The 70008-nt window shown below is 54.1% G+C and overlaps 2 protein-coding genes across 2 annotated transcripts in view; one reads left to right on the plus strand and one right to left on the minus strand.

Annotated features, from left to right (window-relative positions):
• The first annotated feature begins 233 nt into the window (after positions 1–233).
• Positions 234–28261, plus strand: FRRS1 (ferric chelate reductase 1). Its single transcript, XM_080648086.1, has 16 exons — positions 234–295; positions 7762–7957; positions 9957–10093; positions 12054–12148; positions 14630–14777; positions 15847–16029; positions 17452–17550; positions 19494–19641; positions 20999–21112; positions 22235–22347; positions 23068–23154; positions 24174–24271; positions 24503–24561; positions 25391–25534; positions 27009–27070; positions 27490–28261. Exons 2-16 carry the CDS (start codon positions 7762–7764, stop codon positions 27580–27582), a joined length of 1776 nt encoding a protein of 591 aa, XP_080504212.1. The 5' UTR covers positions 234–295; the 3' UTR covers positions 27583–28261.
• Positions 28262–34105: 5844 nt separating this feature from the next.
• PALMD (palmdelphin) overlaps positions 34106–70008 on the minus strand; it is a 41312-nt gene continuing 5409 nt past the window's right edge. Inside the window, exons 2-8 of the mRNA XM_080648027.1 lie at positions 58377–58457; positions 52156–52283; positions 42419–42533; positions 42240–42273; positions 42004–42117; positions 39011–40060; positions 34106–34504 (exon numbers count right to left, since the gene is read on the minus strand). Of these exons, the coding sequence (XP_080504153.1) occupies positions 34461–34504; positions 39011–40060; positions 42004–42117; positions 42240–42273; positions 42419–42533; positions 52156–52283; positions 58377–58457 (1566 nt within the window). The 3' untranslated portion in view covers positions 34106–34460. The remainder of the gene's footprint in view (positions 34505–39010; positions 40061–42003; positions 42118–42239; positions 42274–42418; positions 42534–52155; positions 52284–58376; positions 58458–70008) is intronic.

Genomic DNA, 70008 nt, shown 5'->3' on the forward strand with positions numbered 1-70008 from the left:
CTGATGGATGTTTCTCTCTCATCGATGTCTCTAGCTCTCTCTCCCTCTCCCTTCCTCTCTGTAAAAAATCAGTAAAATATATTAAAAAAAAAAGTTCCTTGGTGTAAAACAGCACGTGGAGCTTCAGGCCCCGAGCCCCAGTAGGGCGCTGTCTTGCAGCTGGAGCTCGGCAGCAGCTGGGTGGGGTTTGGGAGAAGTTCCCATCCTAATGGGGATCCGCTGGCCCCACCCACCGGCTGCAACGCGATCCGAGCGGTGGCCGAGCCGGAAGCTGGCCGGCCGCCTCCTTCCCAAGGTAAGGGCGTCTGTTCCTCTCCCGCCCCAGCTCTCTGCAAAGGTGTAAAAGTTTGTGTAAAAGTTTGTGGAAGTGGAACTCAGCCAGGGGACCGCACCGGCGGGCGGGGCCACGGGGGACACGGGAGGGCGCTTCGTGAGCACACTGCCTCCGGGAGCCCCGTCTTGAGGTCCCAGCGACCCCCCGACCGGCGTGGAGCCGGTCCCGGGGGCTCTGCCCCACCAGCTGGCGTCCCCGGGAGAGGCTGAGGGGGAGCCTTCGTGGGACCCTGCCCAGCAGTGACTGCTCCCCCACGTGTTTCATGTTTTACCTTTCAAACTACGGGAACTCTCATGTTCACACCGAATGACATCGTTACGTGTGTGAGGGTGACCTAGCGCCTTACCTGTGTGTGTGTGTAAGTGTCCTTTAAGGCAGGAGTTTTAGCTCCCCCACCCCGACCCTGGTGCGGCTTTAGGTTCCCTGAGGCACGCTGTGACCTCTGCCCTTCTTTTATTTTTATTTTTTATTTTTTTTTTTGCGTCTGGCCACGCTGCCCCAGGGGCCATGGGGGTGTTTCTGTTTGTAAATGAGTTGTCAGGGGTATTTCTTGACTAAGCTAACGTGTTCAATTCAGAGCTTTTCTTCTCCTCTGAATTAAAAGGTGGAGGGTGGGAGCTGCCTTGTGAGCAGGGCGGGGACTAGACCCGGCCTGCTGGTTTGTTGACATCGCGAGCCAGCCTTTCAGGACGGTTTTGTGTGAAGGGATGAGGCGACCAGGTCCCACACCGGCACCGTTTCACGGGGTGGGGCGGGGGGGGGGCTGCTGGCTACGGACACAGGACAGGGCCGCCTCCAGGAATTTGCCCAAAGCCACGGATACAGGACAGGGCCGCCTCCAGGAATTTGCCCAAAGACACGGATACAGGACAGGGCCGCCTCCAGGAATTTGCCCAAAGCCACGTCTCCAGTGGTGGGAGAAAAACGGGAGAGGGTTTTCATTAGCGAAAAGGGAGTGGGTGGCGGCTCCGAGCAGGGAGTGGTCCCGCAGGTGGTGGAGTTGGGCGAGATTTCAGGTCCACCTTGTTGTTGCGAATCCTCCCCCCCCCGCCCCCCGAGGATGTCTCTCCATTGATTTTTTTAGGGAGCGTGGGAGGGAGAGGGAGAGACAGAGAGCAACACTGATGTGAGAGAGACGCATCGATTGGTTGCCTCCTGCACGCGTCCTGACCAGGGCCCAGGCCAGGGAGGTGCCTGCCACCCTGCCCTTGACCGGAATCGAACCCGGGGCCCTCTGGTCCGCAGGCCGACGCTCTACCCACTGAGCCACGCCCAAGGCTTCAGGCCCATCTTCAGTGGGAGACCTGCTTTGCGGCGGGCATTGCGTGGAGGCCTCACAGATGCTCTGCAATCTTCCCAGAAGCCCTGGGTGTGGCTCCCCCTGTCTCTCGGAACGAGAGATCGAAGGCCTGGTGAGCTCAGGTCACTGGCCCGAGGTCCCTCAGGTGACCACGGGGCTCAGCCCAGGTCTGTGACGTCCAGGGCCACACTGTTCACTCTCTTAGGGCCCAGTAGTCGATGGCGTTTTAAATGGTCGCCGTAAGAAATGTCCAAACCTGTGAAGAATTCGTACGCGTTTATTTGAGCCAAACTGACCATTGCCAGGAAGCAAAAATCTGAACGGATTGGGAGAGTGCTCCCGAGAATGGCCGGTCCCCACCATGTTGCATACATTACAATCAAAAGAGGGGGCCTAAGTGGGCTAGGTCCGTGGTCGGCAAACTGCGGCTCGCGAGCCACATGCGGCTCTTTGGCCCCTTGAGTGTGGCTCTTCCACAAAATACCACGGCCTGGGCGGGTCTATTTTGAAGAAGTGGCGTTAGAAGAAGTTAAAGTTTAAAAAATGTGGCTCTCCAAAGAAATTTCAATCGTTGTGCTGTTGATATTTGGCTCTGTTGACTAATGAGTTTGCCGACCACTGGGCTAGGTGAGCTCCATTGGGAATAGATTAGAGAGGCGCGAGAAAGCAAAGCGGGGAACCTCTGGGATTGGGTAAAAAGTGAAATGATCCGTCTGTTACACCCATGGCTACAGGGGAGTCAATAGCCAACAACTAACATGATAACGATAACTATGAGAGGATTTGCCGTCTCTGCGCCTGCCCACAGGCTGTGCCCCGAGGGGTGGGGGAAAAGGGAAGTTAGCCTGACTTTCCACAGGAATGCTGCCCTGGATGCCCCAGACCTCGGGCAGGCTCAGTCAAGGTAGAGGCTGACCTTTGCCTGGAAGATTCTAGCCCGGGACGTGCCCACCCACCACCAGCTGCTCGTAGGTAGCAAGTTCTCATGCAGAGCAGACTCTGGCGGCTTCTGGTCTCTGAGCTGGACAGGGAGCGGGTGGCCCCTGTGCGTCCTCGGTCTGCAGGGAACGGGATAACAATGGGGATAACAATGAGGGTCCCGTGGGCTGGTGCCTCTGGCGGGAGCGTGTGTCCTGAGGGGGGGAAGAAGGGGGTCAACCTGGCAGCTGGGTCTCTTACTGTAGCTCAGGGGTCCTCACACTTTTTAAACAGGGGGCCAGGTCACTGTCCCTCAGACCGTGGGAGGGCCGGACTATAGTTTAAAAAAAAACTATGAACAAATTCCTATGCGCACTGCGGGCCCGGGATGCGTCGGCTGCTAAGCAGGACGGGCAGCGGCACCCGGCGGGCCGGATCCATGTCCTCGGCGGGTTGCATGTGGCCCGTGGGCCGTAGTTTGAGGACCCCTGGGAGCTGCAGGAAGACAACGGACAGGCTCAGGGAAGCTCTTCCCCTGTGCTCCCCGCTGTGAGCACAGAGCCTGAGACCTCGGCGTCTGGGGAGGTGGAAGGACTGGGTCTATTTTTCAATTCCCCTGCAGTTTGAGGTTCAGCGCTCAAGGTCGATGAATCCCGGATGTGGCGGTTTTGTAGGACGTTGGAGTTAAATGGCCGGGGGAAGCGGGAAGCAAGGGTCTGGACCAGCCGTGGGCAACCTACCGCCCGCGGGCCGGATCCGGCCCGTTCGACTGTTCTATCCGGCCCGTGGAACTGAAAGAGCGGAGGGTTCTCTTGCTCTCCCCTCCGCTCCTTTACTTTGAATTTATATTAGTTCACACAAACACTCCATCCATGCTTTTGTTCCGGCCCTCCGGTCCAGTTTAAGAACCCATTGTGGCCCTTGAGTCAAAAAGTTTGCCCACCCCTGGTCTATGTGGGGAGGCTGAGCGCAGGAGATGAGGAAGAAAGGAGGTGAGCGTTGCAGCGGTCTCTCCGCCGTCGTGTCGGAAGAAGCGAGCACCTGCTGATGCGGGGAAGGCCGCGGTGGCGGTAAATACGGGGCAGCTACGATTCACGGACAGCCTCGTGTCTGTAGACGTTGAACTAAAACGCAGTTAGGAATTGGTTCCTGGGTGAGATCTCTGCCTGGCCTCCCAGACTCGGAGAGCGGCCTCGCCTTCTGAATTGGGCTCCTGCACACCCCGCCGTGGTCACAGTCACGCCCCCATTCACATTGCTCCTCGAGGGACTTGCCTGCCTCCCCACCCCTCCCTCTCCGGGGAGGGCGCAGCGATGTCGTGTGGAAATGTCATGGGACAACCGAGGCGTCCGGGCTGCCTGTCATGACTTGAGCCAGGTCAGCAGAGACACGGGGTTGGATCCTACAGGAGTGTTTATTCCAGGCCTGCCGGCAGCAGGGCGAGCAGCAGGCCATCCACACACATCTGCTTTGCAGCCCGCATCAGCCCGCTGCTCACATGGGGTAGAAGGACAAAGATGACGTGGAGAAGGAGGGATTCCAGGCGTGGGAAAGCGGACACGGGATAATTACAGGCTCAAGTCCTGCGGGCTGGGCGGGGGGGAGGGCACAGGAGGGCGGGCGCCTCGGGCACCCGGGACCAGGTGACAGGCAGTGGGGGCTGGGGTGGAAAAGAGCAGGTGCCTCCGAGACTAGATCATTCCGGCCGCGAGGTTGTCAATCTGTCCATGATGACCGGCCGTTCTCAGACGGAGGACGGACCGCACTCCCATGTGACCGCCCCTGTCCCAGGGCGCACGGCTCCCCGCAGGCGAGGATGTGCTTTCTCGAACCGAACAGAACCATCCGGTTAACGGGACTCAGAGTTCCGATCATCGGAGCTGGTCCCCAATATCCTCTTTCTGCCCCGAACAGAGAGAACAGGGAGGTGGAGTGAGAGCAGGTCTCGCCCTAAAAGCCTGCTTGCTGCAGCGCCCACACCCGGCCCGGCTCTCTCCTCTGCCGTGAAGGTGGGACCCGCTGGCTGGGAGGGCGACCTCTCGCTCGCCGCTCACTCTCCACAGTCCATGGTTTAGCGCACATGTGTCCACGAGTGACTCCTTACCCCTCTCCCACCGTGTGATCCCGGGGCACAGGTTGGCCAAGGCGGTGAGTGTGTTCGTTTGAAGGAAGAGTGTTCCTGAGAGCATCGCCGGAAGCATCACTGGCCACAGACATGAAAACAGCGGTCGGCCCCTGACCCCGGAGCAAGGGACTTGCTCTTGTTTTCTTCCCTCGCTGACTTTGTTTGTCATATTTTCTTTCTTTTTTTAAATAAATTTTTTTAAAAAAATTGATTTCAGAGAGGAAGGGAGAGGGAGAGAGAGAGAAACATCAATGATGAGAGAGAATCATGGATCGGCTGCCTCCTGCACGCCCCCTACTGGGGATGGAGCCCACAACCCGGGCCTGTGCCCTTGACCGGAATCGAACCCGGGCCCCTTCAGTCTGAAGGCCGACGCTCTATCCACTGAGCCACACCAGCTGGGACAGGTCCTATTTTCCTAGTGACCGGCAGGCGGGCGCCTCTGAGTCACTTCCCTTCCCGTCTTCTGCTTTTTCCCTCTCACGGGTCCCAGGCTGCGTGTCCACCGCGCCTTCCCGAGATCACCCTGGGAGGCGGGAGGTGGCCCTGCCTTTATTCTGGCTCGCGGGCTGGGTTCTGCTAATGAGGAAACCGAGCCAGGGGTCCCGTGCCTTGACAGATGGTGTCCAGCTCCTTCGCGCACAGCAGAGAGCGGAGGTCCAGCCCGCTGCCACCCACACGGAAGTCAGCGCCCAGTGACTGTCTGTGAGACGGGACCCCCGCCTCCCCCGGGGTCATTCTCTAGGCGCGTGCCCGATCCTGCCTTTAGTTTTTTTAAAATATATTTTATTGATTTTTTACAGAGAGGGAGGGAGAGGGATAGAGAGTTAGAAACATCGATCAGCTGCCTCCTGCACATCCCCCACTGGGGATGTGCCTGCAACCAAGGTGCATGCCCTTGACCGGAATCGAACCCGGGACCCTTGATTCCGCAGGCCGACACTCTATCCACTGAGCCACAGCGGTTACGGCCTGCCTTTAGTTTTGTGGTGGCTGGGCCAAGGCCGCCTGAGGGAAACCGTGACTCGCATCTTCTCAAGTAAATATTAGCTGGTCCTGAAGGCAGGTCTGCCCCCAGCCAAGGGACCCGAAACCGTGCTTACGTAGGAAACCCTCGGGGGCCATTCCTCGCAGTTATCTATCGTCTTAAACGTCGTCTCCCACCGTGAGGGACCGTTTCCAGAATTCCGCTCCTCCTCGCAGCCATCAGGGAAGTCTCGTACTTAAGCTCTGATGTTTCCGGGGTTGATTGCGTCACTGTTCCTCCAGCTCATTGCTAAGGGGGGCGCTACCCGGCGTGGTTGTTAACTAGGAGAGAGGGGTGCACAGGGATGTGGGGCTGATGCTGACCGCTGGTGTGGGGTGCGGGGCTGGGCCACGTGTGCAGCCCTCGGTTCTGGGGCCGACCAGGGTTCTTGTGTGTCAGCTCCGCTCTAGGGTGGGGGTTGGTTTGAAATTAGCATGGCTTTTTTTTCATGATTATTATTATTATTTTTTTTAAATTATATTTTATTGATTTTTTGCAGAGAGGAAGGGAGAGGGATAGAGAGTTAGAAACATCGATGAGAGAGAAACATCGATCAGCTGCCTCCTGCACACCCCCCACTGGGGATGTGCCTGCAACCAAGGTACATGCCCTTGACCGGAATCGAACCTGGGACCTTTCAGTCCGCAGGCCGACGCTCTATCCACTGAGCCAAACCGGTTTCAGCCTTTTCATGATGATTAAAGGCGAATTTATGCTAATGATTCTGAGAGTGCTTTCATTTTGTCTGTAACGGATTGATGATGTAGGAAACTCCATTAAAAAAAAAAAAATATATATATATATATATATATTTAAAAATATATTTTATTGATTTTTTACAGAGAGGAAGGGAGAGGGATAGAGAGTTAGAAACATCAATCAGCTGCCTCCTGCACACCCCACACTGGGGATGTGCCTGCAACCAAGGTACATGACCTTGACCGGAATCGAACCTGGGACCTTTCAGTCCGCAGGTCGACGCTCTATCCACTGAGCCAAACCGGCCAGGGCAAAAATATATATTTTTACTGATTTTAGAGAGAAAGGGAGAGGGAGAGAGAGAAACATCCATGCTGAGAGAGAATCATGGATGGGCCGCCTCCTGCACGCCCCGCACTGGGGATCAAGCCTGCAACCCGGGCCTGTGCCCTGACGGGGAATTGAACCCTGACCTCCTGGTTCACGGGTCGATGCTCCACCCCTGAGCCACGCCGGCCAGGCGGAAACTCCATTTTTATGGAGAGTGAGCTGCTTCGGGGCTCTTGCCATCTGCAGCCTGCCCACGCGCTGCCTTTACTCACCAGCAGGTAACCTGTCCCAGCCTGTCCATCCCCAGCCTGGGGTGGTGTGTGGGTTTGGGTTGGACGTGCACAGGGAGGGGGGCCGGAGGGGGGTGGGGCTGACGGAAAGCAGCCGGTGCCTGTCAGGCCGCTGGCCCGAGGCGCCTGACCTGGATGCCAGGAGAAACGCCTGGCTGAAACTGGCACTTCCTGATCGGAGGCCTCTGGGCTGCAGGGAGCAGAAAGACTGCCTCTTGCAGTTGGTTGTTTTTCGCCCTCACTGTCCAAGATTGCAAATTAAATGCACCTCCACCCCCGTGCCGTCAGGATTAGCGCAGGGGGTCGGAGAAGTGGCCAGATGCGTTCAGGGGACGGCATTTCCACCCAGCAGCATCTCGTGTGTGCTCGCTAAGCTTTCCAGGGGGACGTGGAATAAAGCCTCTGGTTTTATTGGACGAGTCGGTCATTTCCCGGTCATTCCCGGTCAGACGCCCAGCTGTGTCTTCGTCCCGTCACTGCGCCGCGGGCGGGATGCGGGGAGGCAGTGCAGGCTTTCGGTGGCTTTGCTCCGAGTCTCACCGTCGTAAGCGGTGGAGCTGGGGTTCCAGCCCGTGGAGACGCCACCCATCGCCTTCCTCCTGGGGCCCGTCGTTGAGGATGCGGTGAGCTGACTGCTGGAAGCAAGTGGCTCTCTGGCTCTCCTGTCCTGCGGTGAAAGCTTCTGTCGTTTATCTCAGGCACATCTGGAAGTAACGCCCCCTCCATCTTCCTGTGCAGATGGCAGCTCCCGGACGCACCGCGGGGACCTTGCTGCTCCTGCTGCGCATCGGCCTGGTGGCGACTTATCCCAATGGCAGAGTGACCGAGTCCTGCGGGGACATGGTCCCCAGACACGGCCACACCCCGCGCCCCGACCCCGTCCACAGCGTGGCAGTGGCCCGGACGACGTTCACGCCGGGAGACCAGATCGAAGGTACCGCGTGCGGGGGTTTCCTGTTCACGTGCCGAGGTTCATCCTGCCACTGCACACGGAGTGGCTGCTGCTGTCGGCGTCCCAGTCCCAGGGAGGTCCCTTCACCTGTTTAGATGCCATCATCTTCACCCCACACTCCCCATGTCTCTGTTTACCTGCTGCGGATGGCTCTGTGACCTCCCTCATCTTCACCCCACACTCCCCATGTCTCTGTTTACCTGCTGCGGATGGCTCTGTGACCTCCCTCATCTTCACCCCACACTCCCCACGTCTGTGTTTACCTGCTGCGGATGGCTCTGTGACCTCCATCATCTTCACCCCACACTCCCCACGTCTGTGTTTACCTGCTGCGGATGGCTCTGTGACCTCCATCATCTTCACCCCACACTCCCCACGTCTGTGTTTAGCTGCTGCGGGTGGCTCTATGACCTACGTAGTATGTCTACTCCCCGCTCAGGACTGGCTTCCAGACATGTGTTCATCATGTTTAATGTGTCGTGTGAACAATACTATTAACTCCACAGAAAAAGAACCTAAAGCTTATTTTATCTGGTTTGAGATATCATAAACCCGTATCTTTTTCTTTCCTTTTTATTGAACCCTTCTCTTTCTTTTTTATTTTTAAATATATTTTTCTTGATTTCCGAGAGGAAGGGAGAGGGAGAGAGAGAGAGAGAGAGAAACATTAATGATGAGAGAGAATCATGGACCGGCTGCCTCCTGCACACCCCCTACTGGGGATCGAGCCCACAACCCGGGCATGTGCCCTTGACCGGAATCGAACCCGGGACCCTTCAGTCCGCAGACTGACGCTCTATCCACTGAGCTAAACCGGCGAGGGCTCTCTTTCTTGATGTAGTGTCATCTTTTATGGTTCCTCGATTCTTCTGGCGAAGTGTGGGCTGGCTGTTAAAGGTGTATCTCGCACAGCGTCCTGCAAACTCCACTTCCTGCAGCTCTAGAAAAGCTACCTATCTCGGCACCCCCTACCCAGAAGAACACACGGGAAGCACACTTCATGTGCATGTAGCAGGCCTCTCGGTGCTTCATGCTGCGTGGGCGGGTGGGAAAGGGCCAGGGATCCGCAGTAAAGAAACTGGATTACTTTCATCCGGCATTTTCCAAACTAGTTTGGCCTCATGGGCCACACCATTGCCCACCTCTGCCCCGCGGACGGCAGGTAACATGTCCCGCAGTGACTGTCCCCGACCATTGTCCGCCTCTGCCCCGCGGACGGCGGGTAACATGTCCCACAGTGACTGTCCCTGACCATTGCCCGCCTCTGCCCCGCGGACGGCGGGTAACATGTCCCGCAGTGACTGTCCCTGACCATTGCCCTCCTCTGCCCTGCGGACGGCGGGTAACATGTCTTGCAGTGACTGTCCCTGACCAGTGCCCGCCTCTGCCCCGCGGACGGCGGGTAACATGTCCCGCAGTGACTGTCCCCGACCAGTGCCCGCCTCTGCCCCACGGACAGCGGTTAACATGTCCTGCAGCGACTGTCCCTGACCATTGCCCACCTCTGCCCCGCGGACGGCGGGTAACATGTCCCACAGTGACTGTCCCTGACCATTGCCCTCCTCTGCCCCACGTACGGCGGGTAACATGTCCCGCAGTGACTGTCCCTGACCATTGCCCTCCTCTGCCCGCGGACGGCGGGTAACATGTCCCGCAGCGACTGTCCCTGACCATTGCCCGCCTCTGCCTGCGGACGGCGGTTAACATGTCTCGCAGTGACTGTCCCTGACCATTGCCCGCCTCCCTCTCGTGGACGGCGGGTAACATGTCCCGCAGTGACTGTCCCTGACCAGTGCCCACCTCTGCCCCGCGGACGGCGGGTAACATGTCCTGCAGTGACTGTCCCGTGTCCAGGGGACGATTGCTGCCGTGTGCTCTCTGGGGAAGCTGTGTGTGAGCAGCCGTTGAACCCTGCCGCGCCCCCTCCAGCCGTTCCCTCTGGGCATTGCCAGACCTCTCCCCGTCTCTGTCTGCCGCGCAGTTGCTGTGTCGGGGCCGGAGTTTAAGGGCTTTCTCATCGAGGCCCGGGATGCCGAGGATCTGAGCGGCCCCCCTGTTGGCTCCTTCACGCTGATTGACAGCCAGGTGTCCCAGCTTCTGACTTGTGGAGATAAACAGGTTTGTGTCTGGTTTGAAACCGATTTCCGTCCGTTTCCACGGGCCTTTTCCCAATAGGGTGGCGTGAGCAAGATAAACGGCATCACCCATGTAATAATGCAAACACCTAAATCAGGGGTTCTCAACCTTCCGAACACTGCGGCCCTTAATACAGTTCCTCACGTGGTGGGGACCCCCAACCATAAAATTATTTTTGTTGCTACTTCATAACTGTAATTTTGCTACTGTTATGAATCGTCATGTAAATATCTGTGTTTTCCGATGGCCTTCCAGCCGTGGGCAAACTACGGCCCGCAGGCCGGATCCGGCCCGTTCGGCTGTTCTATCCGGCCCGCGGAGCCGAAAGAGCGGAGGGTTCTCTTGCTCTCCCCTGCGCTCCTTTACTTTGAATTTATATTAGTTCACACAAACACTCCAGCCATGCTTTTGTTCCGGCCCTCCGGTCCAGTTTAAGAACCCATGGTGGCCCTCGAGTCAAAAAGTTTGCCCACCCCTGCCTTAGGCTCTACAGCAGCGGTTCTCAACCTGTGGGTCGCGACAGGTTGTAAATGTTGAAGATAGGGTTCTAGAGAGGGACGGAATTTCAACTTTTGTCATTCATTCATTTGTTTAGTGAACATTTATTATCCCAGGAACTGTCTTGGAGAGCTCATAGCTGTGGACATGAGTAAAGCATGTGGACATGTGTGACATGGCACATGGGTAGGACATGGATGTAGGACAGACACATGAGTAGAACAGGGTGATGATGTAGGTTAGGAGCACCCACAGGATGGGGGACGCATAGTTAGGTTGCCACACACACAAGCTCGAGGGGATGGAGAGAGAGCAGCTTGGAGGACTCGACCCCGAAGCTGGGCCACAGGGCACCTGCCCGGTGAAGGGAAGTGGGAGGTAAGACTGAGAGGCAGAATCACGCACATATAATCACTGCCTGTTTGGAGGCGGGAATATTTTTTTTTAAAATATATTTTATTGATATTTTACAGAGAGGAAGGGAGAGGGATAGAGAGCTAGAAACATCGATGAGAGAGAAACATCGATCAGCTGCCTCCTGCACACCTCCCACTGGGGATGTGCCCGCAACCAAGGTACATGCCCTTGACCGGAATCGAACCCGGGACCCTTCAGTCCACAGGCCGATGCTCTATCCACTGAGCCAAACCGGTTTCGGCTGGAGGTGGGAATATTTTTTCTTTTGATGCGTCTTCTATGTACTAGTTGTATGTATGAATGGAAGGAATATACATTTATAATATAAACCCGTGGTCGGCAAACCGCGGCTCGCGAGCCACATGCGGCTCTTTGGCCCCTTGAGTGCGGCTCTTCCTCAAAATACCACGGCCTGGGCGAGTCTATGTTGAAGAAGTGGCGTTAGAAGAAGTTTAAGTTTAAAAAATGTGGCTCTCCAAAGAAATTTCCATTGTTGTCCTGTTGATATTTAGCTCTGTGGACTAAGGAGTTTGCCGACCGCTGGTATAAATGAAATAACAGGCAAAACACACCCAGTATTTGTAACTCTCTTTAGTTCCTTTTTTAAAAAAATATGTTTTTATTGATTTCAAAGAGAGGGAGGGAGGGAGAAAGAGAGAGAAACATCCGTGATGAGAGAGAATCATGGATAGGCTGCCTCCTGCACGCCCCGTACTGGGGATCGAGCCTGCAACCTGGGCATCGAACCTTAACCTCCTGGTTCATAGGTTGACGCTCAACCCCTGAGCCGCATGGGCCTGGCGCTCCTTAGCTCTGGCATTTCTGCGGACGGGGAGTGATTCACAGAGCCAGCAGCCAGGCCGTCTTCCTAGACAGCCTGCATGCACTGGGGCCGCGAGGCCCTGCTCTAAATAAAACCGTCTCTGCCAGAGGCCCTGGCCACGCCCTAATGGGTTCCTGTGCACAGAGACGGCCCGGCCCTGCTGGGCCACCCAGGGGCTGACAGCACTTTTCCATCGTATTCCAGGCGTCGGCCGTGAGCCACACCAGTGCACACAAGAAGACAGACGTGAGGGTCTACTGGGACGCCCCCAGCAGCGTCCCGAACCACGTGCAATTTCTGTGAGTACAGAGTCCCTGCTGCTGGTGTAGTCCCCCAGCCATGGGCTGTGTCATTCTGCACCTATTGGCGGGCTCTCCCCTGCGGGGGGGGTGGGGGGGGTGGGGGGAGGAGGGGGGAGGGCTGGAGGGGGACAGCACCACCCTAGTATGTAAGTTGTTTGGCTTCTTCCTTCCTTCCTTCCTTCCTTCCTTCCTTCCTTCCTTCCTTCCTTCCTTCCTTCCTTTCTTTTTTAAAAAATATATTTGTATTGATTTCAGAGGGAGAGAGAGATAGAAACATCAATGAGGAGAGAGAATCATGGACCGGCTGCCTCCTGCACGCCCCCCACTGGGGCTCCAGCCCACCACCCGGGCCTGTGCCCTGACCGGGAATGGAACTGTGACCTCCTGGTTCCTAGTGGACGCTCAGCCACTGAGCCAGGCCCAGGCCTGTGTGTTTGTTTTTCCACAAGCGACACCCAGCGCCTGGCACAGGGCCTGCCTCCCGAGAGGCGCGTCGTAGGCACGGGTTGCGAGAACACAGCACCGCCCGCCTTCACGCGGACAGGAGCCCCCAACAGTCCTCGAGTGTGCGGGGAGCTGGGCTGGGACTCGAGAGACTTGGGACGAGAATTTAAAACCCCGCACCAGCCCTGACATGTGGGTGCAGCACCAGCCCTGACATGTGGGTGCAGCACCAGCCCTGACATGTGGGTGCAGCGGGACACGTCGCAGGTTAGGTGGTCGGAGCACGTGTCCCTGGAACCTCCTAGAAGGTCATCATGTTGTGGCGTGACTGGCTCCTGAGTGGGGAGAAGTGCCCCCGACACGCCTCTGGCCTCCACTCCACCTCGTGCACAAGGTCCCGGCGCGCAGTCACGGGCCTCGGCCCCTGTGTGTTGTGTGGCGTGTGGCGTGTGAAGACGGGGATGTCACCCCTCAGCTGGCGGTGGCTTCTGCAGCCCCGCGCAGCCTCGCGCCCTGGGGCCGCTGCCCTGCCGCTGACCGAGCGCTGGGAGGCGAATGAGGGTGGTGCAGTCTTGGCATGTCGGGGGGATCGTGCAGTTTGGTCTTGGGGCCTGGCGTTGGGAGTGTGCCCCCCAGTGACAAGTCAGAGTAGAGGAGGGGAGGGGAAGGAAGGAGGAGGAGGAGGAGGGGGAGGAGGAAGAAGAGGAGGAGGAGGAGGAGGAGGGAAAGGGAGGAGGAGGAGGAGGAGGAGGAGGGGGAGGAGGAAGAAGAGGAGGAGGAGGAGGAGAGAAAGGGAGGAGGAGGAGAGAAAGGGAGGAGGAGGAGGGGAAGGGAGGAGGAGGAGGAGGAGGAAGAAGAGGAGGAAGAAGAGGAGGTGGAGGAGGAGGAGGGAAAGGGAGGAGGAGGAGGAAGAGGAGGAGGAGGAGGGGGAGGAGGAAGAAGAGGAGGAGGAGGAGGAGGAGGGAAAGGGAGGAGGAGGAGGAAGAGGAGGAGGAGGAGGAAGAAGAGGAGGAGGAGGAGAGAAAGGGAGGAGGAGGAGGGGAAGGGAGGAGGAGGAGGAGGGGGAAGAAGAGGAGGAGGAGGAGGAGGGAAAGGGAGGAGGAGGAGGGGGAGGAGGAAGAAGAGGAGGAGGAGGAGGAGGAGGGGGAAGAAGAGGAGGAGGAGGAGGGAAAGGGAGGAGGAGGAGGGGGAGGAGGAAGAAGAGGAGGAGGAGGAGGAGGAGGGGGAAGAAGAGGAGGAGGAGGAGAGAAAGGGAGGAGGAGGAGGGGAAGGGAGGAGGAGGAGGAGGAGGAGGGGGAAGAAGAGGAGGAGGAGGAGGGGGAGGAGGAGGAAGAGGAGGAGGAGGAGGGAAAGGGAGGAGGAGGAGGGGAAGGGAGGAGGAGGAGGGGAAGGGAGGAGGAGGAGGAGGGGAAGAAGAGGAGGAGGGAAAGGAGGAAGAGGAGGGGAAGGAAGGAGGAGGAGGAAGAGGAGGAGGAGGAAGAGGAGGAGGAGGAGAAGGGGGAAGGGAGAGGAGGAGGGGAAGGGAGGAGGAGAGGAGAGAGGAGGAGGAGGAGGAGAAGAAGAGGAGAGGGAGGAGGAGGGGGGACAGGGAGGAGGAGGGAGAGGAGGAGGAGGAGGAAGAAGAGGAGGAAGGGAGGAGGAGGAGGAGGGAAGGGAGGAGGAGAGGGAGGCGTGGAGGAAGAGAGTAGGAAGAGGAGGAGGAGGAGGGAAAGGGAGGAGGAGGAGGGAAGGGAGGAGGAGGAGGGGAAGGGAGGAGGAGGAGGAGGAGGGGGAAGAAGAGGAGGAGGGAAAGGAGGAAGAGGAGGGGAAGGAAGGAGGAGGAGGAGGGGGGAGAAGAGGAGGGCAAAGGAGGAGGAAGAGGAAGAGGATGAGGAGGAGGAGGGACGGGGAGGAGGGGGGAGAGAGAGCCATCAGAGATCTGGTAGGCACTCCTGAGTTGTGTGTCCCTTCTGAATTCCTTCTCACCCCTTGGAAGTTTGATCTGCCTGCTGGGCCAGTTGGGGTTCTGGCTGACGCCCCGGTTCTGTGTCCCAGGGCCACGGTCGTGGAGAAGTATAAAAGCTACTGGGTGAAGATTCCTAGTCCTGTCATCTCACAGCCCAAGGCCCCGCCCTTTTCCACGCCTGCAGCAACCCCAGCGCCTTCGCCATCCTCCCCTGCCGTCACCCGTCTCCCCAAACCAGTGAGTCGCCTCCTGTGGTTCCCCAAACGCAGTCTAGGGGAGCTCCTCCGTGGGAGCTGGGGTTCCGTGCTCGGGGCCCTGAGCGGTGGTGGCAGCAGGTGGATCCCGAGGGGGGTGCTCGCTGCAGTGTTAGGGCCTGCCGGTTACTGGGGGGAAGCCTGCAACCCGGGCCTGTGCCCTGACCGGGAATCGAACCAGCGACCCCCTCTGTGCATGGGACGACGCTCAACCAACTGAGCCACACTGGCCAGGGCTCTTATGTTATTTTAATATCAGATTGGAACCGAATGCTAGAAGCAGAGTCAAGGGTCTAAATATAAAATTTTGCAAAGGTTTTGCTTGTTTGCTTTTCGAAATTCCACCTCTGGACCCTGGAGGACACCCTGTAGGCAAGACTCACTGTGGCCCTAACCGGTTTGGCTCAATGGATAGAGCATCGGCCTGTGGACTGAAGGGTCCCAGGTTCGATTCCGGTCAAGGGCATGTACCTTGGTTGCGGGCACATCCCCAGTAGGGGGCGTGCAGGAGGCAGCTGATCGATGTCTCTCTCTCATCGATGTTTCTAAACTTTCTATCCCTTTCTCTTCCTCTCTGTAAAAAATCAATAAAATATATTTAAAAAAAAAAAAAGAAGACTCACTGTGGCCGTGAACAGTCCCTGAGAAGTTTCTCAGCATTTCAATATATTTAAAAAAAAAAAAAGAAGACTCACTGTGGCCGTGAACAGTCCCTGAGAAGTTTCTCAGCATTTCCCCGAGACTTCTCCGGGGAACATAATTAACAAGAGCTATTTTGTGTCTGAAAGGGACTTTAATACTCAAGCACCATTACAGTCCAACTACTGTGCCTTCCAAAGTTAATTAAAACGGATTCCGTTGAAAAGTTCATGACCTTTAGAACGACTGCCCCGGTCACTTCTAATTTGGGCCCTATCTCCTGTCCCCTTATTTGGGTCCTGTTCTGAAAAGGGGGTCTGGTTAGGACCTGTGCCCTGGGGAGGGGGAGGCTCTTCTGTCTTTGGGGCTGAGCTGCTGGTTTGATGACGAGGCCCCGCCCGTCCTTTTCCCAGTTCAGTGCCTCGGGCTGTGGGAACAGGAAGTTCTGTGTGCGGAGCCCCGAGGCCTGTGACCCGGCGGAGGAGAGCACCTGCATCTTCCTGTCCTTCACGCCGGACGACCACTCGGTGACGGTGGAGATGAGCGGCCCCAGCAAGGGCTACCTGTCCTTTGCGTTGTCCCACGACAGGTGGATGGTGGGTACCGCGGTGAGCGCCGCGCAGTGGCCGGTCAGGTGTTGGTTCCAGAGTCAGAGGGGGGCACTGAGGGAGGGGGAGGGGAGGGCGGGGGAGGAGGCTGAAGGAGGCCTGTGTGCTGTGGCTTGTCGATTCCCGGTTTCACTCACGCGACTCTAAATTTCTTGCCTTGAGCTGGGCTAATTCTGAGTTGGATGTAAGATTAGCGGGTTGTTCTTGGATCTTGTTTAAGGAGCTCAGCGACCACAGCCCGTAAAATACCTTGTTAGATAGTTTAGGGCCGTGGTTCTCCACCTTCCTAATGCCGAGACCCTTTACTACAGTTCCTCATGTTGTGTGACCCCCAACCATAAAATTACTTTCGTTGCTACTTCATAACTGTAATTTTGCTACTGTTAATGAATCGTCATGTAGATATTTGCGTTTTCCGATGGTCTTAGGCTCTACAGTCGTGACCCACAGGTTGAGAACCGCTAGCAGGGTCGCCTGAGACCACCGGAAAACACAGATATTTACATGACGATTCATAACAGTAGCAAAATCACAGTTATGAAGTAGCAACGAAAATAATTTTATGGTTGGGGGTCCCCACCACATGAGGAGCTGTATTAAAGGGCCGCGGCATTCGGAAGGTGGAGAACCACTGGTTTGGGGGGAACGATCCAGAATGGGCGAGAGAACCAGAACTACACATAGAACCTCAAACCTAGAAAATTCGCTCGGACCTTGAAATGATGCTGTGTGCTTGGAAGATGCAGCCTGCCCTTTGGCGGTAACTGAAATGAGACCCTGAGTTTAGAGAATATTCGAGATGACAGGACATGTGAGAATCAGACCGGCAAAGGATGCCTCCCCGAGCACAGACGTTTGGCCTCAGTACTAACACTTAACCTACTGGATGTTGAATGTGTACGATATTCGCAATATTTGACTACAGTGGCTTCCATCTTGAAAGCTACCCCCCTCCCCAACCAATATAATATAGTGCATGTACAGTCATGAAAATGTTCAAGACATAGATATTTACAAACAAGTATCCAGAATAATATTCATGATAAATTAAAACAGGTAACAAAACTGTGTATTTTCCTATGTGGAGAGAAAAAAAGATAGGTATAAACATAAATAGAGTTGGATGAAGGTATCTGAAAGCATTAACTGTGGTGTTCAGTTGGGGATGGGTTTATGGGCATATAAACATGTCATGTCTATTTTAGCCTTTTTTTTTTATAATGAAATTGTATTGCTTTCATAGTATAACAAAATCATATTGATTCATCAATTGGACAGCCATAGTATCATTGAAGGCTGCCAGTGAAATATGTTTCAAGAATACCAAATACTATTTGATTTTTATTAAGGACTTAAAAAACACTGCATTGAACTTCCTTTAGACTCTTCTCCTTTCCCATCATTCTCCAGGGCGATGATGATGCTTACCTGTGTGTTCATGAGGACCAGACCGTGAGCATTCGACCTGCCCATCTGACTGGGCGGAGCCACCCTGCCCTGGACTCCTGGGTAGGTATCAAAGTTCTGGGAACCTCTACCTGGCCTGCCCACCCTCCGGCCACGCGGCTCACAGCGGCACGTCTGTGCGGCAAGGGGGCCTCGAACCCGCAATTGGTTGGGCCTGAGCAGGGGCCTCGCCACAGGGTTCCTCGCTCATAACACTCTAGGAAAGCTTTTCTGCACGTTCCCTTATTTTTTTTTTACTAGCGATACATATATATTTAATAAAGTTTATGTGTATTTCAGGTGTGCAACACGATATGTTTTAAAAAATGTTTTTATTGATTTTTTTTTTTTTTTTAGAGAGAGAGAGGAAGGGAGAGGGAGGGAGAGATAGAAACATCAATGAGGAGAGAGAATCATGGATCAGCTGCCTCCTGCACGCCCCCCACTGGCAATCAAGCCTGCAACCTGGGCATGTGCCCTGACTGGGAATCGAACCCTGACCTCCTGGTTCATAGGTCGACGCTCAACCCCTGAGCCACGCCGGCCGGGCGTGATGTTTTGAGATCCACACACACAGTGAAATGCTACTGGCATCAAGCTAACTGACATCTCCATCTGCTCACACGGCCACCAGCGTTTGCAGCAGGAGCACCTCAGTCCAGGGCCACTAACTGCAGGCGCCACGCCCCCCCCCTGCATCTCTAGGCGCATTCCTCCTCCTCCGCAGCTGCAGCCGGTGCCCTCGACCAACAAGCCCCCTTTCTGCGCGTTAGGGAGCACAGAACACGCTTCTCTTGTAGAAGAAGATGAGTTCTTGCTCGTGTCTCTTACATCGTTTTTATTGCCTCTTACGGGAAAACCTTTTATGGTTCGTTGAGACGGTCGAAGCATCGACCCTTTCAATAGCTAACGGACAGGTTTTTTATTTTTTTTAAAATATATTTTATTGATATTTTACAGAGAGGAAGGGAGAGGGATAGAGAGCTAGAAACATTGATGAGAGAGAGACATCGATCAGCTGCCTCCTGCACACCTCCCACTGGGGATGTGCCCGCAACCAAGGTACATGCCCTTGACCGGAATTGAACCTGGGACCTTTCAGTCCGCAAGCCGACGCTCTATCCACTGAGCCAAACCGGTTTTGGCAGACAGGTTTCTTAGAAGAGGCTTGTGTTCGTGACACAAACAATGTCTTGGCCAGTGACACAGAGGGGCGCATACAGTAGAGACGATTCGGCAGTTGTCTTAGGCGGCGCGTGTTGGCATCTGTGCCCTTGGTGGCCTATGTCCCGTAGGGAAGTGTCTCTCTCATGGGGCTGTGACCAGCACAGGAGCTCCGAGCGAGCAGTCGCTGTCACCCAGGGGGGCGGCCTGTCTCTCCCAGGGGCTGACTGGGACCTCTCTGAGGCTGCACGATGCATTGTGGCCGCTAGGGTTTTACTTGCTATTATTATTATTTTATTTTTTTAATTATTATTATTTTTAAAATATATTTTTATTGATTTTTTTACAGAGAGGAAGGGAGAGATACAGAGTTAGAAACATCGATCAGCTGCCTCCTGCACACCCCCTACTGGGGATGTGCCCGCAACCAAGGTACATGCCCTTGACCGGAATCGAACCTGGGACCCTTCAGTCCGCAGGCTGACGCTCTATCCACTGAGCCAAACCGGCTAGGGCTACCTGCTATGGTCTGTTCAATGGTTCTGATTGTGTGTTAGTGGCCAGATGGAGTCTTGTATGTCTGCCCAAGTTTCTCTCCTGGGGAGAGGAATTTTGGGGTTCTGACTCAAAGTAAAAGTAATACTTGGCCAAGTGAGATCAAGACAAACTGGGCAATAGCGTTCGTTGTGCACTTGGAGGGGGAGGGAGAAACAGGGCCAGTGCAGACCAGGCGTGCACAGAGGGCCGTAGAGAAAGGGACGGGGCCGGGGCAGGACTGCGATCACAGCGTAGTTTTAGCAAATCTTGGGGAAGCGCTGACGAGACCCCTTGTGTGCTTGTAGGACACCCTCGAGGATATGGCCTGGAGGTTGGAGGATGGCGGAATGCAATGTTCTTTCAGAAGAAACATCACCCTTCCTGGGGTTAAGAACAGATTTGACCTAAACACAAGTTACTACATATTTCTAGCAACTGGTGCAGCCAAGGATGGTAAGTACTATGTACTGATGAAAACTACCTTTTCAAGGTTTTTTTTCTTCTCTCTCTTCTCCCCTCCCCCCATTTTAAAAACATTTCCACTTGTGGGCAAAGGGTTATCAAAACCCTTCTCCATCTTGCCTTTCCTTTGGACCTGGGTTGGCCTTTAAGCGTTGTTTCCCTAGAAACGAGGCAAAGCTAGGGTCAACAATGCTACAGGCCACATGCTCGCGATGAGGGTGAATTTCTGGCTGGTCAGCGGCATTTGGGCCAGGCGTAAGAAGCCGGAAGAGCTAGAGAAGTCGTTTTATAAATATCGAGGGGGACCATTGCTCTTCTGCTTTTTATTGTTAATTTTTGGTTTTGTTGCATTTTGGTTAGATGCGATAGCTGGTTTCCTATAAAGTTACATCTTTTTGGAAGTTATTGCCTTGCAGTCTGTCGTCTAATATGTATTTTTGTTTGGGCCATACACACACACACACACACACACACACACACACACACACACATATATATATATATAAAATTTCTTAATTATTTTTATTTTTTTGACACACATTGTATTCTAAAAATAGTCCAAACCAAGTCCTGGGTTTATGGATGATGCTCCATAATTTATTTGCAGATTCTCCTGACAATAACCATTTAGGTTGTTTAAATTTTTGGGTTAGCATGAAGGAAGTTTCTGGGACAGTCCTGTGCCCATGTCTTTGGGTCCAGGCTGTTTCTGCAGGGCGGATTCTCAGAGGGCAGGAATTCACACACATCCATACTCACGCATACAAGCTAACAGGGAGAACGCCACATTCCCAGACTTAGATTTATACGTAATGCACAGTAATGTGATAACCCATTCTCACCCTGTTCACATCGCTTTTCTTTGGGATTCTGGTTTGTTAGTCACACCCAGTCCCAATCGATCAGTGCCACGTAATGGAGCACCCGAGGGTGCTTGTCTTTCTCTCGGGCCCAGTTTCTGTCGGTTTAGTCTAGAATTCTAGATTATTTTTCACGTGAGTTCTCTTTCAAGAATTATCCTTGCCATTTTCGACCATTTGTGGTCATATGAACGGTAATTATTTGGATGAAACATTGTCTGTGGGTGTCTCACTGTAACTCCCACCTTCCCAGCCTCATGTCTTGCTTGGCTAAATTATTTCTTTAATTTTTTTCCCACTAAGGTCATGTGACCCTGCATCTGCGATTAGGTTGCTTTTGCAGGTGAATGGCATCTCTGTTGATATTCCTTTTTTTATTATTTTAAGAAGTTTTGTTTCCAGGTCCTGACACAGTCTTTTCATTCCTTCTCTTCTGAGGAGGTAATTCTTCTTCATCTTTTTTTTTTCCTGCTTTTTTATAATTTCAGGTCGAATTTATAGACACTCCCAGCAGCCTCTGATTACATATGAAAAACACGACGTGACAGGTGATCCGCAGGACGTGGGAGCATCTCGGGCCCCGGCCCTGCTGAGGGCTCATGGTGAGCTGCTACCTGTGTGTGTGCTGTATCATCAGTCCGCCCCATAACCTACCTGGTGGCTGGGTGCTGGCCGGGGAAGGCTGGGTGCTGGCCGGGGTAGGAGTCGTGGAGAACAGAAGTTAGCAACTGCTTAGAAATCTCTGTGTGACCGTTCATACGTGCAGTAGCAGTATTGACCTTCCTGTAAAAAACATTTTAAAAATATTATTCTTAATATGTTTTTATTGATTTTAGGGAGAGAAAAAGGGAGAGAGGGAGAGACATAGAAACATCAATGAGAGAGAATCATCGATGAGCTGCCTCCTGCACGCCCCCCACCGGGGATCGAGCCTGCAACCCAGGCCTGTGCCCTGACCGGGAATTGAACCCGCCACCTTTTGGTGTCTGGGACGATGCTCCAATCACCTGAGCCACCGGCCGGGGCACCTATTGGTTTTTCATTGGTTTTTCTAGCGAGAGGTGAAACGGCTTCAATGACTAGCACAGTGCGTAAGAGTACCGCTGCTGCCCTGACCGGTGTGGCTCAGTGGATAGAGCGTCGGCCTGCGGACTCAAGGGTCCCAGGTTTGATTCCGGTCAAGGGCATGTACCTTGGTTGCGGGCACATCCCCATTGGGGAGTGTGCAGGAGGCAGCTGATGGATGTTTCTCTCTCATCGATGTTTCTGACTCTCTCTCCCTCTCCCTTCCTCTCTGTAAAAAAAAATCAATAAAAAAATTTATTAAAAAAAAAAAGAGTGCAGCTGCTCAAGCCAGGGTGGGCTCGAATCCCGACGTCGTAACCTGGGGCGACTTACATGACCCCTCTGTGCCTTAGTTTCCCCACCCGGCAAAACGGGAATCATAAGAATTGTAATCACGTCATCGGATTGTTGTACAGATCCATTAGGTTCGTGCACGGGGAGCAGGTAGACTGAGCCTTGCACGTGGTGGGGCTGTGGAAGCGTAGGCTGTTGGAAGCAGTCGTGGTGACAGTGAATGCTGTGATATGCCGGGTGTGTGAGGGTGTGCTCTGTCAGCTGATGGGGCTTTGCTGGCTGTTTGGTTTTCCGAGCACGTGGCGGGGTCGCGGCAGGACGGCGGGGTCAGCTGGTGAGGTCACCGCCGCCTCTTCTCCCCGCAGGGGCCTTGATGCTCGTGTGCTGGATGACTACCGTCAGCGTGGGTGTGATCGTTGCCCGGTTCTTCAAGCCCGTTCTGTCCAGGCCTCTCTTTGGCGAATCCGCCTGGTTTCAGGTAGGCGGGGGGAAAGGCTCCTGCGGTTTCCGTGCTGTTGGCATGTTGCCGCATGAAAAACGTATGAACTATGTGGGTTTCTTTCCCTTCTTTGGTGTGTGTGGCATCGTTGTTGTGGTTTTGGGACCCTAGTAATTTCTTCTTCTTGCCCTTTGGTTTCCTAACCGGTTGAGAACAGACACAAGGTCCTCAATAGAGGTCACAAAAGAGGCGGCTTCAGGCAGGGGTCGGGCAGGGTTGGAGACCGTGCCATGGCCGCGAGCCTCCCTGTGTGACATAGACTTTGGGACCCGCAGGACCCTGACCTGCATGGCCAGCTGCACCGAGCACAGACGGGCAAGGAAGGCAGAGGGCAGAGAGGGAAATCGCGGCTGCTTCCTGCATGTCCACAGGGGGTCTGTCCTCTGGGTGCTGCGCCAATCCGTGTCAGACTCTCCCTCCCTCACTCTCCGGTCAAGATCATCTTTCTCTTCTGTGGGGGGAAGGGAACTAGAAGCGTTTCTTTTCATGTTGCCCCTTTGTCTGGGATCAGGAGGCGAGAGTCAGTTAGTACCCTCAAAACAAAGCAGAAGACACCTTATCTTTCGTGTGTCACATGTCAGGTGTCAATCAAAAGCATCTCTTCAGGGAATCTCATCCCATGGTCCTGTCCCCATGGTAACACCAAGTCCTTTCTCTGGCACAGGTAACTGCCTTCTCACTGTCCTTTCACCCTTGCAGGTGCATCGGGCGCTCATGCTAATCACCTCCTTCCTCACCTGCATTGCTTTCGTCCTGCCTTTCATCTACCGAGGAGGCTGGAGTAGCGTAAGTACCTCTTAAACTGGTGTTGACTTAAATTCACTTGAGCGTAAAGGAGATGGCGGTTTTACTCTCAGGTGGTGGGCAAAACGATATTTCTGTGCGTGGGAGACACCACAACCACGTCCTTGGACACGTCACTGGGGTCTCTGATCCTCAGGTCCCCATTTTTAAAAGTGGGTTATTCATAACCAAGCGTGGAGCATGAGCGTGTGTGCAGTGTGTGCCTGGTGTGAAGGAGACGCGCAGTGATTGGTGCCTGTCGTCATCATTGTCATCACCACCACCACCATCATCATCATCACCATCACTATCACTGTCATCATTACCAACATCGCTGTCACTATCATCATCATCATCACCATCATTACTACTATTACCATCATCACCACCATCACCACCATCACTATCATCATCACCACCATCACCACCATCATCACCATTACTACCATTACCATCATCACCACCATCACTATCATCATCACCACCATCACCATCATCACCACCACCATCACCATCATCACCACCATCGCCATCACCATCACTGCCATCATAAGCAACATCACTGTCATCATCATCATCATCATCACCACCACTACCACCACCACCATTATCACACCATCACCATCACCATCACCATCACTGCCATCATCATCATCACCACCACCATTATCACACCATCACCATCACTATCGTCATCATTGTCATCATCAACATCATCACCATCACTGTCATCATAATCAGCATCACTGTCATCATTGTCATCATCATCACCATCACTGTCATCATAATCACCATCATTGTCATCATAATCACCATCATCACCACCACCACCATCATCACCTCCATCACTGTCATCGTTACCATCATCATTGTCATCATCAACATCACTGTTGTCATCACCATCATCCAATGTTTAAAGCTACAGCAAAGCATGAAGAATGTATAGATGTGTATTATTTCTAACTTGCGGGTTTGAATCGAGGGCGGGAGCGAGAACATTAACGTGGGGTCACTCTGCTCAGCGTGCAGGTTACCACCCCTACCTCGGCTGCGTGGTGCTGATCCTGGCGGTTCTGCAGCCCCTGCTGGCAGTCATGAGGCCACCTTTACACGACCCCAGGTACTCGCAGCCTTTCCACACGGCGCCCCTCACTGCCGGCCATTAGTCGGCACACGGATCTCTTTTCAAGTGGAAACACTTGGCATTTTATGAAATTCAGTGATAAATCCTATTTACTTAAAAGCTTTAAGTAGATTTCAGATGTCTCATTCCTAGGCAATAGGGGATTCTCTGGGGGATCCACTGTCATTCCGTCCCTTTTAAGGACCTTTCGCTTCTTTGTTGTGGCAGGAGGCACCTGTTTAACTGGACTCACTGGGGGATGGGGACAGCTGCTAGAATTGTGGCAGGTAAGTGGCCGTGATGCCGACATGCATATATGACTGCCGGTTGCCCACGATGCAAGTTGTAATCGGGCGTAAAGGCTTCTTCGGTGCATTAGTAATCGGAGTAACTGGTTGTTGAGGAGAAATCAGCCTTAAACATTGAAATCCAGAAAGCAATTTCTCGAGGTAGCTATGTAAGTCATTATTTCCGTTTTAAGCTTAGGGCTTTTAAAATGACGTTAAAACTTTCCTTTTAAGCCTTTTCTTAAAAAGCGTTTGCCTTTGCAAGCAGAATAAACGCTGCTGGCAGCCAGCTGTGTAAGGAGCTCAAGTGGAGGGTCATTTGTGAGCGGGGCTGAGCTGGGCCTTGGGGGGGGCGGGGTCCCAGGCCCCTGTCTCCAGGCCCTTCCCCGGGATGGCGCCTCCCCGGAGGCCGGCCGTTTGCAGAGTCGGGTCTGACTTTCCCGTGTTTTGCTGCCATGGCAACAAGTCCCTAAGCTGCCTCCTGCCCCCATTTCCGCGGTCCGTGGGGCTCCTGGTGGAAAGGGGAGCACAGCCGTCCCTGGTTTCCGTACTCGCCTCCCTTCCACCCGCAGCCGGGGAACCTGCCAAGTGCGGACGCCTGTTTTCTGGGAATCGGTAGATCACACTCTCTCATCTGACCCTTCTCGTCTGTCTCATCCCAAGACTAGGACACGCAGAGCGACTGTGGGGCCTTAGGTAGTGATTGCATTCGTCTCATCAACGCGTTGAGCATGTTTCCTCCGCGATCCCCGCACGCGTGCAGACACGTGGCCTCTCTTGTGGCGACTGCACTGAAACACACGTGTCGCTATGTTTCCTCTGCACGCAGTGGCCGCGATGTTCCTGGGGATGGACTTGCCGGGACTGGCCCTTCCCGGCCCGTGGAAAACCTACACGATGCTGGGCTTTGTCGCCTGGCACGTGGGGGCCGAGGTCCTGCTGGAGGTCCACACGTACCGCCTCTCGCGCAAAGGTACCGGCCCGCAGAGCCCCCCCCGCGCGGAATCGCTGTCCTGGGAGCCGGTGGAGAGTGCTCGGTTTCCCGATGCTCAGCGGGGACGGCTCCCGGGAACTCTTAAACGCTCCTGCCCCGAGTTCTCAGGGTGGGGATGGGGGGCGGGGGGGCATTGCCTGCCGTCTCTTTCACATTTGTCAGGGGGGAAGTTGTGGGTAAACAGAAGGGACGGACTGCAGGCTGCAGGGAGGACGTCTGCTTCGTAAGGACGCGTGCTGCGCTGGTCTGGCTTGGAGGCAGTGTACCCAGGGAGCCCCCCCCTTGCCTGGGGGCAGACCCCGAGCCGGAGGAAGCAGGGGTGCCCAGAGTCAACCCAGGGCAGGGCTGCAGACAGCTGTTCCTTCTGAGAGTTCACTGGGCGCTGCCGCCGCTGGCCTTGCTCATGAGTGAGCCACGTGGGAAGGGCTGACTCTGCCCCGCGGTCTGTCCCCGGCGGGCGCTGGCCCTGGAGCCCCAGGGTGGAGAGACGAGAAGGGCGAGATGTCCAGCGAGCGTGGAGTCTGAGCTGTGTCCTTGGTGTCCTGTCTGGTTGTCAGCAAACCGCCCCCCCCGACCCCCCAGTGATAAGTCCAGGTGGCCTTCTCCAAACACAACCTCTTTGTTGTCTAATGTAGTATGTTGTGGCTTTGGGAGCGGAATACTCCTGCATTTTTGGTTTCTGATAGGAATACATATATGTGTGGGGCTTTTGCTGACTACAGAGCGGGGGCTTGTTGTTTAAAAGACACATGTACTGCCCAGCTGGCGAGGCTCAGTGGTTGAGCATCGACCTATGTACCAGGAGGCCAGGGTTCGATTCCCGCTCAGGGCACAAGCCCAGGCTTCAGGCGTGATCCCCAGTGTGGGGTGTGCAGGAGGCAGCCGATCCATGATTGTCTCTCATCATTGATGTTTCTGTCTCTCTCTCTCTCTCCCCTCCTTCCTTTCTGAAATCAATAAAAAATATAAAAAAAGAAAAGAAAATGCCCTAACCGGTGTGGCTCAGTGGATAGAGTGTCAGCCTGCGGACTCAAGGGTCCCAGGTTCGATTCCGGTCAAGGGCATGTACCTTGGTTGCGGGCACATCCCCAGTGGGGAGTGTGCAGGAGGCGGCTGATCGATGTTTCTCTCTCATCGATGTTTCTAACTCTCTATCCCTCTCCCTTCTTCTCGGTAAAAAATCAATAAAATATTTTAAAAAAAAGAAAAGAAAAAAATGTACTTAACCCTTGTATTGTTAAGGGTTTGATCTGGTTGGAATTGCCTAGAAAACAGAGCATGTTTAAGTGCCCGTCCCGGTGTGTGAGAGCCTTACTATTGGGGACGTTTGGAATGTCCTGGGAGCTGGAAATGGGAGAACAGACTCCGCAAACCCTACCCATGAGGCTTCGCTGCGCGAGTGTCCACCTGCGCACCCATGGGCCTTACCAACACATGTTTTTGCTCTTGGCAGTTGAAATACTGGATGACACTAGAATTCAGATTATGCAGCCCTTTACCATGGCTGAGGCGGAAGTAAGTCCTTCTTGTTTATGGTTTTACTAGAGGCCCGGTGTACGAAATTCGTGCACTCGGGGGGGGGGGGGCGGGGAGGGGGTCCCTCAGCCCAGATTGCGTAAGGGCACGGGCTGGGCCCAGGGACCCCACTGGTGCACAATCGGGGCCGGGGAGGGACATGGGAGGTTGGCCAGCCGGGGAGGGACCGCGGGAGGGCTCCAGGGCGTGTCCGGCCCGTCTCGCTCAGTCCCGATCAGCCGGACCCCAGCAGCAAGCTAACCTACCGGTCGGAGCATCTGCCCCCTGGTGGTCAGTGCACATCATAGTGAGCGATTGAGTGACCTTAGCATATCATTAGCATATTACGCTTTGATTGGTTGAACGGCCGACCAGTCGACCGGACACTGAGCATCTTCACCTGTGCCTTTTCCTTTCAGGGCCACGGCTTTAAAAAGGCGGTGCTAGCCGTGTATGTCTGCGGGAACGTGACTTTTCTCATCATACTCTTGTCTGCTGTCAGCCGCCTCTGAGCCCGCCGCAGCCTTGAGGTGCCGGCCAGGTGACGGTCTCATCGAGCCGAGGAACGCGAGGCAGGAAATCCGAGTTGGAGACCAGGCCGTGCCCACCCGGGGTTCTGGCGGCTGGCCCTTAGGGTCCTGTGGACTGAGATGCGCCGTCCAGCCCTTAGGTGCAGGTCCGAGTCTTAAGGGGAAGGCCGAGGAGAAGTGACCCTCGAATATTTCTCTTTTTTTGCACCTTTTTATTGAATGTATTGGGGTGACACTGGTTATTGAAATGATACAGGTTGCAGGTGAATAACTCCACAACACGTCATCTGTGTGCACTGTCTGGTGTGTTCACCACCCCAAGGCAGGTCTCCTCCCATCACCACGGATCCCGTCTACCCTCCCCCACCTCCCTGCGGCCCCCTCCCCGTATTTCTATGCTGAGATGTTTAAGCATGTTAGCGCTAGCCCTAACTGGTTTGGCTCAGTGGATAGAGCATTGGCCTGCGGACTGAAGGGTCCCAGGTTCGATTCCGGTCGAGGGCATGTACCTTAGTTGCGGGCACATCCCCGGTAGGGGGCGTGCAGGAGGCAGCTGATCGATGTTTCTCTCTCATCGATGTTTCTAACTCTCTATCCCTCTCCCTTCCTCTCTGCAAAAACTCAATAAAATATATTTAGAAAAAAAAAGAATGTTAGCACTAAAGAATATAAACAAGAACATTTGGAAAATCAAGGATGATGTTAGGATGAAAAGGGGAGGAGAGGAACTATATTGGGGCTCTGGAAGTACTGTGGGTCTTTTATGACAACATCTACAGGGTGTCCCCGAAAACGTATACACACTTTACCAGCTGATAGCTCAATTTTAAAAATAGGATGTATTTTAATAAACACTGATTTTATAATTATTCAAAGTGTGTATACATTTTTTGGGGACACCCTGTATTTTTACTAGTTTGTCTCAATGGTCTTTTTCCCTGGGGCTTTTTGGGAAACTATTTTCCAGTCCTGTTTTGGGGACTCATCCCTTGCTCTGTGCATCCTGTTTCCTTGGTAAAGGTGGAAATGGGGCTGATCCCATGGTAGGTTTTGTTAACATTGAAATAGATTATGAATATTATAATTTCTTCCCCAGATGTGAAATGTGAGTGTGCATCTTCTGCTTCAAAACTGCCTTTACATAGTCAGCAACCGAGCCGATGGCATTTTATACGCTCGGTGTTTTGACAATAAGCTTTGAATCGGACAGCCTTTGGAGACTGTAGACCCGCATTTCCAAGTTAATAAAACTCACCCTGGTGAACACATCTAAGTTCCTCTCTCCTTGTGGTGGTTCTGCTCTGCTGGAAGTTCCTGGTGCTCTAATGAGCTAGAATAATCAGTTCTTTCCCTTCCTGCTGCAGTAATTTTTCTATTTTGGGGCTGTGTTTTATACCTGCTATGAGGACTCCTAGCCAGTGGGGGGCGCCATATACCTAAGTACCGCTTGGTCCCTGCCTCCTTGGGCCGAGGTTCCTTTTCAGGACTGAGATAATATCATGGACGTATTTTCCTTAAAGTCCACCGACTCGATCTTCATTTGAAAAAAATCCTGCCTTTTTTTTTTTTTTTTTTTGGGAGGGTCGGTATTTTGCGTCAGAAACTGAAATTAAGTCCACCGTTTCATTTGATTTTTCTTCTTCCCTGTGATTATTTGTAACAATAGTTTGATATTTCCCTTTACAGTCCTCTGACCCTGTGACCGATGAACACAGCTGTCTTCGGCACAGGACACAAGTGAAGTGGACATCCTTAAAATAATAAGAGTGGAGGGCGCCCAGTTCATTCCTTTAGCTGTTCTGATTGCGTGACAGTTCCTGGCTGGCCCGAGGCCCTGGTTTCTGTCGGGTGTGAGTGGCAGCCTCAGCCATGGATCCGTGTCTCCGACTGGGCGGAATGATGGGGAGGTTTGTTTTTCTTCCTTTTAGTGGGTTTATCACTAGCAGCGTAGGGGTGAGATGTGAATTTTCCGTGTCCGTGTTCTGTAAGTGGCAGGCTACGTACAGCCTAACCCTTCCTTCTGCATGGATGTTTGAAAATACTTTTTTTAAGCACAGAAAAGGAAATGCATGCTAAAGTAGTTTTCAACGCTAAGGGGCTTAAAGGCCAATGACGTCCTCTCCGTAAGTTCTGTTCTGTCCGTGACAAGGAAGGGCTCTTTGAAGGAGAAGAGCGTTTGGTTTTTCAGGGCGTGAACTTGCTGATGTGCGAGTTCCGTTTTTCTCCTTCACGGATCCATCTGTGGGCGCTCTTTGGATATAGCACCAATCGATAGAGAGTTGCCCCATGAAGTTTTTGTCATTTAATCTTAACCGACGAAGCCTTTCCAGTAATACCAAGTGAGGATTCTTCCGCTATGAATGGTAAGAAGGACCTCTTACCATGCGCAACAGCATAGATCAGCCGTGGGCAAGCTACGGCCCGCGGGCCGGATCCGGCTGTTCTATCCGGTTCTCTTGCTCTCCCCTCCGCTCCTTTCCTTTGAATTTATATTAGTTCACACAAACACTCCATCCATGCTTTTGTTCCGGCCCTCCGGTCCAGTTTAAGAACCCATGGTGGCCCTCGAGTCAAAAAGTTTGCCCACCCCTGGCATGGAGGGACCTGGAGGGTGTCATGCCAAGCGATATAAGTCAGTCAGAGAAAGACAAGTATCACGTGATCCCACCCATATGTGGAATCTAATGAACAAAATACACGGATGAACAAAATAGATCCAGACATAGAACCACGAGCGGACGGATGCATTTCAGAGGGAAGGCGGGGATGGTAGTGGGGGGAGAGTTTAACCGTGGAACTTGTATGCCTGACAACAAACAAAGTGGACGTCTGTCACACTTTCAACAATAAAGATAAATTTAAAAAAATTAAAAAATGCCTACCTTCACTTTTCTCAGTTTCTCTCTCCATTTTTATAATAAACCATCAGGGTGTCTTTCCAAAACACACACACATTTCCCCCGATAGCTGTGATTGCTGAACGACATGCCTTTCTATCTTTAGCGATGCTGTCCGGGGAGTGAGCAGAATCATAAGCACTTGTTTAACGTAAAGATGGGTTCCTCTGTCCAATACAGATAAGTTCGTTTTGGGGGGAAAAACGAAACGAATTCTAGAGAACTGTGGCTGGGGAGCACTCATGGCCGAGGCTGTTCTGTGTTTACGATTTTCTGGTCTGTGGGCATCGGTCTTAAGGGCACAGGGGGCTTACGGCAGAGCTTGTGAACAAATACCCGACTTCCCTTCAGTGCTGGCGTGGTTCTCATCGCGGTTCGTCCTTCCAGGCCCCGCCCCGCCCCCCGTGTGTGTCTGTTACTCTGTGTGTCTGTTGCTCTGTGTGTCTGTTGCTCTGTGTGTCTGTTACTCTGTGTGTCTGTTACTCTGTGTGTCTGTTACTCTGTGTGTCTGTTGCTCTGTGTGTCTGTTACTCTGTGTGTCTGTTGCTCTGTGTGTCTGTTACTCTGTGTGTCTGTTGCTCTGTGTGTCTGTTACTCTGTGTGTCTGTTACTCTGTGTGTCTGTTACTCTGTGTGTCTGTTGCTCTGTGTGTCTGTTACTCTGGTGGACCAGAAGACAGAACAAGGTCCCTGTGTGAGAACCCAGGATAGAGGGGAGACAGGCCGGCTTCCTCTAAGCTCTCGTCACAGCTGATGAGGACCCACGCCGTCCCTGTCCGCGTCCGCTTCTTCCCTCCTGGCCCAGCCCCCACGGCTCAGCCCTCGCCCAGGTCACCGCTGGTCACCGGCCTGGGATGTACTTTCGGTTCCTCTCGCTCTGGCAAAAGCTAGCTTGTCAGGTTCTGGCTCAAGATTCCCCCCGCTTTTGGAGCCCTTCCAAACCCATAGCTTGCTCACCGCTTGGCGGGGCTGGCTCCCTCCCGGTTCCGACCATCTGCAGGCTGAGACGCTGCAGGTCGGTGGGCAGGTCACTGGCCTTCCCTCGGGCACATTCCTTTTTTTTTTGTTTTTCCTCCTAAATATTTATTTTTATTGACTTCAGAGAGGAAGGGAGGGGGGAGACGGATAGAAGCATCCATGATGAGAGAGCATCCCTGATCGGCTGCCTCCTGCAGGCCCCACACTGGGGATGGAGCCCGTAACCCAGGCATGTGCCCTGACTGGGAATCGAACCCTGATCTCCTGGTTCATAGGTCGACGCTCAACCACTGAGCCCCGCCTGTCAGTCACGGTTCGATTCCAGGTCAGGCTTGATCCCCAGTCTCTCCTTCCCCCTTCCTCTCTGAAATCAATAAAAATATATGAGGTGACCTCAGACCCCATGGGAGTCTGTGAAATGGACCATGGATTAAGCCCTGCCTTAACTGGGTTTGGCTCAGTGGATAGAGCGTCAGCCTGTGGACTGAAAGGTCACAGGTTCGATTCCGGTCAAGGGCATGTACCTTGGTTGCGGGCACATCCCCAGTAGGGGGTGTGCAGGAGGCAGCTGATCGATGTTTCTCTCTCATGGATGTTTCTAACTCTCTATCCCTCTCCCTTCCCCTCTGTAAAAAATCAATAAAATATATTTAAAAAAAATCAATAAAATATATTAAAAAAAATCAATAAAATATATTAAAAAAATCAATAAAATATATTAAAAAAATCAATAAAATATATTTTTAAAAAACGGGGTTTGGGTTCCCTGTTCTCAGGCTGGGGCTTCAGAGCAGCTGCAGTGAGCCCTGTGGTGCTGGGTGGCAGGGGACTGCGGTCTCGGGCGTGGACTGCGGGACAGGCCGCCTGCTGTGTCAGGACAGGGAAGGGGGGTCCTGGGAAGGCAGACAGAGAGGGGAGCCCAGCGCCTGTTTGCCCGCCGCTCTGGCAGACAGGGCTACATGCCTGCTGCAGATCAGAAGATGCACAGAGCCCGGCCAGTGTGGCTCAGTGGTTGGGCATTGACCTATGAACTAGGAGGTCACGGTCCGACTCCTGGTCAGGGCCCATGCCCGGTTGCGGGCTCAATCCCCAGTAGGGGTCACTTGGGGGGGGGGGCGGGGCAGGAGGAGTCAATCAATGGTTCTCTCTCATCATTGATGTTTCTCTCCCTCCCTCCCTCTCCTTTCCTCTCTGAAATCAATAAAAATAATTTTTAAGAACAGATGCACAGGCATGGAGACAATGCAATAGGACCATATGAAATTGAAGAGCTGAAAAAAGCATTTGAAAAAACTCCCTGGATAGAATTAATATCAGAATGGAGACAGCAGAGAGAGAGGAGCCAGTGGATTTGAAGATAGATCCATCAGTAGAAATGATCTCTTTCAGGAGAAGCAAGAAAAACTTTTGGAAAACAATGGAACCTGTTGAATGATAGCCTGCGTGGTATTCTCTCGGAAGGAGAGGGGGCTCTGGATCTAACGACTAGGAAATCCCCGAATTTGATAACTTCACTGACTCCGATGCAGGGAGACGTCTCGAGCAGGAAAACCTGAAGGCAGGCTTATGCAAGTAATGGCGGAACTCTTGAAAGCAAAAATTACAGAGCACATCCTGGAAGGAGACAGAGGAAAAGCAAAGATTGCATTCCAACCTCCGACTTCTCCCAGGAGTGTGTGGGGGCCAGAGTGTGGGTCAGGGTTAGGGCCAAGGTTAGGGAAGCGAGGGAAGGAATGGGACCCTGGGACCGGGGGTTGGGGTGATTGCATGGAAGTGTCTCTGAAATTTGAATCTGCAGATTTTCTAGAACATTCCAGACCAGCAGAGGAGCTCTTTCCTCCTAGAGACCAACTGGCCTTTGCAAAGAACTCGTCTGAGGCCGATGCCTCTCAGGCGGATGCTGGCCCGTTGGGTCTGTTACCTCCCGGCGCCCCACACCAGCGACTGAGGTTGGGTCTCATCGTCTCACCAGGGAAATTCACCGGAAGACCCACAGGACCTGGGTGCCCGGCCCAGGCGTGATCCGGGGAGGATGCGTGTGAGTGGATGTGAGGGTGTTGGGTGGAGTAGGAGAGAACTGGCATCAGACTAGTCTTCAAATTAGGAGTTCACGTCCCTGCAAGAATACTTAGGCATGACATGCTGCACACGTTCTTATTGCATTTTGATAACAGGATTCCGTCTTGTTCACCACCATGGGTCAAGCCTGGGACCAGATTTGTGTCCTCTGAGAACAGGGCAAGTCCTCCATGGACCAGCCTTAGGTGGTACCCAGTCACGGATCCAGGGGGCTCACAGTGAACTGAATGACAGAAAGGGTGATATTTCAAGAAGAATAAACATGCCAGCGATCATCTGTAAAGTCATGTACACTAGCAAGATAATCCCAATCCCGTCCCCAAATGTGAGGATAATCATCGCACACACCTGCTGGATGTGCGCCAAGAGCTGAAGTCTCTACCCAACCAGCCGACTTGGTCCTCAGCGGGAGGATGTGGCTGTCTCAAGGCCTCGGTGGTTTGGGAAGGCGCTGTACGAGTCAGAGTTAAAGATGGATGTTTCTGTGACAAGGGACAGTGGCTTCCTACGATCTTTCGTTTGTATCCGAAAAATTACATCAGTTAGTAGAATAGAGTCAGGCTATTTTAAATAACTTTATTCTTAAATTTAACAAGCTCTTATTAGAAATGCTTTGGTATCAATACAATAAAAATATTCTGGTTTTCACCCCCACTGAATTATGTCAAGTAACTGGAAAAGTTGAGTGTTCGTTATCCCAGCTTTTTTGCAATATATATATATTTTTGAAATATATATATCTTTTACAAATAATGGCTACTGCTTACTCACATGGCTTAATATAGATATAATTGTATTTTTTTTTTTTTTTTGGATCGAAAAGAAAAAGAAGGGAAGTATCCAGGAGAGAAAGTTGCAGACACTTCTTAGTTTCTTCTCCGAAGTGTTTATGTAGATGGTACTCCTCTCAGATAACTTTCTTCCCCAGCTTTGCCATTCTTATCCTCAAAGCTGCAAATTAAAGAAAAAAATAGTTATAAACAGAAGTCTTATTTCTTACTCTAAATGACCATTTCATAGAATGCAGGAAAGTTTGGAACATACCTCAGATGATTTTGTCCAACAAGGTGAGCATTGTTTTAGTAGCACAAAAAGATAGTAGAAATAATAAGCTATGATTAACTCAGGGTGGAAGCAGGGTCAGCACTAGAAGGAGCCCATTACTATAAAGATTAGAAAAATCATTAGAGCAAGCACAGCAAAAGCTGAGTAAATAAAGGATTCGTGCCCAGCCTCACTATTGGCCACAGATAAATTCCATCTGTGAACTGCGTTTTGTGCATATTTCTGAGCTTTGCACAACTGAAAAAAGGCATCGACCCAAACTCTAGTTCATGGTCACATTATCTTTTAATTCATCAAACCTGACTCTACCCGGGGGCTCCATCCTTGGACAGAGAGTGACAAAAACAATTTTTTTTTTTATAATGAAACCGCGTGAACCAGTAATGAAAGTTGGAGGAATCATAAAATGTCTTTGTCAAGGTAGGAGTACTTTCAAATGCCAAATATACATGTTCGAGCACATGCCACCACTAATGATGTGCTGGATGAAGAGACCATTTTTAAGAACGTCGAGTTAGAATTCATAAGACGCGTCTGATGTTCTGGTATCGTGCCCTCCAGAGTTAGGGCTCCGAGTGGAGCAGCTCCGAGTCATTTTCTGAAAGTTGAGAAAGGCTTGCACGGCGCTGGTTATGACAGTCACGTGTGACAGAGCTAGATAACTGACTGCAACATCTTATTAATGAAAAACGTAGAAAAGGGAAGACATGCTCTCTCATTTCTCAGCCATCTATCATTAGTTGTCATTAACAAATGAAATGAATGACGACACCTCTAAGAAGCTCTTGTTCACACATAGGACCCAATACTGTAACATAACCATGATCATTTTTATTGTCATGTCACTTACATGAAATGATCGCATCTAAATGAAACAAGGGTAGTATTTCCCTGGGAGTCTGAAGGGGAAGGGTCATTTCTAGTGGGCGGGGTCAAGAACAGTCCCTTGAATTTCGGATCAGGCCAAGAGGGCGGTCTCTATTGCTGGGAGAAGTTGGGAGGCGATGCCTGAGAACATGTCCTTCCGCAGCCCGAGGGGAGCTGGAGGCGGAACAGGCTTTGCCGTTTCTACTCTTGGATTTGTGGAACTCTATCTTGCCCATCCCCAGAGGAGAGCAGGGCCAGGTCCATGGTCAGGGTTTTATCCAACAGTGTGAGCATCGTTTTAGTAGCACACAAGGATAGTAGAAATAATAAGCTACTGTTAACCCAGGGCAGAAGCAGACTCAGGACTAGAAGGAACCTTTTTCTGAAAAGGTTGGAAAATGAGCAGAGCGAACACAGCATACATGACATCCAAGGAAATTCTTAAAGGACATCGTAGCTGTGTAAGGCCTCAGGAGTGGGAGTCAGCCCCATTTCTCACTGTCCTCTTCCTTAATGGGGAAACGAATCCTGGATTGTTAGAGTGTGCTGATTCCTCTCTCTACTCCTGTGGCAATAGGTGGTGTGAGTGTCAAGTAGGTAGATGTGTGGGGCCAGGGTGTGAGGGCAGTGGGAAGGCCCGGAGGTGCACAGCTGATCCGCCCGGGCTATCAGCTCTCCTTTCTGCTCTTCTCTGATCTCTACCTCCCCTCCCCACAGCGCTGCAGACTCACAGCGTTGGCTGGTTGAACCCGGTGGGGAGAAAGCTTGCCCCTTGCTCTCAGGACCCCTCGGCTCCGAATGGTTGCCACGGGTTGGCCACATGGGCACCGGTAGCATGTGGATCCCCCGAAGCTGAGGTTCCCCGCCTCCTCATCCTGAAACATCACTGCCGTCTCTGAGAGGGGAGAACAGAGCCAGGAGAAGTCCAAGTCCAAGCTGGTGAGGATGCCAAAGAGAGCCAGCCGTCCAGCTGGTGGGGCGAGTAGTGACATCCGGAAAGCGCTTGCCGGGGCCCCTCCCTGGTGGGAGGTCTGGCCCTGAGCTGTGTCGTAGACCAGCGGTCGCCAGCCTTCCGGACCTCACGGACCACCAGTGAGTGGTCCGCGGACCACCGGGTGGCGACCGCTGTCCTAGACCCCGACCCCGTTATGTGTACACCAGCAGACAGACACGACTATGCCAACATGTTCCTGTCGTGTCGTACGCTGTTCAAAGCTTTGGCTGGAAAATATTGTCTGTCGGATCCCCAGCCTCCACCTTTTCCCACCCCTCTTCCTCCTCAATGCTCTTTTCCACGTTCACAACGGCTGTTCGCTAAGGCTCTCATGACAATATTCACACGAAGAGAAAAACAATTCCTAACGATGATCCCTTCCAGGAATATTGACATGTAGACGGAGACCTATTCCATAAGTAAAGGGGTGGACTGAAGTGAACTTTCAAATACCAACCATGGCATTTTAGGGGGGGGGGGGGGCGGGTGGCGAAGTTCAACCTACTCGGTGCTTGTGAAGCAGGGGCTGTGCATGCTGTGCCCACAGAGGCTCCTCGAGGGCCTGTGTCGATGTGATAGGCTCAGTGGAAAGACCCACTCAAAGCCGATCAGCTCTGCCAGCCACGCACTGAGTCAGGGAGCAGCAGTGTGCGGGGAGGGACGTCGAGCTTCTGTGTGAGATGCTCCGCCCGACAGCGCGGGCCTTTGCATTGTTCCTCCGTCTGGGGGACGCTTCCTGTTTTCCCGATTTTAGCTCTGCCCTGAGTAGTGTCTGGAAACATGTGTCACTTCCTGTCCTTTCCTGTGAGGGCAGGGTGTGGCCACGGGAGGGGAGGTGCTGGCTAACGTCCGAATTAAAAAAGTGGGAGGTTTCAGGGTGGGTCATGTCACAGCTCCCGGCCATCCACAGCGTGTTCCCCCGAGCCCAAGTCTTCCGTGTTGTTTTGAAAATGAATTCAAGATGCAACGTGTGCTCAGCAGACAACGCCCGTTCTCCGGAAGGGAAAGGGACGTCCTGGTAGCGGGTTTCCATCGTGGGGGACACGCCACGCGACGCTTGGGGCTTGTGGAATCAAGCTCAGGGTTTAGGAAGATAATGTACGTGCCCAGTCGCCAAGAGATTAGAAATGCTTCAGATGAGCAAGCTGACAGTCGGTGAGCCTCATTTAACGATGTCAAAGATGGGAAGAGACCCATTTCACTGTGCTATTGGCAAATCGAGGCTCGGTTTCTTGGGTGCGGAGGAAGAACTGTACAGGCACTAGTGAACTCCTGTGGAATTGTCAGACGCTGCTTGCTAGACTAGCTGGGACTCAACAATTATTGCCTTTTTTTTTTTTTTTAAATCCTCACCTGAGATTATTTTTCCATTGATTTTTAGAGAGAGTGGAAGAGAGAGGGAGAGACAGAGAGAAACATCGATGTGAGAGAGACACATCAATTGGTTGCCTCCTGCATGTGCCCCGACCAGGGCCCAAGCTGGGGAGAAGCCTGCAACCGAGGTACGTGCCCTGGACAGGAATCAAACCCGGGACCCTTCAGTCCGCAGGCCGACGCTCTATCTACTGAGCCACACCGGCTGGAGCGATAGTTATTGCTTTTTAATGAGAATTCTTCTATTAGAGACGTTTGAAAGGACTGTCCCCTTCATATATGTCCCTTACAGTATGTCTGGGTGTGTTGTCTACGTCTTTAGCAAGGCAAGTACAGCTTTTATCATTGATTTTGTCAGATTCTTACTTAGCATTTGTCAATGATGAGTAGAGAACCCTAGTCAAGTGCCACCGAGGAATCTAAACTTGACGAGCTGTCGCTTTTGGAGAAAAAGAGTGTGGTTTTCCACTCGATGCTAAGAAAGATAGGCAGCGTTAAACTGTACAGAGAACGAGAAGTGCAAAGATATAGAAAATGGTAAAAATAAATGAGCTGAGTTAGGGAAGGCTGTGCAAAATAAAATGTTGTAGATAATGTCCGATAGATAAATTGATATTCTATTTTAAAATATAGAAAAATTGAGGAAGTAAAGTTAGCAAAACTATGAAAAGTAGAAAGAAGGTATAGCAAAGTGATAAAATATCACTCTCAAAATAAAATTTCTTTCTTGTTCTTTCTTGCAAAAATAAGGCAATTTGTTAGCTTGTGTAGGAAGTTGAAATCACAGAGGCACACAAAAGTAGCTGGCATTGGATTCTGGAGCGAAAAGATCTGACATTGATGAGCTAACTTATTAGTGATGTAAATGCCTTCACACGCAGGACCACACACCCTGACAGAAGGCGCGGTTCAAGTTATCAATGTCAGCCAGCGCAATACCCAAATAAGGCGACGATTTAAAAAAACACCCCCTCCCCCCCCCCCCGTTTCTCCTTATCTTTTGAATTGACTGACTCACCTTGGGTGACAATGAAATCGGGGTTAATGATCATCAACCTTAGCGTGTGTTAGTGCGAAGCAAGAGAGTTTGTTAACAACACGGGGACCAGGCTGTCACATGACTAAGCAGCAGCGGCAAGCCTTGCCACGCGTGTTACCTGTGAGCGACGGGTCCTCCGTGCCGTCCCCGGCCGTCTGAGCAGCGTGTGGAGGCGGGTGGACAGGGCTGCCCAGGCGTGCTTCCTGTTCCCTCAGCGACATGGAGTTTTTGTGGGGAGAAGGGTGGCGTGCGTTCTCGGGGGGCTTGACCTCCGCCCTCTTCCTGGGGAGAGGTGTGGGCCTGGCCGGCTGGTGCGCCTCACCGTAGGGCGCCCTGGCGTGGGGGGCCGGTTTCCCAGCTTCTCCCTCGCCCTCCTCCTCATCGATGACGACCAGCTCGGCGTGGATGACGCCGTCATAGCCCGTCAGGATCCCCCTCTCCTCCGCATCGTCTTCTGCCTGCTGGTACCCCATGAAGATCATGGTCACGGGCTCTGCGCCGTCCATGTCAGAAGGCAGGGAGTGGACGATGTTGTATCGCACGTCTTCCTCGGCCCCCTGCCAAGTGGGAGATGGGCCCTGGCGTTCGGGCCTCCCGACGGGCCCTCCTCTGGGGCCCGGCCTTGCCTTGGGGGAGGGCGCCTGCTCGTCCCGTGTCCCATCCAGCCTCTCTGCGTGCGGAATCACCCATCGGCGGGGGTGAGGGGTCGGCCGAGGGGGGCTGTCGGGAGGCAAGCCATCGCCCCTCTCCCCCGACAGCCCGTTGTCCACGTGGGGGACGCCGTGCTTTCTGTCGCCTCCCGGTCCGTTGGCTTGCCTCTGGACCCTTTCCTGGAGGCTTGGTCCGGGGGCCGCCCTCTCCCGGTGCGGGGTGGCGGGCCTGCAGAAGGCGTTGGCGTAGACGGGCTCGTGGTACTCGGTCGGGGACCGGGAGCTCCTCTCGGACGCCTGTCTCAGGAGGTCCTCCACCTCCAGGGGCGCCAGGCCGTCCGTGCCGTTGAGCGCGGCCCTGTGGTCGGAGCTGACTTCGTACACCGACTTGCGCCCGTCGTCGTACACCTTCACCCCCTCGCCCGTGAAGTCCTCCGACGGCAGCGGGATGGAGGACAGGACCGTGTTCTCGCCCGTCTTCAGGTCTTTCTCCACCTTGATTTCCATGGCGTACAGAGCTGCGGAGAGAAAAGCCAGCTCCGACTCAGTTCACGCCTCCTCCGTGAGCGGGCCTGCTCTCTCGCGGCTTCTATGCATGCATGAAGGCCCCTTCCGGTTTTCATGGGACATGGTCTAGTGCAGGGGTCCTCAAACTTTTTAAACAGGGGCCAGGTCACTGTCCCTCAGACCGTGGGAGGGCCGGACTATAGTTTAAAAAAAAAACTATGAACAAATTCCTATGCGCACTGCGGGCCCGGGACGCGTCGGCTGCTAAGCAGGACAGGCAGCGGCACCCGGCGGGCCGGATCCATGTCCTCGGCGGGCCGCGTGTGGCCCGCGGGCCGTAGTTTGAGGACGCCTGGTAGTGTGTGCATTTCTGATTTTATTCATCAACTACATAGTGACCAAGACTGTGGTGAGATGGGATTTTAGGTCAGGATGTGTGACATCAGCGAAGAATGGGAAGGATTGGAGGAGAGAAGCAGATGGTTTCAGATAGTAAGGCTTTCACCCCGCACCCAAAGCTATGTTCCTTCTCATGAACAAACCCAGCGAGATGGATTTACACGTGTTGGCATGACTCACTGGGGGCACAGACCCTCTCGTGAGAGGGGAGAAGTATTCCGCTCTGTGCGTTCCCTGAGGCAGAGGCCTCGCACGGTCCCCGCATCGGGTTAAGCCCCCCCTTGCTGCACAGGGTCCTCACAGCCACGTGTGACCATAGAGGACACTGATGTCCTCACCAGGGAAGGTCGTGAAGAGGGAGGGGGCTGGGATCACCGGCCTCGCCTCTGGCCGGACGCTGCTTCTCATTTTCACTCCCACGTTCAAGTAGAGAAAGGGCTCAGAACAAAGCCGCCAGCGGTCCCGCCACCCGCAGACTGGAGCAAGCCTGCTGACGGGGGGAAACTGAGGCCCCGCTAATAGGACGGCGGGCACCATGGCGGTGTGGCTGGTCCCCACCTTCCTTCCGAAGCCACTGCCTTCCTGTCTCCTTCTTCGCCCCGGCTCCTGGCCTCGGCTACCCGACGGCAATGGCAGAGCCCTCATCCCCACCCCTCCCCGTCTCTGCTTCATCCTTCTCTTCAGCATCCTCTCTCCCTAAGGTGCTATAGTTTATTATCTACCTAATGTCTGTCCGTTTCTCCCTTAGAATGTCAGCTCCATGAAGGCAGCGGTTCATTTTTAAATATGTCCTTATTGATTTCAGAGAGGAAGGGAGAGGGGAGAGATAGAAACATCAGTGATGAGAGGGAATCATTGCTCGGCTGCCTCCTGCACGCCCCCGGCACGTGCCCTGACCGGGAATGGAGCCGTGACCTCCTGGTTCACAGGTCGACAACGGCCAACCACTGAGCCACCGGGCCGGGCTCTTGCTGTGTTATTCACTACCATGTTCTTAGTGCGAGGATGGAGTTTGGCATGGAGCGCCGTGGTCACTAAATAGTTGCTGAATGAACGAGCGAATGGCTGGTACCTGCCCGTAGAATGTAGCTTCCCTTTCTGGTCTAAAATGCCAAGCTTCCCTCTGGGCCTGCCTACAGAACTTCATTTCCCCCAGGAGCTTTGAAGTTTTGTTTGATGAAAACTACCCCCCTTGGGGGTAAACAGCGCCTGGCCGGCCCAAGGGGAGTGTTTTTATTTTGATGGAGGATCTCAGTGACTGGAGAGGGTGTCTGCTGGTGGGATCTGCTGGGAGAGGTGCTTTCGAGGGCTGCTTGTTCCCGTCAGCCTTCCTCTCCACTGTCCTTACCTCGTTGCTAGGGAACAGAGCGCCTGGACTGAACACCACGGCCAGTTACCCCTACCTGTGCGGGTGACCTCCTACCCCGTGGGGGTCTGTGAAACGGACCATGGATTAAGCTGGGCGCGTAGAGGGCAGAGCAAGTGGCTTTGCTAACGTGACACTGCAAAGCTCGGAAGGCGAGAGCCTGCCTCCGGAGGCAGATCGCTCGTGTACCTTTTCTATTACGTTCATCGTCTTCTAGTCCATCATTTCTTTCCTTCCTCAATCGGGAAGGGACGTAGGATTTTGGAAGGTCGGGGATATTAGCATAGATGTCTTCAATCGACTCTGTAAAATTAATATCAATTCAAAATACATCTGGAGGACATGGATAGTTATGGAGACATGTCAGGGGGCTTGTCAAAAAGCATCTGAATGAGACTGACAGACGAGAATGCTCAGAAACATACCTCCCGGCGTTCTCTCCTCCTCCACCTTCACAGACTATAAGGGGAAAAAAGAGAATTCTTTAAGGTTAACACAGCTGACAAAATAACTTCTGAATGTGGGTATACGTGGAAGAACGGGACGCTCGCGCGGACTCGCTTGGAGAGGAAATCTGGGTTTTAGGCTCAGTCAAGGCGCTCACCCTTATTATGTCTTCCGTTGTCCTTTCCACGGATTTCAGTTTCCTTAAAATCGCCTCTTCATGAGTGGAGATCTGCAGCTCAGCCCTTTCAAGGTCTTGGATCTCTTTTTCAAGCCTGACAACAAAAAACGACAGACGCTTTATGGCTACGGCAGGGCACAGGCGTCGCCCTCAGGTGCGTCCCCCCGGGCACCCACGCTCCTGGGAGGGTCCAGGCGCCTTCTGGGGACGCAGCCCCGCACCAAACAGCGCCTTTGGTCCACGGAAGGCACCCAACACCTGGCTCGGACTGAAGCGTGGTCAGTGCCAGGTCACCTACCGTGTATGTTCTGGGCAAAAGGAATTCTTGGGTGAAGTAGTTGACCCTTGCCCCGTGGTCTTCATTGCAATGACTAGTGTTACTTGGCAGTGAAACCCAGGAATGTCTTGGACAAAGACTCTTAGTTTAAAGCTGCACAGAAAGAACGGCGTGTGTGTCGCTCGACGGCGTTTCTTACCCACATCTCCACGTAAGCGATTTGGAAAGAATCAGAGCGATCTTTTTTCTAGCCAGTCAGCACTTTAGAACATTCTAATTATTAAGCTCGAGTCAAGAATCATCGCTCTTTAACAGGGAAGGACCCTGTGCATCCCAACTCTGGGCATGATCCTTGGTTCTGATTTCAGTTTCCTGAGAGCTGTGCGTGGTGTAGTGAGGAAGGCGAATGTGTGTGTGTATAGACATATCTATCTATCTATCTATCTATCTATCTATCTATCTATCATCTATCTATCTACCTGTCTATCTATCATCTATCTATCTATCTATCTACCTGTCTATCCATCATCTATCTATCTATCTATCTATCTATCATCTATCTATCTACCTGTCTATCTATCTATCATCTATCTATCTACCTGTCTATCTATCATCTATCTATCTATCTATCTATCTACCTGTCTATCTATCTATCTATCTATCTATCTATCTATCTATCAATCTATCTATATTTACGAGTATATGTACACACCTATGTATCTATATACATCCATGTAATTAGTCAAAGTATGTGTATACATGCATATGCACACATACATATTCATATGGGTATATATTTAAAAGATTTTAGTTTCAGATATATGTATATATATGTGTATACCCTGTATATACAGGGTACACACACTTTAACAGCTGGTAGATCAATTCTGAAAATGAGATGTATTTTAATAAGCACCGCCTTTAGAATTATTTAGAGCGTGTGTAGACATTTTGGGGGGACACCCTCCATACTTAAAACTAAAATTGTTTGTACATGGGCCCTCTCGGGGGAGGTCGCTGGGGGACGGCTCCCTAACCTTCACTGCTTCTCTCTCCGCGATGGGTTAGAGTTTCCGTAATTGCCGCATCCCATCCTCAGGAGGTATCACCTTTCCGGTGGAGCGGAGGCGCGGGGAGTGCTGACTCAGGCGGCCAGAACCAGGCGGTGGAGACAGAGAGCTGGCCTCCTGGTGCCTCCCGGGCTGTGAGGCGGGGCCGATGGGTGAGTGAGCCCCTCCCGGCTTCTGAGAGGTGGTGGGCAGGGGGCAGGTGCCAGCTTAGATAGCAGAGGGTCTGAGAAAGGATCCGGGATGCTGTCCGCGCCTGCAGTCCCCCCTCTCCGTGGCTGTTTGCTGGGGAAGAGGGTTATTTCCGAGAGTCCCCGGGGAGAGCCGGCAGCTTCATTTCGTGCCGTGGCCTGGTGACAGCCTCCCGTGCCCACCACGAGATAATGTCCCCGGGCCACGGCAACAGGCCACTTCTTATCTTAGAAAAAGGACAGAGCACAACGCTGGGCGCGCCAAGAAGGGGTGACCTCGGAAGGTGGTTTTTCTGCTGCTCCAGGTCCATTGCTCCCTTCCCGTTGTCGGGGGAGTTAAGCAAAGACTAACACCACCCGACGGGGGTTGCCATGAGGGCCAAACAGACCGCAGCTCAGGAGGAAAGAATTCGGAAGCGCATGTCCTATGTCACAGCACCGCCTGTCGGCCGTTAGCACCACGTGGAACACATGTAGCATGTATGGGCACCACTGTGCCAGGCCTGGCCTGCTCGGTCCTCGCCACCAGCCCCGGAGTCCCGTGATGGTTCCATTTCACGGATGAGCAAGCCGAGCCCTCGGACGGTCCCTGGCCGGGAGGCCCTGGCCACGCAGGATGGGATTGGGGAGCAAGTCCCCCCCTTCGGAGCCTGAGCTCCTAACTCCTGTCTCATCGGCCACCATGGGGGGAGACTTGACAGTGGGGGTCTTGGGCAGACGCAGCGGCGTTCTCCTGGCTCGGCGGAGGGGAAGGGCTTCCGACTTTCCATGCGAATGACGAGAGCGAAGGTGGAAATGCTGGTGGGGCCCCCCACATGTGAGAGCAGCCTTTCTGTCCGGCCCTCCCCTAGGGCTTTGCCGGGGTAGCCATTCTCTGCGGGGCGGGGGGTGGGGGGGCGGGTTGGGGGGACAACCGCCTTTTGCCCAGGAGTCAGGCCCGGCCTCTGGCTGCCCAGCTGCTTGTGGGAGGCGCTGGGGGCGAGGCAGGGGTTTCTCTGCTCCCACCAGGACGCCGCTAACGTGATGGAGGCGCAGGAGCGCCACGGGAAGCGGCGGAGGCCGTGCGAGTGGGACAGAGCAGCGTGGCCGTGTCACCGAGGCCGTGTTGGAGGTGCGGTTATGACGGCTTCGCCGCAGCCTTGGGCAGGATGGATGCCCCGGGAGCGCGTGCCCCGGGAGCCACGGCTCCACCCAGACGGTGCCCTGTGGCGAGGTGCTGGGGTGCCCCACGGCGAGGTGCTGGGGTGCCCCGCGGCGAGGTGCTGGGGTGCCCTGAGTCGGCGGGCGTTACACCCAGGCTGTGCCACTCCCGGGCACTTTGGAGACCGGCGGACAGAGGCTCAGAGGACACCCGCCTGTCGCACCCTCACACCCGCCCTGAGCTGGACAAACGGCGCCCAGTCCGGGACTCCCAGGCTCCCAGGCGCTGCGGCTCCAGCAGGTGTTGAGTTCAGCTCTGAGTGCTGAGCAGGGGTGACCCATGACCCATGACCCTTGACCCTTCCTCTGGGCCAGGGAGCTGCGTTCCTTTCTCGCCCACGGGAGACTGGGAAGGCGCTGGTGGCTCACCTATATTTTGTGATCTTGTGTGTGAAGGTTTGCTTCCCCCCGGCCCAGCTCTGCCCACGGGCACAGAAAGGGAGCCGTACGAAGCTGGCACGCGTGGCGGGGTACCGAGGTGCCCGAGCTTCCGCTCCCTCAGCAGTTTGGGGTAAGAGTTTGCCACAGGGTTTTCTGGAGGAGGGAGATGAGGTCATGTTTGTAAGCCTCGGGCACAGGGTGTGACCTAAAGGGCACTCCTCAGTAATGACTCCTGTCCCTTCTCCTCCCTGTCTGCTAGGGGGGGTGTGGGACGGGGGGTGGGGGGGGTGGGGGTGGCTCCAACATCTCCAGGGAAAGAGAAAACCTACCAGGTCCACCTGGAGATTCAATCTTCAATTATAAAATTAAAAAAATCAATCAATCAATCAATCCATCAATTTGAGAGAGAGAGAGAGAGATCAATTTGTTGTTCTAGCCTGGTTGGCGTGGCTCAGTAGTTGAGCGTGACCTCTGAACCAGGAGGTCACGGTTTCATTCCCGCTCAGGGCACATGCCCGGGTTGTGGGCTTGGTCCCCAGTGTGGGGCGTGCAGGAGGCAGCCGGTCCATGATTCTCTCTCCTCATGGATGTTTCTCTCTCTCCTTCCCTCTCCCTTCCTCTCTGAAATCAATAAAAACATATTTTAAAAGATCTGTTGTTCCACTTACTGATGCATGCATTGGTTGATTCTTTTGTATGCCCCGACTGGGGATCCAACCTGAGACCTTGACGTATGGGGACGATGCTCTTCTGATCTTCAATTTTAATATCAATGCCTTTGGAACAAGGGCGTGCTAATATAGCTTCAGGGACACCCTGTCCTTAAGAACCCTGTTCTAGACAGAAAACCAAAATGCGCCCCAACCTTGCCAGGATTGTTATAATAATTATGGGATGGTGCCTGATTGATGGATGTGACCGTGTGGTAAGTGAAGGAATGTGCTAGTCTGTGTTGACCACCTGCTCACACCCGCACCCCATGTCCCCTGTTCTTTCCGAAATAGAACTCCCTGGGTTTCATGTGTCTCTCCGGCTTCACGGCCACAGAGTACATTTCCCAGCCCCCTTTGCATTAAGGGGCGCCATGTGACTGAATTCTGGCCAATAGGACAGGGGTAGACGTGACCTCTGCAATTTTCAGGTCATATCCTTAAAATAGAGGTGTCTGTCCTCCGTTTATCTTCCCCTTCCCGGGCTGGAATGTGGGGGTGGCAGTGGAGAGCGGACGGTGGCCACACAACCAAGGGCACCACTTGGGGGGTGGGGGTGGGGGGAAGCAGAGTAACAACAGGCAGAATCCGGTGACTTGCCGCCCGCGTCCCCTGGAATGACGCCCAGCCAGATGGTTACGGGCGGGACAGAGCAAACCTCCCTCATCTTGTTCAGGCCGCTGCTATGCTGGAGTCTCGTAGAACATCGAAACCCCGTTCTCGCATAACCTCATGGGGAGGCATCTCAGTGACCAATTTCATGAGCTTTCCCATCATTCCCCGCCTCCCCGCCCCCCACTGGTTTGCAGAATTACTCATGCATGTTTTGCATTTTGGGGTCGTTAGCCAGTAAAATAGGAAAAAAAAATAATTCAGTCCTTGCTCTGGTGGGTAAAGAGTCTACATATTTCTGAATGCTCTGTATTGTCATGAGCTATTAATACGCCATGCCTCACGTCCTCGGGGTGGGGCGGGAGGGGGGAGCTGTGATTAAAACATCACAGAGCCGTTCCTGCAACTGGACAGCCCTGGCCTCGCTGATGCCCTGCAGTGCACAGAGCGCATGCTTGGCCCAGGCATCCCTGACCGGAGGGGGTTGGTCACCTGTGACGGGTGGGCCGATGACTCCTAATGGGTCGGCGCTAAAGATATTTTATCTTTAGAGAGCATTTGGCCAAGGCTAATGCCAAAATGGAGAGTGTAGTCTATTCGAATGAGGGCTGCTTTGCTGTATTTTTTTAAGACGGGTCCCACACATTTCATCAAACATTTAGCAGACTTTTAAGAAGCACTTAGGACGTGGCGGGCACCTTGCACTCACCAGCTGAAATGGAAGTATGTCGGAAAAGACGAGAGCCCTTCTCTGCACACAGGGAGGGCGGGCGTCGCATCCGGCCAGCCCTTGCCAAGGCGTGTGGACAATGACAATAAGGAAGAGCGAACGCACCGGTGCAGAGAGTCACACGCCCCGGGGGAGCGCGCCAGGAAAGGAAAGGGCATTTGGCAAAGGGCAAGCATGGAGTCTGCCTCGAGCCAGATCTCCTGCGTCTAATCCTGAACCTTTAAGAGCAGGACAGCAATCCCACATGCGGCTTCAGATAACCCTCGATGACACTGAAACAAGTGTGCGTCGGCCCGGAGCACTGGGGCCAGCGCAGAGGCCTGCAAAAGCTGAGTAGTTCCTGGTGACGCGCGAGGAACGTGGGGGAAATCTCGTCACCAGATAGAATGCCGTCACCGTTGGTCATTATCTGATGGGCAGGGGATGCCACCATGATCTGAAGCTGCCGTGCGGGCTGGCGATGTTGCAAGGGAATGGTTTAGGAGACAAGCAAACCCTCTCCATCAGAACAGGATTTTGAACATGAAGGGGTTCCTTGGCCGTCAAAGTGCAGGAACCCAACTGGTCTGCAGGGAACCGGGCACGTCCCTGTGCTGGCGACACAGGTGGTCTCAAACGGATGCACGTGAACGCGCACCCTGCAGGTGGGCGTGGAGGCCGGGTGGTTAGGGGCCTCTCAAACGCATTGGCAGGCAGAGGCTGTGTGTGTGTGTGTGTGTGTGTGTGTGTGTGTGTGTGTGTGTGTTAAATATATTTTTATTGATTTCAGGGAGGAAGGGGGAGAGAGAGAGATAGAAACATCAATGATGAGAGAGAATCATGGATCGGCTCCTCCTGCACACCCCCGACTGGGGATCCAGCCTGCAACCAGGCATGTGCCCTGACCGGGAATCTAACAGTGACTTCCTGGTTCATAGGTCGATGCTCAACCCCTGAGCCACGCCGGCCGGGCTGGGTGTGCGATTTTTCATTAGGTCCTGCTGGGAACCACCTGCTACGTGCCGACACTTAATAAGACCTAAATACGTGTAATCAAAGTTCACACTGCCCTCTGCATAGGGGGCTGGAGTTTCCCAGGTGACCTTCCACTATGGTACCCAGGACGTGGCAAGCTAGCCACAGATGTTCTTCTCCTTGAACTTGGAAAGCCTTTTCCTTTCCTTGTTTTTAAGTGGTAGGGAAAAATATTTTTAGTGAATAAACTACTTGTAATCACATAATGAAGCGCCACACCCGTTCAATGATGCCTGTAGCCACTGACTCTGTCGGACACAGTTGCCGGCTTTGTCACCCTCACATTTTCCTCTGCAGGGTAACAGAGCCGCCACTGTCTTCTTGCTTCCCAGCCACTTCATTTCGCTCGGCCCCAGAGTTCATTGTGCGCACTGCGCCCCCAGAGCAGGACGCTAGTCTCTGAGGACCACACGCCAGCTTCATGCGACATAGATACCCAACGCGTCGTGGGTGGGCTAAAGGGACCGAGCGACATCTGCCTTCCGTGGACGAGATGCGCTTGGAGGCTGTGAGGCCTTCGGCTGAGCTGGGGGATGGAGCTCTCCTGGGGAACGAGTGGGCCTGCGCCCCGCGGCACACACACCTTCCTCCCTCGCCGGGCGTCTCTGCCCTTGCACTTCCTTTCTATGTTGTTAATCCTCACCTGGGGATATTTTTTCGTTGGTTTTTAGAGAGAGTGGAAGGGAGGGGGAGAGACGGAGAGAGACATGGATGTGAGAGAGACACATAGATTGGTTGCCTCCCGCACGCACCCGACCAGGGCCTGTAATTGAGGTACGTGCCCTTGACCTGGAAGTGAACCCGGGACCCTTCAGTCTGCAGGCCGATGCTCTATCCACTGAGCCACACCGGCCAGGGCCGCACTTTCTTTCTTTGTGACCTTGACCTGGGGGATGGGTCACTGAAATCAATGCCCCTCCCCCTTCCTTCCTTCCTTCCTTCCTTCCTTCCTTCCTTCCTTCCTTCCTTCCTTCCTTCCTTCCTTCCTTCCTTCCTTCCTTCCATCTTTAGACACATCCAGAGCCCAGGGTCTATGTCCCCTCCGCGGGTGGTCTCATATTTGTGCTCCAAGTTCCTTTCACTGTTTTGAATGCAAAAGCACTTTGAAGAGTTAAAGGATATAAAGAGAGGTGTTTTCAGAAGCTTAGCATTTCAAGACTTTGCTTTTTAGTTCATTAATGTTCAAGTCATTGTCTAGTCTTCACCTGGTCCCTCACATCGGTATTTTCTAAGTCCATCCGTCCGTCCGTCCATCCGTCCGTCCATCCATCCTCCTGTCTCTTCATCATCTGTTTTTCCATCCATTCACTTATTAGGCCATGCAGTCACATGTTCATGCCATGTGCTCGGCATTGTCATTAGGCATTTTTTGGGGGGGTGGTGGTGAATAGATTTCTTCCTTTTTTTTTTCCTGGAAAATTTACTTAGCTCCTTTTGTTGAATTTGAAAAGCTTCTAAATTAGAAATAACCAGAATATCTGGGAAATTAAAAACAACAACAGATGAACTACTGCCAATCTGGTAAACCAATGAGTTAAACACGGAGAGCGAGAAGCATGCCGGGAATGGTTTTGACTCCTATGATTGCCTCGGATTAATTTCCTGAGTGTTTCTAGGCAACGGCGAATTTAAGAAGAAACAAATGGTGGGTGTTCTGTGTTCTCCCTTTTGGCCCTTCCCCCCCTTTCTCTTCCCTCTCACGTGATCACAACGGAGCGGCTCGTCTATGTCGCTGCAACGTGATGCGAAACGTGGCTGGCTGGGGTTGAGGAGACGTTCCTGTCATTAAGGCACAAGCTGTCTTGCGCAGGTCGATGGGAGCCTTAGGTAGGCGTTCAACGTGGGCCGGAACGAGAATGAGTTAAATGTGGCTAAACCATAACCAGCAACAAAATCCGTTCACCTTTCTACTTCTCCATCATGGAGTTCCTTATTGAAACTGAAGCTTGCAAGGCTGCCATGCCTCAGTGGCTGAGCGTCGACCTAGGAACCAGGAGGTCAGGGTTCGATTCCCCGTCAGGGCCCATGCCCAGGTTGCGGGCTCCATCCCCAGTGTGGGGCGGGCATGTAGGAGGCAGGAGATCAATGATTCTCTCCCATCATTGATGTTTCTCTCTCTCTCTCTCTCTTCTCCCTTCATCTCTGAAATCAATAAAAAACTTAATTTTTTTTTTTTTTAAATTGAGCTATCAGCTGTTAAAGTGTGTATACATTTTTTGGGGACACCTTGTCTAAAGTGACTGGAGGGCACTATGGCTAGAAAATACATTTTCCTCCCCTTCCTCCACCGCCCCTTCCTTCCCTTCCTCCCCTCCTCCCCCTCTCCCTCCTTCCCTACCTCCCCCTCCTCCTCCTCCCCCTCCCCCTCCTTCCCCTCCTCCTCCTCTCTTTTTTTTAAAATTTTTTTATTAAGATATTATATGTGTACATATCTTACCATTGCCCCCCCCACCCCACTCCCATACATGCCCTCACCCCCCAATGTTTTGCATCCGTTGGTTACTCTTATTTGCATGCATATAAGTCCTTCAGTTGATCTCTTATTTCCCCCACCTCTCCCTAACCTTACCACTGCAATTTGATAGTCTGTTTGATGCTTTACTGCCTCTGTATCTATCTTTTTGTTTATCAGTTTATAATGTTTTTCATTATCCCCAAATGAGTGAGATCATGTGGTGTTTCTCTTTCCTTGACTAGCTTATTTCACTTAGCATAATGTTCTCTAATTCCATCCAGGTGCCTACAAATGGTAGTAATTCCTTCTTGTTTATGGCAGCATAGTATTCCATTGTGTAGACCTCCTCCTCCTCTCTTTCTCCCGTGCTGTCTCCATTTTGTGATAATGCTAATAATCCGATCGTATATTTGAGCTTTCCAATTCCCCCCACCCCCATCACCTCATTGTAAACCCAGGCGACTGGAAAGCTGGGCTAGATCAGAAGCTGCCGACGGTACTGAGCACGTGTGACGGGCAGGGCCGGGCCTGGGAACGGAGGTCACTGCCTGTGACCCAATAATCGGGGAAGTCGACGAGAGACAATGTTGTGAGGTCTTCCCCCAGCGCCTTCTCCTCCCCGCACTGTGGGTGTGGCCAGGGAGGCCTGGGAGGTGTGGGGGGACAGCGGAAGCACCCCTGTGGAGCTGTCCCCTGTCCTCAGGGGAGGGCGGGGTCGGGGCTGTGCAGGCCTGTTGTTGGATCACCTGCCATGCCAGGCAGGTGCTTCCAGCTTCGCGTCTGTGTTAGTGAGCGGCTCCGTCACTCTGAAGGAGGGATGTCGGTGCTGCCGTCTTGTGGGTGAGCACATAGGCGGAGTCACCGATACGCACTTGCCGCATCCCTCTTGGGTTGCTAGGCGCAGGTGACACCTGCAGCACAATTCCCATGTGCCCTTCGGGGGTGTTTCCCTACTTTCTATTAGAAATCTCCCACGGAAGATCCCATTTTGTCCCCAAACGTGTGAATGGCTCTTCCACCTGCAACGTGGGGACTAAGTCCGGATACAGGTGGCCGGGGAGCCTCCTGAGAGGCCCTACCTGAGGATGCTCTGGTCCAGGGCCTGGATCTGGCGCTGGTCCTGCTGGTTCTGCCTCTTCAGCTCCTCCTGCTCCTTCCCGCCGCCGCCGACTCCGTCCAGCAGCCAGCTCTCCCGCAGCGCCTTTTTCTGAGTCAGGAGACATAGAGACGTTTCCTGAAACCAGTCCACAACCCCAGACCTCGGACCACTCTCAAATCTAGGCGTTTCGACACGGGCACACTTCAGCGAGAAATTACCCTCTCTCACCACCTTGCCTGAATAAACCTGGCATTTTCCTTCTTTGCACCCGTCTTTAAAAAAAAAAAAAAATATATATATAGTTATTGAATTCAGAGAGGAAGGGAGAGGGAGAGAGAGAGAGAAACATCAATGATGAGAAAGAATCACTGATGGGCTGCCTCCTGCACGCCCCTTGCTGGGGATCATGGTTGCAGGCGGGGCATGTGCCCTTGACCACAATCGAACCCAGGACCCTTCAGTCCACAGGCCGGCGCTCTATCCACTCAGCTAAACCAGCTAGGGTGGTGAGTTGGAATTTTGTCCACTTTACCAAAACGAAGGAGATGTCTGTGTCATTGTAAGGAAAGAAAATGCCCCTGAACCTGCAGGGAAGAATTGCATTCCTCAGCCCGAGCCCCAGGGGAGGGAAAGCCGGTGGAAGAGGCTTGTGAATTTCAGAGGGGCTTTCGCCGCATCCTGTTCGCGTCTCCCGTGGCAATGGCTGGATAGTATTTTGAAAGAGTTTGCGTTCCCCCTTTTCTTCCCGAAGCCAAATCCGTCTCGGTGTCCAGCTGTCAATCACCGCTGTCAATCACCGCTGTCAATCACCACTGTCAATCACCACTGTCAATCACCGCTGTCAATTACCACTGTCAATCACCACTGTCAATCACCGCTGTCAATCACCACTGTCAATCACCGCTGTCAATCACCGCTGTCAATCACCGCTGTCAATCACCGCTGTCAATCACCACTGTCAATCACCACTGTCAATCACCGCTGTCAATCACTTGCTCAATCATATTCCACCGGGACCCACCGTGTCTAAAGCGGTGAGAAGAAAGGGAACTTTCCCTTATTTCCCGGGACGTCTCTCTCTCACCGTCCATGAGAACCAGGAAGAAGGGCTTTTGTTCCTTCCCGAAGGGTGCTGGGACGACTGCGGCGGGAATATACATGTGTCTGAATTTTTAAAAAAAGTTTAAATGAGGTTGTGCTCGCTCGTTACCGGAGGACGGTTATGTTAAGGCAATCGTTTTCACGTTGTTGAAAAAGACGGCGCCGATGACGGGCGAATGTGGTGGGAAACGGTAACCTGCAGAATAGAGGGGACCTGGCCTGCCCCTCGGGGCTCAGTGGGCGGCCTGGGAGCCGGGGACGCACGGAACACCCTTTGCAAACCACGGGGGTGAGCGACGCCCTCCGCCCAGTCGCGGTGTTTGCGCTGACCTCTCAGAGTTCAAGGGCACGTGGACAACACGCCCAGAGCCAGAGGGTCCTTATAGTCGGTCGTCCCGCAGCCTCTAATTATAGCCGCGGAGCTGGGCGCGGAAACGTTTTCCCCGCAGACACAGTCCGTGTTATCCCAAAGGTCAGCACTGATCTCCCGAGGCCGGAGATGCCCCGTGGGCCTGCGCGTGCCACCTTCTAAGAGAATTTACCTCCAGCCCTCACCGGTGTGGCTCAGTGGATAGAGCATTGACCTGCGGACTGAAGGGTCCCGGGTTCGATTCCGGTCAGGGGCATGGACCTTGGATATGGGCACATCCCCGGTGGGAGGTGTGCAGGAGGCAGCTGATCGATGTTTCTCTCTCATCGATGTTTCTAGCTCTCTATCCCTCTCCCTTCCTCTCTGTAAAAAAAATCAATAAAATATATTAAAAAAATAAAATAATTCACCTCGAGTTTAATTTACTTTTATCTGGTGGATGGTGGTGCGCAGTGAAGCAGACAGGCGGTCCCTGTCAGAGGGTGTTGCAGCCCTTCCAGTCGTGTGCAGCCCCGTCCCCGCACGGCCACCGGGATGGCCGCTCCGTGACGCTGCCCGGGGCATGGAGAGTGAGTCTTGTGACGTGATTACGGCAGCGTGGGGCTCCCTCCTCGGCTCTCAGTCGGTTGGGAGTGAGAGTGATTTTCGTTTTAGCCGCATAAAACGTGGTGTGTCGCCCACGCCTCGCCATGTCCCCGGGCAGAGAGCCCGTCGCATCTAAACGGAAAGCCTAGTGTGTGATGTGCGATCAGAATGACACGGTGCAATGGGGCAGTAATACACATAGGTACTCTGCTTTCATGTCACGAGTTAGACTTACGCGTACGAGGTTAATGTACATAATGGGCTCTATTTCACAGTGACATCCAGAATCAAAGGCGTATTAACTAAGCGAAAATGTAAGTGCTATGGGAGTCATAGGGATTTTGGCAGTTAAAAAGTTGTATTTGTTTATATTTTCCGGTCACTTTGGGCAGTTTTAATATATGTATGGCCAGATTATTATGATCTCTGAACACATAATAATCTGGCCACTCAGTATGTGTGTGTGTGTGTGTGTGTGTGTGTGTGTGTGTGTGTATATATATATATATATATATATATATATATATATATATATATATATATATAAAAGGCCCGGTGCATGAATTTGTGCATGGGTGGGTTCGGGCCAGGGGGAGGAGACAGGGACGGTTGGCTGGCCTGCCTGCTGGTCGAACTCCTGGTTGAGGGGACAATTTGCATATTAGCCTTTTATTATATAAGATATACACTGAGTGGCCAGATTATTATGCATTCAGAGATCATCATCATCTGGCCACTCAGTGTGTGTGTGTGTGTGTGTGTGTGTGTATCTATGTATATATATATATTCTTGATTTCAGAGAGGAATGGAGAGGGTGAGAGAGATAGAAACGTCAATGATGAGAGAGAATCATTGATGGGCCGCCTCCTGCATGCCCCCTAACTGGGGACAGAACCCAAAACCCGGGCATGTGCCCTGACCGGGAATCCAACCGTGACCTCCTGGCTCATAGGTCAATGCTCAGCCACGGAGCCACGCCAGTCGGGCTGGGCAGTTTTTCAGAGAAAGGTTTCCCGAAGCACTTCGACGTCCTCCACATCATGGCATAGACTCTGGGAATCAATTTGTGCTTCAAACCATGAATTCACTGGACGCCCAGAAAAGACACGCTTTCTAGGTTTGAGTGTATTTTACGTTTCTCAGTGGCTTGAGACTCTGCCCATGATGCTTGGCAAGATGACCCACAGGACACGCCCGAGTGTCAGGTGCTAGTAACATCCCGGGAAAGCCGCCCCGCCCAGCGCGTCGCCGGGGGGTTTGCAGGGTCCGGAGCTGAAGGGGCTCGGAGTGCATGAGCTCCCGCAAACCGTGACATGAGTGCGCCTCGCGGTGTGTGCACCTGTGGCGTTCGGGGTGGTGGCTGGAGCGGGCTGGCAAGGCCCACGGTCAGCAGGGTGGTGCGGTGTCCCGGGCGTGGGCACAGGCGGTGAAGAAGCAAGGGAGAGGGACACTGGTAGCAGTGGCGGCCAGCGCGCGCTCGGGGCGTGGTGCGCCTATTTCGGGATAGATTTCTCAAGCGCTGGCCCACATGGCTGAGCTGTGCTCTGGCAGGGTGCCCGGTGGCCGTGGGGCCAGCCAGCCCTTCCCGCGGAGCTGGGCGGTGAGCCTGCTCAACCGCCGCCCTTCCCCCCTCCCCTCGGCCCCCAGGTGTGCTCACGGCGGCACACGTGCCTTCTAGGTTCCTGGCAGCGTCCACTGTGAGGGGGCAGGTGGGACTTCACTTTATATGGAAGCTTCGGCGAGCGTCCAGCTTAGTACCTGGCACACAGTAGGTGCTTAAGAAACAGTTATTGTCCCGGCCGGCGTGGCTGAGCGTCGTCCCACACACCAAGAGGTTGCTGGTTCTATTCCTGGTCAGGGCACAGGCCCCGCGTGCAGGTTCGGACCCCATCTGGGTGCGGATGGGAGGCAACTGATGGATGTTTCTCTCTCCCTCTCTCTCTCCAAATATCAATAAAAACATTAAATAAAATATTTATCGATGGAAAGGCCCTACGTGTGCCTACGTCAATTCTACTTAAGAGTCAGCTTCAGTCCCACTTCCACAGAACCTGCTGCTGCTTATTCTCACGTTTAAATTAAAAACCATCGTCTAAGTTCTCCTCATTATTTACTTCCTGTGAATTTCCCACCAGGTTGCAGGCAGAAGGGCTAGAGCCCACCAGGGCCATTGCTGGTCTCCATGGCATTAATATGCAAATGAGAGGGGCAGTTCCCCACTCCCACCCCTTTGGGTCAGTGCACAGCTCTGGGGTGGACAGCCCCCTCGTGCAGAGACAGAAGCGGCCGCAGGCCGTGGTGCACATGGGGGTGTGGCAGGGTCTCAGCAGCCCGCTCCCAGGTATCCTTGAGTATAGCGTACCCCACACACCTGGGCACACCCCACACACCTGGGCACACCCACACACCTGGGCACACCCACACACCTGGGCACACCCACACACCTGGACACACCCACACACCACACACCTGGGCACACCCCACACACCTGGGCACACCCACACACCCCACACCTGCACACACCCCACACACCACACACACCCTGCACACCTGGGCACACCCCACACACCCCACACCTGCACACACCCCACACACCTGGGCACACCCCACACACCCCACACACCACACACCTGGGCACACCCCGCACACCACACACCTGGGCACACCCCACACACCTGCGCACACCCCGCACACCCTCACACCTGCGCCCAGCTGCAGCACGGTGCGTGCTTTGGTTGGACTGGGTGGGAAGAGGCCTGCTGGGTCCTGGGGGAGGTCATGCGCTCCTTTGTGCGCTGCTTTGGCACGTGCTGCAATGAGGAGCCACCCGGAGTGGGCCTCCCGTGGGGGAGAGGCTCCCGTGTGGAACTTACGTCCCAGAGTGGCCCGGGGAGCGGCCACGCCCGCTTGTTCTGCAGCAAAACCCATCGCCGGATGCCGGAGAGTGGCCTGTTTGTGTAGGAGCAGTATCCGTTCCCTGGGAGAGCCAAACGGGGTGTGTGTGTGTGTGTGTGTGTGTGTGTGTGTGTGTGTGTGAGAGAGAGAGAGAGGGGGGGGGGGGCAGCGAGCCCACAGCACTGGTTTTGGAGTTAGAAATGGCCCACCTCAAAAATTGTTGTAGGTTTGACTTTTGACTTGGGTCGAGTTGCAGTGAAATACGTTGGTAAATTGGTTCTCATTCCCTTGACGTTCCCGGGGGCACACACTGGCTGTGTCTGCTCCTCGAGTAACTCAGTGGGACGCCCCAGGACAGCAGCCAGCCCTGCCTCCAACCGACCCGTTCATAGAGGAGCAAAGACACACACAGCATCCCGAGACCCAGGCCACTGGAGTCTCCAGTGACGTGTCTGCTCAGAGGCGGTGCTCGCTCCACCAGAAAGATGGGCTGAGCGGAATGGGCCACTCTGACCACGGGGTGTGGGCCCCATGAGTGCGGGCAGGTACCCCTAGGGGTTTGTCACCTCTGTGGGTGGCAGCCCGCCGCCCGCCGGCTTCCTGCTCGGGCCTGCCCCGTGGAGCCCAGGTTGCCGCCCGCTTGCCTCCGGGGACAGCCACGCAAGGAAATGCTGAGCCTCAGCGCGCTTTAGTCACCGCGGCCACGCCCACGGGAGATGGAAAGTCTGACTTCAAAATGGAGCTTTCTTTGGGTTATGATCTCATGTTCCGTCCAAAGAAAATAAAACAAAGACCCAAACCGTTCTCAGCCAGCATTGCACCCACTGGGTGAGCTTTTAGGCCCAGCACCCTCCGAGGGCCGGGCGGGGTGGGTCCCAGCCCCCTGGGGAAGGGCGGGCCTTCCACTGATTTGAAAAGGGACTTCCTCGCTGGACCCGCCCCCTGGGATGTTAACAAGACTGTGTCCTGGGCCACATGGCCAAGGCCGCAGTCTCCAGCCGGTGTGGTGCGTCCAAGAACACGAGGAGAGTCAGGAGTAGCGGCTGACAAGTTAGGATGCCAGTTTCAGTTCTGCGCATGCTGCCGGGGAAGGCACACATCGCTGGCTTGTCGGCCTCCCCGAGGCCAGGAGGGTGCCAGGCGGGCTGCTCGGGGCCACTTTCCTTCCTGACGCTACTTCCTGTTGAAAGCCGAGTGCCAGGAGGGCGCCTGGGACCACGCCCCTGAGAGGAAGGGAAGGACACGTTACCTTGAGGTGCTGGTGCTGCAGCTTCTGCTCCTCTATCTTCAGGCGCTTCTCGGAGATCTCCTCCTGTATTTTCCTTTTATCCTGAAATACAAAAGGCCCGGCGTCAGCCTTCCCCGTTTTTTTTTTAAAATATATTTTATTGATTTTTTACAGAGAGGAAGGGAGCGGGATAGAGTTAGAAACATCGATGAGAGAGAAACATCGATCAGCTGCCTCCTGCACACCTCCTACTGGGGACGTGCCCGCAACCAAGGTACTTGCCCTTGACCGGAATCGAACCTGGGACCCTTCAGTCCGCAGGCCGACGCTCTATCCACTGAGCCAAACCGGTTTCGGCCCTTCCCCGTTTTTAAATCAGTTTGCTTAACCGTGTCTCCTTGGGTTGGTGCCAGGGTGGAGAGGCTGGCCAGCGACGGGCGCTTGGCATGGGCATGGGGCTGCTTTGCAAACTCCTGCTTCGCAGCAAGGAGAGCAGAGTGGGCCGTTCAGGGCGTCTGTGGCTGGAGGGCGACACGGCGCTTTCTCAAAGGGAACCCAAGATGCTTCCCTGCCTTCCCCGTCCCTCTCCTCGCTGTGTCTTTCCCAGGAGCCCAGCGAGGTCGAGGTGGGGAGGACAGGTTGGTAGTTAGAGAACAGCCATATGGGGACCCGGGGTACAGCCTGGGGCGTCTGGCCCGTGGGATTGTGGTGACCATGAGTGGGGCCAGGCACGTGCCTGAGGTCCTGGGGGACCACTCTGTGACATGTAGGATTGTCTGGCCACCGGGCTGTGTGCCTGAAAACGAATGCAGAATGGCACTGGGTGTGAACTGCAATGGACACATTTTACAAAAATAGATGCTCACCAAAGACAGCGGAAGACTGAGCCACCGAGAGGCGCGATGGCGAAGCGAGTGGCAGGAGGGCACTCTGAAGGAGGCCCGGGAAACCCTGTGGGGAGAGGGATAGTCCCGGCACGAGGGGGAGGAAAAGGGCTGTGTGTGTGGGAAAGAGGCCAGCCTCGGAAGCTACACGGGGCACCGTTTCCTCCTTGTATAACTTGCTTGGGAAGATGGAGAGAAAAGGGGTGAGGTACTCCTTGTCAACGCTGAGGTTAAAAAAAAAAATTCATGGAGCGAGACAGTATCTCTCACCAACTTTAAACTGCAGCACCTCACAGAACCCAGGGCGCGTGGCTGGCGATGCACGTGGCCTGCGCCGTTTAGAAAACGATAGCATAAGTGCTACATTGCCTGAGCTCCATTTCCTTCCAGCTCCGCCATTTACCAGCTCTGTGTCCTTGGACAAAGTGCTTAACTTCTCGGTGCCTCGATCGCCTCATCTATACAATATGGATAATAAAACTACCTGCCTCATAAGGCATTAGCATTAAACTAGAGGCCTGTTGCACAATATTCGTGCCAGAATAGGCCTTCCTTCCCCTGGCTTCGCTCCCGGCCGCCCAGGAGCCTGCAAGTCCCTGCTCCCGGCCGGAGCACCGCTCCTGTAGCTCTCTCCGCACCCCCCCCTACCCCTCAATAGCAGGCATCCCGCCCCGCCCAGCCGCTCCACACCTGCGTATGCAAATTAACCCGCCATCTTTGTTGGGTTAATTTGCATACTCACTCCTGATTGGCTGTGGGCGTAGCGGAGGTATGGTCAATTTACATGTTTGTTTATTATTAGGTAAGATGAGCGGATATGTGCAAACGTTCCTAGAACAGTGCTTGGCACAGGGTCTCCTGTGAGTCTCTGCTGAATAAACTTTGCTGAATAAACACATAACCTGTTAACCACCCAGAACGCCACGCACTCATTCTGATCCCGCGTCCAGCGGTCGGAGGTATTTGAGAGAGTCCCTCTCGGAACTGTTTGTTTCCTTCTGGTCACCATTGTCATCTTCTACCGGAGGTGACGATATCGTCCATCTTACTTATAAGAGCTGGTTTTAAATCTGCTTCCAAAAAAAATGGTGGCCTCCCGCAAAACAGAAGTGCGTTGCCCATGGAGACTCGGGAGCCACCTGAAGCTGGCTCTGCGGGCGATTTAGGAGGAAGCGTTCCAAACACACTTGGCAGTGTGACCGCAGCGAGGCCCTCCTCCCCAGGCTGCGCTTTGAAGATAAGAACTCTCTTTGATGTGGACGCTCAGGTACATTTGTTGAAGAGAAACAACGCCCTGCCCGCCTGCTCTCCTGCCCCATGTCATTGTTCGTCCCTGCTCCTAAGGAGACGATGACCTCATCAGGCATCTTCCAGAAGCAGCTCTTTTGGAAAAACAATCGCCAGGCAACCAGCCGGGCCACTTCTTTCCCGTGGATAAGATCTGGCCGTTGGGAAGAAAAACTCCGAAAACGCGTGAGTCAGGCCGCCACCCTCTGTGGAGGCTGGTATTGAGCAAATGCCAGTGATATTTTAACTTCCTGTGCCAGGCATTGTGCTGTGCTGTTATGGGCACTGTTTCCCTCGGTGGCTATGCTAACACGATGTGTTGTGATAGTTGCTTTAACAGTCATGGTTCAGGGAGGCATCGCAGGAGGAGAAGCAAGTGTGGGGAGTCCCTGACCAACCCACGCTCTCTCAGCCAACACGTGGCAGAGCCGGGATGTTTTTTTTTTTTCCTAAATAGAAGTTTTATTCTAAGTGAGGAGTTTGGGCTTGGCGTTTGTTTCTCCTTCAGAAATGAAGTCTATGTGGTGGTGACTATACCAACGCACAAGATCCCATTTAATAAATTAAACTATAATGACTGTTTTTACCGGTTTACACTGGATTTTTATTGGTTAAATTTCTCCCACAAGAACAAAAGCCCCCCAATTCTTTAATTCTTTTTTTTTTAAATATTCTTATTAATTTCAGAGAGGAAGGGAGAGGGAGAGAGAGAGAGAAACATCAACGATGAGAAAGAACCATTGATCGGCTGCCTCCTGCACGCCCCCCCACTGGGGATCGAGCCCACAATCTGGGCCTGTGCCCTTGACTGGAATCGAATCCGGGACCCTTCAGTCCACAGGCTGACACTCTATCCACGGAGCCAAACTGGCTAGGGCTTTAATTCTTATTTTTTGAAGGCAAGGTAACAATGAACAAACCAAAAACCCACCCCAAATTGGGACCCTTCCCGCAAAGTAAACAATAGGCCAATATCTTTCAAGAATATTTAGGAAAAAGAAAGCTAAATAAAATAGTAAAAACGGAATCCAGAGCACATCAGAAGAACTATGTCCTCTGTCCACGTGTAGGATTTTTTCAGTATCGCAAGGAGGTTCAGTATTAGGAACGACACACTACGATTAATACGCTTCATCCCTTCAGCACATCCAAGTGGGAAACTCCTATTCCCACGTCCACAGATTCTTAAAAGACATTTGACAAAATTCGCCATTTAAAAAAATTTTGATAAGACAGAAATGCAGGAGAATTCCCTAACTTGATAAATTAGGTTAATCTCAGCTCAAAAGTAAACAGCATGCCCAGTGTGGAAAGGGATCAGCATTTTAAATATTAAATTGAATAAAGTTCCAGCAGTAGCCAGCAAAGTTAGACGGAAAAAGTGAAAGGAAATTAGAGAAACAGTGGGGTCCCATGTTAATGAATAGAAGTCAATTCCTCTGATGTATACAAGTCACAGTTAGAGGATACGAGGGAAGAAAGAGCTCTACTTATTCTGGAAACTAAAAAAACTGAAACACCTTGGGGTGAAAACATAAAACGTCAACCAGAAAACTGGAAAACATTCCTCAGGGACACCATAAACGTGAATTAATAAAATGTGTGCCACCTTACGATTAGGAAGACATCATAGAGACATCGTGAATGCCAATTCCCCGTAAGTTGTTATTCTCCACAAATTGCTTGTTCTCCCACAATTTTACGTGGTCCCCATCGGTGGACCGAAGGCTGTGTCGTGGGAGGCCGTCCTGTGGTAGGATGTGGAGCGGCGTCTCTGACCTCTGCCCACTGGATGCCAGTCTTGCTCCCAAGAATTGACAACCAAAATCATCTCCAGTCATTCTTCAACGTCCGTTGCAAGCTCACCGCTGGCTGAGCACCGCGGACGGACGCTCATCTCCAGCATCCACCAGCTAGTGAAAGCCACCGCGTGGTGGAGCATGAGAAGAGACGGACGTCTCCAACGGCCACGAAAACGGGTTTGACCTGGTCAACGTGTTGATCTACCGGTGAAAGCACGCGGGTGACTGACTCCCTTACGCCTCTGGCTCCCGGCAGGAGGCTGGTTTGTCAGAGGGCATTAGCCTCACGCCAGAACGACACCCACTGGGTAATGCTGCAGAGAGGACGCGGGGAATTCTGTCGACATCGGGGGGGGGGGGGGGGGAAATGCGGAATAAGGACTCCATCCCCAATGGCGCTAGACCAGGGGTGGGCAAACTTTTTGACTCGAGGGCCACCATGGGTTCTTAAACTGGACCGGAGGGCCGGAACAAAAGCATGGATGGAGTGTTTGTGTGAACTAATATAAATTCAAAGTAAAGGAGCGGAGGGGAGAGCAAGAGAACCGGATAGAACAGCCGGATCCGGCCCGCGGGCCGTAGTTTGCCCACGGCTGCGCTAGACCATGTAGTCTGATGCCATCACCACCTTAAGCGATACGGAGCTATCTTGTTAGGGAGCTATGGAGAGTCGTTCTATCAGGAAAAATGTCTTCAAGAAAAAAAATGATACCACAGGATACCTGGGGGTCATCCCTTAATTAAGGAATTGGCCCCCCCAAAAAACCCAATCATGCGTGAGTGGAGACTGTTAGGGATCCCATTCCCGAGTACCACCAGCTGGCCACAGCCGGCCTCCCAAGACCACGGCCTCTCTCTGACCTCAGGACCTTCTGGGCCCCCCATGAAGTTTCTTCAGCGTCCCCTCCATCCAGCTGTCCGCCTCGCAGGTCAGGGGGTATCTGTTGCCCGCCCTTGGGTGCGATTGATTCGGGGCTTTTCCTTCCTGTCCATCTTCCCTCCCGGCATTGGGGCCGGCCCAACAGTTCGTTGCCTTCTGAGGGGACTTTTTCTTTCTTTTTTTTTTTTTAATATATTTTATTGATTTTTTACAGAGAGGAAGGGAGAGGGATAGAGAGTTAGAAACATCGATGAGAGAGAAACATCGATCAGCTGCCTCCTGCACACCTCCCACTGGGGATGTGCCCGCAACCAAGGTACATGCCCTTGACCGGAATCGAACCTGGGACCCTTCAGTCCGCAGGCCGACGCTCCATCCACTGAGCCAAACCGGTTAGGGCCTGAGCAGACTTCTTCAAGAAGAGATGGATTCCCACCGCCTCCACCCGCCTCCACGCCTGAGCACTGTCATCAGCCCCCCGGAGCCTTGAACTTGGAAGTTTCCTACGATGGTGGTAGACGAGCCTCACTCTCCCCCACCCGCCCCGGGAGAAAGGAGTGGAGAGACGCGGCCTTGGTGAGAACGATGGCCCTCGGAGAGAACGAACGTACCGGGAATGGAGGGAGACGGGGAATTATGGGCGCGCCCCCGTTAAATCCACTTTTGGGGTGCTAACACGTGAAATCCCCAGTGGCTTTCCCCGCTTCCTCAATGAAGCGCAGAAATGCAACGAGTGACATTGGCAACCGTTGCAGGGGAAAGACACACGCACCCCTTTTACTGCTACAAGGAACCCCTTTTTTCCCTTAAAGGAGCTCCCAAGTGTGTGTGTGCCGCTTCACCCTGTGAAAGAATGTGCCCTTCGGCCCATTTGCTACACTTTTCAGAACCTGGTGGAAATGAGGCCATTTCCTCCCATTGAATGTCCAGTGCAGCCCCGAAGGCCTCCCAGGCCCCGTGCCCAGAGCCCAGCGCCAGGGCCAGCAGCGGGGAGCTGGGGTTCCCCGCCTCAGAGCGCAGGGGCAGGGCTGCGCGTTCCCCGTGTGCGCAGGTCACAGGTCCGGCACGTGCAGGCCCGCGCGCACTGAGCCCCCCTCCCCCCCCCCACGCCAGCGCTCCACGCGCTGCCCCTGCGCCCCGCGATGCCAACGGTCAGCCCAGCCCCACCCGTCTGGAATCCGCAAACAGCGGGACCGACCGTCTGAGCCGGATCGCCCCTGCGCCGCCCGCCCCCGCCGCCCGCGAACATGGGCAGCTACCTGAGCAGGTACCTCCGCACGGCCCACGCCACGCTGCGGCCCTCCGCCTGGGCGCGCCCGCTCGCACCGCCCAGACCCGCCCTGCGCCAGCGGAGCCGGGAGCAGGGCCGCGTCCCCTGTGCGCACCCCAAGCGCTGCGCCCCCACCCAACCCCTGCCCCCCACACCGCCCTGCTGGCACCGGGGCAGGGCCTGCAGGGGACAGATGCCCGAAGCCAGGAGGCGCCTCCCCGGCCCGCCACCCGGGGGCCCGGCCCCCCGGGGGCGGGAGGTTCCCGCGGCTCCGAAGGGCATGATGACGCTGCGGATTCGCGGTGCCCGCCACCCACGCCGCCTGCAGAGCCCGGTGACCATCCAGATCGCCCCCCCTGAGCGCAGAGGGAGCCTCTACACGTGCCCCCCCGGCCGAGAGCGCCCCGACCCCTGCGCCCGGGAGACGGTGCTGCGGGCGCTCAGCCAGTGCAGCAAAGGCCGGGCCAAGTTCGACGGCCCCCTCTGGTTTGAGACCCCGGACGCCAAGAGGAGGAGGCGCAGCCCGCTGCGCGGCCGGTCGGCCTTCGCGCCCGTCGGGAGACGCGGAGCGGCCCTTCCCCTCGTGCCCAGGCCTGGGCCTCTGCTCCCCGTGCAGCCATGCGGACCGGAGGCCCCCGCCGCCCACCCTGAGCCACCCCGGTGCGCCCTCCACCCCGATGCCAGGGCACCGCCAGCCCCGGCCACACGGTCCCAGCCTCCGCCCCCCGAGAACCTGAAGCCTGAGTTCGCCACCGAGTCCGGTTAGTCAAGGCCCGGCCGCCACCACCTCCTGGGACTCACACACGGTGAGCCCAGCGCTGCCCCGCACGCGTCAGGGGCACCCCCGGTCCCCGCCCAGCGCCCGGCTGGCAGGGCTGCCAAGCCCAGACCCTCTCTCCTCAGCGGGCAGCACCCTCCGCAGAATCACCGCTCTGATCACAGCTGTGCCTCCCTCCCACCCGCTCCTGCCTCTCCCGGGGCACACCCGAAGGTGCCTCTCTCCCCTTTGCCCAGTTGGTAGAATTAAAGTTTGTACTTGTTTTAAATGAGCATTATAAGCGTCTTTCTTTCAGATCCCTGTGTTAGACCCCCGCCGTGGCTCCACCTTGGCACCCTTAACGTTTGGGGCCGGATGATTCTTCTTTTATTTTTTAATCCTGCCCCGAGGATATTTTCCCCACTGATTTTTAGAGAGAGTGGGACGGGGAGAGAGAAATATCCATGTGAGAGACACATCCATTGGTTTGCCTCCTGCACGCGCCCCTGACCAGGGCCCAGGCCAGGGAGGAGGAGCCTGCAACCTCGGTACATGCCCTTGACCGGAATCGAACCGCCGACCCTTCCGTCTGCAGGCTGATGCTCTACCCAGCGAGCCCAGCGGGCCAAGGCGGGGCCGGGGAATCCTTTGTGGTCTGTTGGGTGCTGGCCTCTGCATTGCAGGGTGTTGGCAGAATCTCTAACCTCTGGGTGCCAAAGTAGTCCAGCTCCCACAGATGCCCTCGCTGTCCTGTCCGTCTCTCTGGACCTGCCCCAGCACAGCAGCGCGGGGGGATGGGGGGGGGACTCCTCGGAAGGGAGCAGGTGGTTAGCTCGCTGCCCCACCCCTGTCCCCAGCCGAGTGGGCTGGCTTCATCTCGGGGTGTGTAAGAAGGTAATGAAGGCTGTGGCCGGAGGCGGAGGCGGGGCGTCCCGTGTTTTGGCAACACCAGGCTTGCAGAGGGTTGCTAAGGACTGGGCTGTCACGCGGCGGCGGTGATGTGATGTCCTGTCACCCAGGTCGTTAGGAAGGTAATTTTATAATGTGGTAGGTGTGATTCTACTTCCAGCAAGGAGCGCCCTTTCCTCATGAGATAGCCCTCCACAGCGAGTGATGATCCTGCAGCCGGATTTCACGGGAATAGGAGCATTATTGAAAGAGGACGTGGCGAAAGAAACCATCCGTCCGTCTAAGCTGTGTGTCTAGCTCTACTGCTGGTGAGGCCAAACGTGACCCTCGCCAGCCAATTCCTTCCCAAATCGTCATGAAGCAAACAGCTGCGAAGGGCCAGCTGCTTCCCCGAATTCCCGCACCAGCCTGCACGTCTTCACAGACACCTGCTGGCACCCGACGTGCATCAGTGTCAACCATCACGGACAACGTATATTTCCGTTTCCGCCTGAAGTCAAGTAACAAAGGGGCTTTTTGTTCAAAGGACAATTGTCTAGATTTTTAGTTGTTTGACTTAGACTGTTTTAGCAGGTGACACCCTCAAATTCCAGTTCTGTAAATGGCCACCTCTTAGTTATAATGGAAATTTATGGACCTAGTACAGCTATAAGGCCATTGTGACCATCAGTGATTCAGTGACACGGGCTCAGTCCCACACTTGATCAAAGTAAGCACAGTACTTAGAGATGAGGGTCTTAGAGAGGTTGTTGATACTGATGTAGCTAATATGATAAAAGTGCCCGCGTCTGTGAGGAAGGCAGCAGTGATCCCGGGTTATGTAATTACTAGTTTATCCAACATGTAGGCACTTCTGTACACATGCTATGGTCAAGGCGACGCCAGGAGCTGTGCAACGTTTAAAAATTATTTAGAAGATGTTTCCGCCGAGGAGCTTACATTCGCATGAAGAAAGGAAATCATGTGTATGAGTGACTCTAGCCTCAGACACGAACGGATCCATGTCGTTACTGAGGCCCAAGCGGGGTGCGTGTGAGCTGAGGGGGTGCGTGTGAGCCTTGGGGGTGCGTGTGAACTGAGAGGGTGTGTGTGAGCTGAGAGGGGGAGCGTGTGTGAGCTGAGGGGGTGCGTGTGAGCCTTGGGGGTGCGTGTGAACTGAGAGGGTGTGTGTGAGCTGAGAGGGGGAGCGTGTGTGAGCTGAGGGGGTGCGTGTGAGCCTTGGGGGTGCGTGTGAACTGAGAGGGTGTGTGTGAGCTGAGAGGGGGAGCGTGTGTGAGCTGAGGGGGTGCGTGTGAGCCTTGGGGGTGCGTGTGAACTGAGAGGGTGTGTGTGAGCTGAGAGGGGGAGCGTGTGTGAGCTGAGGGGGTGCGTGTGAGCCTTGGGGGTGCGTGTGAACTGAGAGGGTGCGTGTGAGCTGAGAGAAGGGGTGCGTGTGAGCTGAGGGGGTGCGTGTGAGCTGAGGGGGTGCGTGTGAACTGAGAGGGTGCGTGTGAGCTGAGAGGGTGCGTGTGAGCTGAGGGGGGAGTGTGTGTGAGCTGAGGGGGTGCGTGTGAGCTGAGGGGGTGCGTGTGAGCTGAGGGGGGAGTGTGTGTGAGCTGAGGGGGTGCGTGTGAGCTGAGGGGGTGCGTGTGAACTGAGGGGTGCCTCGGCTGCCGTGGGTGGGAGAGGCTTTGGAGTACCCTCTGAGGGCAGTACGGTACATCTTCCCCCAGTGACCCCACAGCCACTTACAGAAGTGAAAATAGTCTTATTTTATTCTTGTTAAAATTGAAGGGTTTTCATTTAATTAAAATAGTCTCAGAATGAAAATATTCTTTTTTAAAAAAATATGTTTTTATTGATCTTTTTTAGAGAGGAAGGGAGAGGGAGAGAGAGAGATGGAAACATCAACGATGAGAAAGAATCATGGATCGGCTGCCTCCTGCACCCCCCCTCCCCCCGCACTGGGGATGGAGCCCACAACCCGGGCCTGTACCCTGACCGGGAATGGAACCAATGGCCGCTTGTCCCTTCAGTGGACATTCAACCCCTCAGCCACACCAGTTGGGCAAAAAGACTCCTCCTTGATTCTAGGAGGAGCTCTGTCCTCGAGGCTCGGGGTCGGGAGTGTTCGCACGGGACGGGGCTTCCCCGCGGACGCTGGTCTCTCGGGTACCAAGCCAGGGCCTCCCAGCAGCTCCCACAGCCGCGGCCCGTCCCTGGGACTGAGCCACGGTGCTCCCGCGCTCAGGGCATCCTTGCCGGCCGGGGCTGGCGAAGCGGGCCGCTCATCCCGCAGCCCACGGCGGGGGGGCTGGCCTGGTATCAGAAACCCGTTCCTTAGCGAGCGCCCACCAGCGCGACGCCTCCCCACGAGGTCTCCCTCGGGGTGGGCTGCTGTGCTGGGCACAGAGGCGCAGGGCACGTGAGTGAGGACGCGTCTCCTTCGCTGGGAGAAACGACTCATCCCGGGACAGCGCCTTGGGACGTTGTGCCAGGCCTTACGGTTTGCACATCGTGGCACAGGCGTGCTCCAGGCCGGCGTTCCTACAGCTCCTGGTGCCATCCCTGTGCGCACGTCCTTAGATGCTCGCGACAAGTCAGTTCTTCCTGTGACAATGTCTCACCCCGAGTACAGGTGCGGGATGCCCTCTTTGAGCCGTGATTGCTTTAAGAAGTCCTGCCCGGCCGGCGTGGCTCAGCGGTTGAGCGTCGACCTATGAGCCAGGAGGTCAGGGTTCGATTCCTGGTCAGGGCACAGGCCCGGGTTGCGGGCTCGGTCCCCAGTGGGGGGCGTGCAGGAGGCGGCCGATCCATGATTCTCTCTCCTCATGGATGCTTCTCTCTCTCTCCCTCTCCCTTCCTCTCTGAAGTCAATAAAAATACATTAAAAAAGAATTCCTGAAAACGCTAAACAGCACAATGGTCCAAACTCACGTCGTGTCTCCCTATAGCAGCCGTGGGCAAACTACGGTCCGCGGGCTGGATCCGGCTGTTCTATCCGGTTCTCTTGCACTCCCCTCCGCTCCTTTACTTTGAATTTATATTAGTTCACACAAACACTCCATCCATGCTTTTGTTCCGGCCCTCCGGTCCAGTTTAAGAACCCATGGTGGCCCTCGAGTCAAAAAGTTTGCCCACCCCTGGCCTATAGTCAGAGCCAGCCGGGCCACCCTTGTTTCCCTCCCTACTGTGCAGGGGCAGAAGGAGGAGCGGAAAGGTCCGCGCCGCCTGGGGGTGGGGGTGGGGGTGGGGGCAGGGCCACTTCCTGGGCGTGTGGCTGTGACGTCCTGCAAGGCTCCAGGCCCAGAAGGGCCCAGCATTTCATCGAATGCTCCGCTGCTGCCACCTTGAAATTTGGGGATTTGGGGCACCTGTTGAACAGGGCTCCCCACACTGCCCTCGTGCCTGGCCCCACGGATTAGGTTGTGGGTAGGTTGTGGGTCCTGCTCAGAGGTCACGACGGCCTCCTTAACAACGAGAAGACCCTGGACATTGACAGAAAGGCGGTGAGCGCGCGGGAGGGCCCGTGGGGGCAGCGGGTGTGGAGAAGCGGGGCCGGCTGTGCTGGGCTGTGATTTCAGCCTGCTCTGTGTCGGCAGATTCCTGCCCCGTGGGAAAGCTTCCTGCCTCGGAGGGTCCACATTCTCTGGCCGTGGGAAGAGGAGGGGAGGGGATCCGGGAAGGTGAGCCCTTATGAGCGCGGGTCCCGCGTGGCGCTGGCTGCCCATCTGGCTCCGTGGTCAGATCCCAGGGTCCGAACGCCCCGTGGCTCCTCTCCAGCGGAGTCGGTCCCCGGCAGGTGCTTGCCCTGTGGTTCTGATGTCTAAGCGTTGACAGCGCTCTCCGCCTTCACACCCATTTCTCCGGGGCCCCTCCCGGCCA

Source organism: Plecotus auritus, assembly GCF_963455305.1.
Source record: "Plecotus auritus genome assembly, chromosome: 12".
Lineage (NCBI taxonomy): Eukaryota > Metazoa > Chordata > Mammalia > Chiroptera > Vespertilionidae > Plecotus > Plecotus auritus.

Bases quoted from the DNA above. Each gene is read 5' to 3' on its own strand.
- FRRS1 (XM_080648086.1), top strand. From the start codon at position 7,762: ATGGCAGCTCCCGGACGCACCGCGGGGACCTTGCTGCTCCTGCTGCGC. The intron at 17,551-19,493 runs GTAGGTATCAAA...GTGTGCTTGTAG, and splicing joins ACCCTGCCCTGGACTCCTGG to GACACCCTCGAGGATATGGC. The intron at 25,535-27,008 runs GTACCGGCCCGC...TGCTCTTGGCAG, and splicing joins GTACCGCCTCTCGCGCAAAG to TTGAAATACTGGATGACACT.